The 55,800-nt window shown below is 41.1% G+C and overlaps 22 non-coding genes across 22 annotated transcripts; 12 read left to right on the top strand and 10 right to left on the bottom strand.

The window, feature by feature from the left end:
• Positions 1-936: 936 nt before the first annotated feature.
• trnag-gcc (transfer RNA glycine (anticodon GCC)) lies at positions 937-1,014 on the top strand. The gene has a single exon. It is a non-coding gene; the product is annotated as a tRNA-Gly (tRNA).
• A 5,588-nt stretch (positions 1,015-6,602) lies between these two features.
• trnag-gcc (transfer RNA glycine (anticodon GCC)) lies at positions 6,603-6,673 on the bottom strand. The gene has a single exon. It is a non-coding gene; the product is annotated as a tRNA-Gly (tRNA).
• Positions 6,674-21,196: 14,523 nt separating this feature from the next.
• Positions 21,197-21,268, top strand: trnaa-cgc (transfer RNA alanine (anticodon CGC)). Its single transcript has one exon. It is a non-coding gene; the product is annotated as a tRNA-Ala (tRNA).
• Positions 21,269-22,074: 806 nt separating this feature from the next.
• Positions 22,075-22,147, bottom strand: trnaa-agc (transfer RNA alanine (anticodon AGC)). The gene has a single exon. It is a non-coding gene; the product is annotated as a tRNA-Ala (tRNA).
• Positions 22,148-23,631: 1,484 nt separating this feature from the next.
• Positions 23,632-23,713, bottom strand: trnas-cga (transfer RNA serine (anticodon CGA)). The gene has a single exon. It is a non-coding gene; the product is annotated as a tRNA-Ser (tRNA).
• A 1,013-nt stretch (positions 23,714-24,726) lies between these two features.
• Positions 24,727-24,798, top strand: trnap-agg (transfer RNA proline (anticodon AGG)). The gene has a single exon. It is a non-coding gene; the product is annotated as a tRNA-Pro (tRNA).
• A 393-nt stretch (positions 24,799-25,191) lies between these two features.
• trnal-aag (transfer RNA leucine (anticodon AAG)) lies at positions 25,192-25,273 on the bottom strand. Its single transcript has one exon. It is a non-coding gene; the product is annotated as a tRNA-Leu (tRNA).
• A 267-nt stretch (positions 25,274-25,540) lies between these two features.
• trnat-cgu (transfer RNA threonine (anticodon CGU)) lies at positions 25,541-25,614 on the top strand. The gene has a single exon. It is a non-coding gene; the product is annotated as a tRNA-Thr (tRNA).
• Positions 25,615-29,408: 3,794 nt separating this feature from the next.
• trnat-ugu (transfer RNA threonine (anticodon UGU)) lies at positions 29,409-29,482 on the bottom strand. Its single transcript has one exon. It is a non-coding gene; the product is annotated as a tRNA-Thr (tRNA).
• A 119-nt stretch (positions 29,483-29,601) lies between these two features.
• Positions 29,602-29,673, bottom strand: trnaw-cca (transfer RNA tryptophan (anticodon CCA)). Its single transcript has one exon. It is a non-coding gene; the product is annotated as a tRNA-Trp (tRNA).
• Positions 29,674-34,644: 4,971 nt separating this feature from the next.
• trnag-ucc (transfer RNA glycine (anticodon UCC)) lies at positions 34,645-34,716 on the top strand. Its single transcript has one exon. It is a non-coding gene; the product is annotated as a tRNA-Gly (tRNA).
• Positions 34,717-36,134: 1,418 nt separating this feature from the next.
• On the bottom strand, positions 36,135-36,206 carry trnae-cuc (transfer RNA glutamic acid (anticodon CUC)). The gene has a single exon. It is a non-coding gene; the product is annotated as a tRNA-Glu (tRNA).
• Positions 36,207-36,320: 114 nt separating this feature from the next.
• trnap-ugg (transfer RNA proline (anticodon UGG)) lies at positions 36,321-36,392 on the top strand. Its single transcript has one exon. It is a non-coding gene; the product is annotated as a tRNA-Pro (tRNA).
• Positions 36,393-37,790: 1,398 nt separating this feature from the next.
• trnal-aag (transfer RNA leucine (anticodon AAG)) lies at positions 37,791-37,872 on the top strand. The gene has a single exon. It is a non-coding gene; the product is annotated as a tRNA-Leu (tRNA).
• Positions 37,873-39,043: 1,171 nt separating this feature from the next.
• trnak-uuu (transfer RNA lysine (anticodon UUU)) lies at positions 39,044-39,116 on the top strand. The gene has a single exon. It is a non-coding gene; the product is annotated as a tRNA-Lys (tRNA).
• Positions 39,117-41,631: 2,515 nt separating this feature from the next.
• On the bottom strand, positions 41,632-41,714 carry trnal-cag (transfer RNA leucine (anticodon CAG)). Its single transcript has one exon. It is a non-coding gene; the product is annotated as a tRNA-Leu (tRNA).
• Positions 41,715-42,781: 1,067 nt separating this feature from the next.
• On the top strand, positions 42,782-42,863 carry trnas-aga (transfer RNA serine (anticodon AGA)). The gene has a single exon. It is a non-coding gene; the product is annotated as a tRNA-Ser (tRNA).
• Positions 42,864-43,735: 872 nt separating this feature from the next.
• Positions 43,736-43,807, top strand: trnaq-uug (transfer RNA glutamine (anticodon UUG)). The gene has a single exon. It is a non-coding gene; the product is annotated as a tRNA-Gln (tRNA).
• Positions 43,808-47,114: 3,307 nt separating this feature from the next.
• trnac-gca (transfer RNA cysteine (anticodon GCA)) lies at positions 47,115-47,186 on the bottom strand. The gene has a single exon. It is a non-coding gene; the product is annotated as a tRNA-Cys (tRNA).
• A 116-nt stretch (positions 47,187-47,302) lies between these two features.
• On the bottom strand, positions 47,303-47,385 carry trnal-cag (transfer RNA leucine (anticodon CAG)). The gene has a single exon. It is a non-coding gene; the product is annotated as a tRNA-Leu (tRNA).
• A 141-nt stretch (positions 47,386-47,526) lies between these two features.
• On the top strand, positions 47,527-47,608 carry trnas-gcu (transfer RNA serine (anticodon GCU)). The gene has a single exon. It is a non-coding gene; the product is annotated as a tRNA-Ser (tRNA).
• A 175-nt stretch (positions 47,609-47,783) lies between these two features.
• Positions 47,784-47,871, top strand: trnay-gua (transfer RNA tyrosine (anticodon GUA)). Its single transcript is given in 2 exon segments — positions 47,784-47,820; positions 47,836-47,871. It is a non-coding gene; the product is annotated as a tRNA-Tyr (tRNA).
• Positions 47,872-55,800: the final 7,929 nt, after the last annotated feature.

Raw genomic sequence — 55,800 nt, 5'->3', positions numbered from 1 at the left:
TTGGAAATGAAAATGGAGATCGGTAGAAGCAGATGACTCTGAGGATGAATGAATGTTTCTCTGACAACATCAACAACCGTTTACTCACCTCACAAAGAGACGGTGTGACGTCACTGGAGATCAATGACATTTCCTGTCCTTCATCGCTCTCCCACGCGACACCAGCTCAAACGTCACACTCGCATTAGATTCAGCCGGAACGGCGCATGCGCACGAAGAATCTCAAGCTTGTCTCGCGAACGAATGAAGTGAAACACAAATCAGCTGTTATTCGACAAATAAGTGGCGTTAAATTGAACTAAAACCAAATCTGTTGGTTTGTTCCTCCTTCTACTTATTAAAATGTGTCTTTTCCTGCTTTCACTCATTTTTGGAATCTGTGTTTGAATTTCTGAATTTGAATTTGTGCTCATTCAACAGAATGAGCGAAGCGTCGCACCTCGTCCACTGTGTGTGTGTGTGTGTGTGTGTGTGTGTGTGTGTGTGTGTGTGTGTGTGCTCTCTCTGCTGGTCTGAGCTCTCAGTTCATTTAAATACTTTGTTGGATCTGTCTGTCTGTATCATGTCAGAAACTCTGAAACACTCTGAACTTCTTTAAAACACGGTGGATTTACTGATATGAAAGTGTCCAGCAGTCCATAATGGATTATTATAGAAAGATATCAACTTTAATGTAAATACATTGTTGCATATAAACACAGAAATTACAATAATCATCTGTAAAACTTGTAAAAAATGTTGCCGTCTCACTCAGCGGAGGAACAAAGGAGGAGCTTGTGTTTGAACCTGTGTGAGAAAAACAGAAAAAAGAAGACTCCCTGATCGGGTTAGTTGCCACGTTATAAAATGCAGGAAGTACTTCAGAACATGCCAGCAAGTGTTGAAGGCTGCCGATGACTGGAGAATCGTGACGTCATTGTAAAACTCATTACACAAGCATTGGTGGTTCAGTGGTAGAATTCTCGCCTGCCACGCGGGAGGCCCGGGTTCGATTCCCGGTGGCAGACCAAGGCTTCAGTCTGCGCACATCTTCCACATGTGATGGCACACACACTGTGTATTGTGGCAACATCCGTCCCCTCAGAGAGAATCTGCTCTTTAACCCTCCTGTCGTTTTCACCCCCCGCCCCTTACTTTAGTGTTCCTGCTCTGTTTTATACGGTGGCCGGTAAGTGCAAAACAAAATGACAAAGTGCCACACTTTTAGAAAAAGTGAAACAAATTTACATGTTAAGAAACATTTTTACATTTTATTCAACAAAATTACACAAGAAAAACACTTTTACAACGGACAAAACAAACTTACATTTTATAAAACAAATTTCCAAACGACAGAATCTTCCGGAAGGGGAATGTACCAAATGCCGGAAGTGATCCAGAAGAAGATTGACTGTGAGCTCAAAAAGTTTGTATCAGTTTGTGTGCCGGGAAAACTTAGCAGGCATAGATTAAATGATGTTTTGGCCGTTTTGTGGAAACAACTTGAGCCAATTTATGCGGTTGTGTTTTCCGTGCGGACGATCTGTAGAATGTTTAACGTTGATGAACGGACCAGACGGAAGGAGCACGCGCACAGGAGACATCTAATAAACAGCCGGAAAATGCTAAACAATCTAAGTGTAGCATCGCGCTAACTAGCTGAAGCCGCTGTCAGACATGCAGTGAATTAAAGTGCACCGTTTCATTTAGCAGCCAATCGTTGTCTTCACGGAATAGCAACGCGTTTAGTTAGTATGCGTTGCTAGTTTTTATTTATTTATTTTTGTTTTACGCTTTCAGTTACGCTAAATGCACAATTGTTGTTGATTGTTTTAGCTGCTGCTAACTTTATGTTTTGATACGGAACTCCGTTCATTCCAGCAGAACAACCATGAACATCATATAAACAATTCATGGAGGACAGAAAGTCAAAGTCAAAAGAACTGTGGGCCGAAAGGAAACAGGTCCAGGTACGTGTGTGGATATATCTGTAAAATATGGAAGTAAATATGTGTGTGTGTGAAATGAATGATATCTTTTTGTTATTTTAGCAGATAAACATGGATTTATGGCGCCACATGGAGCTGATTTAAAAGCTCAGAGAGTGAAAACACTCCCATTATATACAGATCCGGAGGTAGCAGCACCTGATCTACTGAAGCATGATGTGAAGTTTACACGGTGCAAACATCAGCCTGCGGACTCTTAAAAGGATGATTCCTCTCCAAACGCCATCAGGTTGGAACTTCGTGGACCTGGACAACTGTTTGGCTATCGGACGATGTGGCAGGTACTCAGACAAAAGTCCAATCTTGGAGTGAAGAGAGATGATGTGATGAATGAGAGAGCACGCAGAAGGTTTCTAAGAAGAAGCTGCTACTCAATGGGAGCGAACTGTATGTGGCATGCAGATGGTTCTGATAAACTGGCTCTCTCAGGACGCATGGATGGATTTTTTCACCTAAAGTGCTGTGGCTCCAATGTGGACCGACAAATAACAAGAAGCCAACAGTGATCGCTGAGAATCTCCTCTCATGAGACTGAGGACTGATTGTGGCACGGAGAATGGCATTATGGCTGCCATTCAGTCTCCCCTACGCCTCCATCATGATGACTGCTGCTCTGGGCCGTCCAGCCACATGTATGGCTCATCCACGAATAAGCAGCGTGTTGAATCCTGGTGGGCCATATTTAGAAGGGGAAGGTAAGTGGCCTTCATGAAGTCATTTTATTATGACTGACCTTTCATTTGATTTTTATCTTTATGTTCTATCGCAGATGAACTCCTCTAAACATATATAATAATTGAGGCTGGGACTTTAACGCGTTCATTTCAATTCACTCATTACAAAGCCTTTAATTAAATATATTTTGGTGGAGTTCCACTTCTAATAATAATCTATATTTACTTCCGATTCTATCCATTTCTACAGGTCTCAGTTCTGGATGGAGTTGTTTGCTGGATACTTCAACGGGAGCCATGAGCATCAGTGCCTTCTGAGATGTTGCTATGGTGATGTTGGATGAGTGTGTGAGACTGTGGAACAGTCACAGGATTCACACTTCCAGAACAGCGTCATGTCCAATGAACTGTACTGCTGACCACACAGGTAATATTGGTGATGGATTGATATTTCCATGTTTGTTTTATTTATTTATTGCTAAAATGTAAATAAATGCTATTTATTGTATCTAACACAGATTTGGCTCCACAGACTGGATTTGAGATTGAACCAGCTGATTTGGATGCTGTTCCAGAGGCGAGCCTGTCAATAGCTCCATGTGGGGACTCAAACATGCAGGAGGACTTTGACTTTGTTATGGAGCACAAACAACTACAGAAGCCAGAGAACTGGGAGTCTGCAACAGAACTGTACATGAAGCTGAAAGAAACTGCTCAGCTGTGAGTCAGTGACAAAGGGAATTTTCCCTTCCTGCATTATCAAGTGCTTACTCATTGGGGTTTCTGTCCTATTTCTATTTTATTTATTTTTTAAATTAATAATTTTTTTTAATATACATGTCAAGAGCCATGAGATGACTGTGCTGTGATTTGGTATTAGACAAGTAACACAGAATTGAATCAAATATTGCCATGACTGAAAAACATGCAATTTTTCTGTTTTAAAATAGTTTGGAAAAAACTCATAACCAATCTATCACAGATGCAATCAGAAGGTAATATTTGCAATTTTTTTATTGTTTGTAAACATAACATTTGCATTCCCATTGTTTCATTTCTTCAGATGAACAGGTACCAGAATCATTTGGAAACATCACAAGGAAAAGTGAATGACAAACTATGAAATCTGATTTGGAGTGGTGGACAAAGACCACTCAAAGACACAGTCGCCCAAAGTTTGACTTTCTTTAAGTCTCCTGTTACTTCCTGATGGACTGAGGTCAGGTTTGAAGAGTCTCAAGTTCCAGACCAGTGAGTGGCTTTTCAGAGTGGCACAGGACAGGGGCCAGCAAAGTAGGCTGTTGCTGCAGTGCAGTCAGAAACTGAAGAGCTGAAAGACCATCTTTGAATCTAAAAAAGTGACCACAAACATTGTTTCACATTTAAATGACCTAAAGAAACTTCAATGTTTTCTAAAATGACTATCCACCCAAACATATAGAAATGAGTAAAAATGGTTGTGTGTTGAACATTACTGATTTAAAGAAGAACTCTGTGTCTTGCTTTGCACTTGGCAGGGTAAATGTTTTTGAAAAATAGTTCAAGTAACAAAGCGTATGTCATGTGATATATAAAGTTAATGATCATTAACCATTAGTATTGTTTACATCTAACCCTGTTCATACCATTTGCATTGTACACCAAGAACTGATGTCCTTCTGGTCCATCAGAAATGGGCCGGTCTTTCAGATGTTTCATCAGTAGAGTTAAAGACTCTCGTCTCGGCCCACCTGTGTCAATTCCTTCTTCCAAAACAGCATCATCGGTGAATTTTACCAGCATGTCACAGGTTTCAGAATATGTTGAACATCTTACAAATGCAAATATCTTTCCCATGTTATCAATAAATTAATATTAAAATTAAGTGAATCACTGTTGTGTTTTTTTACTTACCTGTAGCAAGTACTCCTGACTGGATTTGTTTCAGGTGGATCCAGATCCTCAGTGTCAGATATTACTGTCTGAAAAACAAATGAAAATGTCTGAAACAACACACTGAAAGCAAAGAACATCAGGCTGCCATAATCTGCCTTAATACCTGTCCAGGCTGAGCTGTGGATGAATCTCTGAAACATGATAAAATTGATAAACTGATGAACTTTATGATACAGAGTATAACAGAGCTTTGAGTAATATTTAGAGGTAGAGAGGAACCATAAGATTTATAAATAAGAGATTATTTTGTTATAAATGATATTACATGTATGGTATTTTCTACCACATGTTCATCACAATCACATCAACAACTTAAAGACAAATGACTTCTTTTGTAAAAACTAATACCTACCCTTTATCTTCAGGTTTTCATTTGGGAGAACTGTGTTTTTTTGGTTCAAAAACCTGAGAAGAAAAGCACACAATTGTCAGCAACTTTAAACAGCTTCCATTATTGTTCCCTCACCACATACAGTATATATCAATGGTGAAAGGTTATCAGGGTGTCTGATTGGAATAGTAAATGCCAAATAATCAAGACTTGGTTCTTAGACTTTATGCTTGAAACCAAATGCAAATCTATCAAATAAATAAAAACTGAATGAAAGTACAAAATGTAAAAAAGAACGTACCACAGTGTCAGCTGCATTGAATTCAGCTGTGCTCCTCCATGTGATGACAACTTCAGAATCAGAGTCTGATGTATCAACCTCTGTAGTAAAAACAAACAACACATTATTAATTATGCTACATCAGAGTAAATAAATATGTAAAAATATTGAATGAAGAGATCCACAAACCTCCTCTAAAGTGTGTTTCTAGGCAAATGAAAAAAGTGCCTTTCCTATTTCCTTTTTATATTCTGCCAGTTTGAATGGGCTTTCTGACCCAGGCACATGGAGCACCTCTGAATAGTCTGGATACAAAAGAAGGTCTGCTCCTTCATCCATCTTCTTGTTAATTGTTCTCATTTCTTGGACAGCTTGCTTCAGTAGATCAGGTGCTGCTACCTCCGGAACTGTATATAATGGGAGTGTTTTCCCTCTCTGAGCTTTTAAATCAGCTCCACGTGGCGCCATCAATCCATGTTTATCTGCTAAAATAACAAAAAGATATCATTCATTTCACACACACACACATTTACTTCCATATTTTACAGATATATCCACACACGTACCTGGACCTGTTTCCTTTCGGCTTCAGCTAGTTAGCGCTATGCTACACTTAGTTTGTTTAGCATTTTCCGGCTGTTTATTAGATGTCTCCTGTGCGCGTGCTCCTTCCGTCTGGTCCGTTCATCAACGTTAAACATTCTACAGATCGTCCGCACGGAAAACACAACCGCGTAAATTGGCTCAAGTTGTTTCCACAAAACGGCCAAAACATCTTTTACTCCATGCTGCCATAAACTTTCACTCGGCAAAGTTTTCCCGCCACACAAACTGATACAAACATTTTGAGCTCACAGTCAATCTTCTTCTGGATCACTTCCGGCATTTGGTACATTCCACTTCCGGAAGATTCTGTCGTTTGGAAATTTGGTTTCGGGATTTGTAAAAGTGTTCTGCCACTTGTAAATTTGTTTTGTCCGTGGTAAATTTTTTTTTCTTATGTAATTTTGTTGAATAAAATGTAAAAATGTTTCCCAACACATAAAAGTGTTTGGCACTTTGTAATTTAGCTTTGCACTTACCGGCCACCGTATCAAACAGAGCAGGAACACTAAAGTAAGGGGCGGGGGGTGAAAACGACAGGAGGGTTAAAGAGCAGATTCTCTCTGAGGGGACGGATGTTGCCACAATACACAGTGTGTGTGCCATCACATGTGGAAGATGTGTGCAGACTGAAGCCTTGGTCTGCCACCAGCTCAGAGGGGCTGCACTTCTACTGACCACCAGGGGGCTCCACTGGTTGTTTCACAAAGTCACAGTGTGTTGGAGTCTATCAGGGTATTTTCCAAGCAGCACTGTGTTTCTAACATCTGGATGTTGGTAAAGAGTTACTCTGCATTGGCCGGGAATCGAACCCGGGCCTCCCGCGTGGCAGGCGAGAATTCTACCACTGAACCACCAATGCTGATTTAGTGAGTTTTACCATGGCGTCAGGGAGAGTCTTCTTCTATACCATGACGTTACGAATCTCCAGGCTTCAGCAGGCTTCAATACTTGCTGGCATGTTCAGAAGTACTTCTTGCATTTTATAACACTTTCATATCAGTAAATCCAGCGTGTTTTAATGAAGTTCAGAGTGTTTCAGAGTTTCTGACATGATACAGACAGACAGATCCAACAAAGCATTTAAATGAACATTAAACGAAGTATTTTAATAAGTAGAAGGCAGACCAGACATCTCAGTATGTGGGAGGAACAAACAGTGAAATTGACAGTTTTGATTTTTATTTCAATTTAATGCCACTTATTATTCTAATAACAGTTGATGTTTCATGAATCGTATGCTTCTTTGTACACATGCGCCTTTCCGTATAAATCGAACACGAAAGAATGTTACGTATTCGTTGTTGTTGCGTGGGAGAGCTATGAAGGACAGGAAATGCCTTTGATCTCCAGTGACGTCACACAGCCGCGTTTAGAGGTGAGTAAACAGTTGTTGATGCTGTCAGTGAAACATTCATTCATCCTCAGAGTCATCTGCTTCTACCGATCTCCATTTTCATTTCCAACCACTCAGAGAGACAAGAACACACACAGACACACTCTGACTAACCAAACCATTCCAGGAACAATCAGGATGATTCTGGCTCAGGGTGTGACAGGTCCGGGGTTCAAATCCCAGATGAGCCCTTTGTCAGCTGTTGTAAGAAGTGAAAAAGCCTCCTAAATGTGGAGGGAGGCCGACTCTGTCAGAGAGCAGTGTGCATTCTAGCTTCCTTTAGCTGTCAGCCTCTGATCATCAACTCTTCAGCTTCTATGACTTCAACAATTCCTTCTGAATGCAGTCTGAGGCAGTGATTGTGAAACTTTCATTCAGACAGAGATCCCACATTCAGAAGAAAACAGCCACACACAAACAAAGTCATCATGAACAGCCTACATGGAGCCTAAATGAAAAGAAGCAGGAACTAAAGTGTGAAAATAATGATGAACAAAGTGTCACACAGAGAGGCTGCAGCCTGGTGTGGACTATAACGTCAGAAAATGGATCAGTCTGTGACACGGAGCACTAAAGTTGGAAGGCTGAGTTCAGCTTCAGCTTCTTTCATGTTCTCCCTGTGAAAGAAAGAAGGTGAACATGAGCTTGATATGAGAACACAGCAGTGTGCATCATGGTGCTCATGTTCATATAGAAAGAAGGAGGCAAAGCAGCAGCTCTGGTTTGCTGTTTCACTCCCTTTCCCTCCCCGCTATGAGCTGTCACTCACCCACATTAAATTAGTAAATTATGGGACTGTATCATATCAATCTTTTAAACTTTATTTATAAAGCACTTTTCAAACAATTTACAATGTTGCACGAAGTGCTTCACACCTTAAAATATAAAAATAAAGAAGACAATATCCCCCACCTGGACCAGATCACAATCCAGACAGACAGAGACACTCAGATTAAAGCAGGACTTTGTTTGTCGCACAAAGGTTATTTAGTACATTAAGTAAAAATTGTGCTTTCAAAAGATAAACTGCTGCAGTGTCCTCTGAGTTCAGCCCTTTCAGCATCCTGTTATTTATTTAAATAAGAATTTTTTTGCAACATGTTAAAAATAAGAATTATTTGAGAAAATCAAAAACAAAAAAAAAAAAAACAACAACAACAAAAAAAAAAAGACCATTCACATTTTATGACGGGAAGGGCCAATTTAAAAGCTTAATCCATGCTGACTGACAGTCACATGTTTCACAACAAAGTGACATCTTTTATAGAGTAATGCTTGTCGAAATGTTCCCAAAGCAGCCCAAAGGGTCCAGAAGAAGCTGAACCTAAACCCCAGGTGGAGTTTGGAGGAGCTGGCTGAGAGGAGAGGAGGACTTGAGGAGTCTCTGGGATCATGGTGGACTGGACTCTGTTCTCAGACCAGTTCTGATTCCTCTGTCAGTCTCTGCTGGATGAAGCTCTCCTCTCCACCTCCCAGGAACATGGTCCAGAGTCTGGACAAGCTGCTGCTGCAACATCTGGATCATCAGGAAGCAGCTGATCCTCCATCACACAAACACCTTCCTCTTCACTGCCACCTGTGTAGAGAAGAAGAGAGCAGATCCATCAGTGTTTCCTGACTCTGTCCATCAGCTGTCAGTCAGTGATGCAGATCCAGCATAAAGACCTGCAGGGACTTCAGTCCTGTTCAGTCCAGATGTGCAGCAGCTGCTTCCTCTCAGCTCATGTTAACGTGTTGGAGTGAACACACTGAGCTGGAAACTCACAGACCTCAAGTCTGCTGACTCAGCACATTTCTCTGAGTCCACAGTGGAGATAAAGAGCTGAGTCATGAAGGTTCATCACTTTACTGATGATTTACTGAAGGTCCATTTAAACTGAGGGACTCAGACAGACAGACAGACAGGCAGACAGACAGGATTCTGGTCTGCAGAAAGACCACATGGTGACAGTGTGATGAAAGAAGATCAGTGATGTGCAGCTTTCAGTCAGACTGATCTCAGAGCTGTGACAGATGAACCTGATCAGAGAACAAACAGTCTCAGCTCAGATCTGACAGTTTGATGGACGAGGACCAGAATCTGAACATCTCTGAGTTCTTCAGCTGGAATCTGCTTCATTTGATGGTCACATGATCACAACAGTCCTCTGACTGATCTGATTGGCTGACTGTTTTCTCTCTGTCTTTCTGTCTAATTCTGAAATCTGTTTCTGTTCTCCTCTCACAGCTTCACTGAGGGTTAGAGTGAAACAATATTACTGAAAGGAACATGAACTGAGTCCAACTGTCGTGGAAATAAAACATGAGTCTGACCTCAGAGTCTTCAGTCTGAAGTCTGGACTCTTCACAAAACCACACAGATCCTTCAGTCCTGAATCCTTCAGCTTGTTGTGACTCAGGTCCAGTTCTCTGAGATGGGAGGGGTTGGACTTCAGAGCTGAGCCCAGAGAAGAACAGCTGATCTTTGACAACCTGCAGTTGTCCAACCTGAGTAAAGAATAAAAGATATGACTTTAGGAGGTGAAATTCCTGCTTGAAAGTGTTTTGTCATCTGATATATGAGAGTTTAGGTTGTTACAACAGCCACTGGATGATTAAATACGTCTTATAAACCCATGTGGGTTGCACATTTTTATGAATGACACGCAAATAAATTAATAAATGAAATGAGCCACAGACTCAAATCTGCATACTAACATACAAATATATATGAATATATGATGTCCCCTTTCAAAAATACAAGATTGATTGATAAACTGCAAGCAATTAAAACGTCTGAATAAGGAATGAAGAATCAATTTTGAATCGAATCATAGCCCCAAAAATCCAAATCGAATCGAATTGTTCCAGAGTGAATGATTCCGACCCCACTGAATATATATTTGTCCATGTAAGTGAGGAAAAATATTTCCTGTCATTGAAACACTGAAGGATTATTATTATTTTTTGAAGTTTTAAATCTGTAGTTCAACATTTCTCTGCCACACTGACTGGACTCAACCGGAGAAGAAGAAAACAGAAGTCAGCATGAAGATCCTCAGTGAGGATCAGTATAATATCAGCCTGATGTCTGCAGGTCAGAGTCACCACAACTGTAACATCATATTAATCTGAGAGCAGAAATAAAACATGAGTCTGACCTCAGAGTCTCCAGTCTGCAGTGAGGACTCTTCACAACATCAGACAGATCCTTGACGTCTGAATCCTTCAGGTCGTTCCAATTCAGGTCCAGTTTTCTGAGATGGGAGGGGTTGGACTTCAGAGCTGAGACCAGAGAAGAACAGCTGATCTCTGACAATCTGCAGTTGTCCAACCTGAGTAAAGAATAAAAGATGTGACTTCAGGAGACAAAGTTCCTGGTTCAAAGTGTTTCAGCATCTGTTCAGAGCGAATTATGTTTTAGTGAAGGGACTTGTGGTAGCTGATTTTATTTCTGTGGTTTGGGAAAGAAGGCAAAATATTTTTCTTTGGTTGATTGTTTTGTTTAAAATGGACCATTATGACTTGAGAAAAGGAAAATAAAGCATCTGTGTATGTTTATATGCAGATATATGAGAGTTTAGGTTGTTACAACAGCCACTGGATGATTAAATATGTCTTATAAACCCATGTGGGTTGGACATTTTTATGAAATGACATGCAAATAAATTAATAAATGAAATGAACCACAGACTCAAATCTGCATACTAACATACAAATATATATGAATATATGATGTCCCCTTTCAAAAATACAAGATTGATTGATAAACTTCATGCAATTAAAACATCTTTTCCAATTTAATAAAAATAGAAGAAAAATAGAATAAAAGATGTGACTTCAGGAGACAAAGTTCCTGCTTGAAAGTGTTCAATGTTTCATCAAGTCAACACATGATTCACAACATCTGGAACATTTTCACTTAATTCAGCGGTGACCACGTTTAACATGCTGAGTTTGGTCTGAATCTTTCAGTCTGCTTGAGTCACATGACTTTATAGTCGTGTTGGAACAGGAAAACACTGAATATTAGTGCTGTACCCAACGGAAAAAAAATAAATAAATAAAATTATTGATATAAGATTCAAAATTTTCATTTACTATGATTCAGAATCGATTCAGAATGTCCCAAAAATCGATTTAAAAAATAAAACAATGTTGACAAAGACGCTGTCTGACGTCACCACGGAGCTGGTTCTGGAACATACACATGCACCAAAACAAGGAGGAAACTACAATAATGGAGGAAAGAGAGATTCAACAGGCCCCGTCCCCGTTGCAGGCAAAGATTCTGACTCATTTTGGTTTTTACTGAGCTTGACATGACTTATTTTATAGCTTGCTGCTCAGAGTAGCAGTTGTGGTCCACACACATTTGAAAAGGCACTTTCCTTAAAATTTAAATGGCAGCATGTTTAACTGCTCATTTTTTTTAAAGAGACTTTTGTTTTTGCTATTCAAGTAATATGTGATATTGTATTAAACAACAGTTGCAACAATTCCATCTGAGCATGGATAAATGTTTAAAACTTAATAAATGTGAAAAAGACACTTTAATATCGCCATTCATCATTTTGTCTTGCAAAGCAGACTGGAGTAGATCATGAGGATCCTTTGCACACCTGTAGATTGAAGCAGAAATGACTATGAATCGAATTTTTTTTTAATCGAAAATCATTTTGAATAAAGAATCAATTTTGAATTCAATCATAGCCCCAAATATCCAAATCGAATCGAACTGTTCCAGAGTGAATGATTCCGACCCCACTGAATATACAGTATATGTCCATGTCAGTGAGGAGAAATATTTCCTGTCATTGAAACACTGAAGGATTTTTATGGTTTTATTTAAATCTGTAGTTCAACATTTCTCTGCCACACTGACTGGACTACATCAGAGAAGAAAACAGACGTCAGCATGAAGATCCTCAGTGAGGATCAGTATAATATCAGCCTGATGTCTGCAGGTCAGAGTCACCACAACTGTAACATCATATTAATCTGAGAGCAGAAATAAAACATGAGTCTGACCTCAGAGTCTCCAGTCTGCAGTGAGGACTCTCCAGAAAACCACACAGATCCTTCAGTCCTGAATCCTGCAGGTCGTTCCAACTAAGGTCCAGTTCTCTGAGATGGGAGGGGTTGGACTTCAGAGCTGAGACCAGAGAAGAACAGCTGACCTCTGACAAACTGCAGCTTCTTAACCTGAGTAAAGAAGAAAAGATGTGACTTTAGGAGACAAAGTTCCTGCTTGAAAGTGTTCAATGTTTCATCATCTGTTCAGAGCTGAAGGTTTAGAAAGTAGAAGTTGAGAAAATGAAAGTCAAACAGCTGAACCAACAGGAAGCAGCTTCACAACAGTCAAATACAAACAGAGACAAGATTTAATGAGAAAATGAAACAACACTGTAAAGAACCTGAACTGACTCAAACTGTCAACATTGTGATTTGAACACATCAGAAATAACCAAACAGCAGAGTCAGCCAAACTTTATTTCTATCTCTGATTCTGACACATATGAACTCCTGTATAACAATCTGAGCTCTGGCAGGTAAGTCCACTCTAGAACCAGTGAAACAGTCTACAAACAGCAGAACAGCCCTTTACCTCCTGACAGGAAAGGGAGGGGGAAAGGAGTGTGCGTGGAAAAAAAAATAAATAAATAAATAAATAAATAAACAAACAAATGAGATCCTCAGTGAACATAGAAGACACCACTACGAACCAAAATCTACAAACCTCTTCAGTTTTCAATTTTTACTCATTTAAATAAAAATGTATCATAAAAAACTAAATCCAGTTTTCGTCTTCACATAAACATGAACTCTGACCTGAGTCCTTTGAGTTTACAGTTTGGATTCTCTAGTCGAGCAGACAGCAGCTTCACTCCTGAATCCTGCAGGTTGTTGTTACTCAGGTCCAGATCTCTCAGACTAGAGGACTGGGAGCTGAGGACTGAGGACAGAGCTTCACAGCTTCTGTCTGAGAGGTTACAGCTGCTCAGTCTGAAGAGGAATCAGCAAAATAAGATAAATTATTAAAGAAACATGTTTTTGATTCTCAACTAAAAAAAGATTCAGTTGATCTGGATTTATTTATTTGCACATACAGAACTTTGTTGGAGGCTTTGACCACTGGCAGCAGCCTCAGAAGAGCCTCCTCTGAAGCAGAGTATTTCTTCAGGTCAAACACGTCCAGATCTTTTTCTGATGACAGTAAGATGAAGACCAGAGCTGACCATTGAGCAGGAGACAGTTTATCTGTGGAGAGACGTCCTGATGTCAGGGACTGTTGGATCTCCTCCACCAGAGAACCATCATTCAGTTCATTCAGACAGTGAAACAGGTTGATACTTTTCTCTGGAGACAGATTCTCACTGATCTTTGTCTTGATGTACTGGACTGTTTTCTGATTGGTCTCTGAGCTACTTCCTGTCTGTGTCACCAGGCCTCGTAGGAGAGTTTGGTTGGTCTGCAGTGAAAGACCCAGAAGGAACCGGAGGAACAAGTCCAGGTGTCCATGTGGACTCTGTAAGTCCTCATCCACAGCACTCTGGTAGAGAATCAAAGGTTCAGGTTTGTTCCTGAACAGTTTTGACCACAGGGACGTTGTTTGTTTTTCTGTCATCAGATTGACTTCAGAGCTGATGAAGGTCAGATGGACATGAAGAGCAGCCAGAAACTCCTGAACACTCAGATGGACGAAGCAGAAGACCTTGTCCTGGTACAGCCCTGTCTCCTCTTTGAAGATCTGTGTCAACACTCCTGAGTAAACTGATGCTGCTCTGATATCGATGCCACACTCTGTCAGGTCTGATTCATAGAAGATCAGGTTTCCTTTCTGCAGCTGCTCAAAAGCCACTTTTCCCAGAGACTCAATCATCTTCCTGGTCTCTGGACTCCAGTGTGGATCTGACTCAGCTCCTCCATCGTACTTGACCTTCTTCACTTTGGACTGAACCACCAGGAAGTGGATGTACATCTCAGTCAGGGTCTTGGGCAGCTCTCCTCCCTCTCTGGTCTTCAACACCTCCTCCAGAACTGTAGCAGTGATCCAGCAGAAGACTGGGATGTGGCACATGATGTGGAGGCTTCGTGAGGTCTTGATGTGGGAGATGATCCTGCTGGCCTGCTCCTCATGTCTGAACCTCTTCCTGAAGTACTCCTCCTTCTGGGGGTCATTGAACCCTCTGACCTCTGTCACCATGTCAACACACTGAGGAGGGATCTGATTGGCTGCTGCAGGTCGTGTGGTTATCCAGAGGCGAGCAGAGGGAAGCAGTTTCCCCCTGATGAGGTTTGTCAGCAGCACGTCCACTGAGGTGGACTCTGTAGGATCAGTCAGGACCTCAGTGTTGTGGAAGTCCAGAGGAAGTCGACACTCATCCAGACCGTCAAAGATGAACACAACCTGGAAGTGATCAAAGCTGCACATTCCTGCTTCTTTGGTTTCTGTGAAGAAGAGATGAACAAGTTCCACCAAGCTGAACTTCTTCTCTTTCAGCACATTCAGCTCTCTGAAGGTGAAGGGGAATGTGAACTCTATGTCCTGGTTGGCTTTGTCTTCAGCCCAGTCCAGAGTGAACTTCTGTGTTAAGATGGTTTTCCCAATGCCAGCCACTCCCTTTGTCATCACTGTTCTGATTGGTTGGTCTCTTCCAGGTGGGGGTTTAAAGATGTCTTCTTGTCTGATGCTTGTTTCTGCTCTGTCCTGTTTCCTGGATGCTGTTTCAATCTGTCTGACCTCATGTTCCTCATTGACCTCTCCAGTCCCTCCCTCTGTGATGTAGAGCTCTGTGTAGATCTGATTCAGAAGGGTTGGGTTTCCTGCTTTAGAGATCCCCTCAAACACACACTGGAACTTCTTCTTCAGGGAAGATTTGAGTTTATGCTGACAAACTAGAGCATGACTTTCTGAATAAACAAAGAACAAAAGAGATTAAAAACTTTAACTACAAGGTTAATTTTTGCATCTCCTAAGGAATAAGAATGATCATATTTCTCTCTGTCTCCTCAGACTTTAGTTAATGTCTAATTGATCCATCATGTTAAATCCTCTTACCTCTCTGCAGACAGTCAGCCAGCTCCTCCTGCTTCATCCTCTTCAGGAAGTTCACTGTGATCTTCAGAAATGCCTCTCTGCTCCTCCCCTTTTCCTCCTCTTTTCTTTTCCTCTTTTCCTCCTGCTTTTCATCCACCTCATCATCCTCATTCTTGATGAATTGTGGGTAATCTGGACTCAGACTCCTTTTGATTTTCTTCAGCTCGTTCTTCACAAAACAGAAGATGTTCTCCTCCAGCAGCTGGAACACAATAACATCCTGTGTAAAGTTCACTCTCAGTATAAACTGATGGATCAAAGCATCAGATCATCGGTCAGCAGAGTTCAACTTTAGCTGCTGCTGTATCATCTGCTGCCACGTCTCTTTCCAGAGCTACACAGAAAGATTCAGACCTGCTGACTTCACTAAACTAACTTCACTGGTGTAACTTACTAAGTTTGACTTTAGATTCTGACAACACAGAGATCCCGATCATCACATGAAGACCACACTGATACAGCCCTTCAACACATCAACTTAGGAAGTGAAAATTCAGGGTATTAACTGTGACTGTGGCTGAAGATGGATCAGACCACCTGAACTAGTTCACTGATGAATTATTCCATCTTTAAACCCTGTAGAGACAGAGTCCATGGAGGTCCAGGACTGAATCTGATTAACTTTGGTCTTTGTTATTAAGTCACAGCTGAAATCCTCAGGAAAACAACTAAATAAACCTTTCTTTTGGATTCATTGCAGATGAAGGAGGAGCAGAAATGTTTTGTAAAAGTCTCCAACAGACCATATTCATACAGAACATATCTGTTGAGGCTGATGGATTATTGCTCTGTGGTGAACTACAACTCCCAGTCCTCTCCCACTCTCTCCCACCCCAAACCTGTTCAATCCCAATTCAACTCCTGTCTGTCACAGAGTAAAGCTCTACTGGTCTAAAGAGTGCAGCTTCAAACTCAAGTCTTTGTTGGTGTCTGTTGTAGTCACTGGATGAACATTTACACACCATAAATATGGAGTCCAGGTCTGTGTGATGACATTTGTCAGACTGAACTCTGAGGAGAAAAGACACAAACACACAGTTTGTTCCAGGAGTTTTCTATGAACACCAGAGAAACTGATAGACAAGCTTTGATACCTTTAATGAGTCAGACAACAACAAATGACCAGCTTTTACCTTTTTTCTTTGATAAAGTAATCCATAGACCAATCACTCTTCATGGACACACAACTGGACACAGCAGACTGTTGTCCTCCCTTGAAGTAAATAGGACGATCCATAGACCGATCACTCTTCATGGACACACAACTGGATACAGCAAACTGTTGTCCTCCCTTGAAGTAAATAGGACGATCCATAGACCGATCACTCTTCATGGACACACAGCTCAGTTCAGGAGAATCTGGTCTTGACTTCTGGTTACTAGTGGAAACCAAGTTGACATTAAAATAATCAACAAGCAAGAAACTGAGCAGAAACATAAGTTTTGAAGGAGTTCGATTTTCATTTTTGATCCAGAATATTTTATTGTGGGGTTTAATTTTAATTAAATTTACATATTACATAGACTTTTTGGATATTTTTCATTAACTCATATGAAGTATGATTATCATTATTACTCAATATCTTCAAATGTTGGTTGAGCTCCCTGTAAAAAAAAAAAAAAGGACAAATAAAAAAGCAGCAGAAAAAGTTCAGCAATAAAAAACCTAAGTGACAGAGAGAGTGAATAATGATGGAGCAGTGATCTGAGTGCTGAGCTCTGACAGATGGACAGTTAGAGATCCTCATCTCACCTCTGAGCTTTGGTCTGACTCTCATGTTCCCCACACAGAGTGGTTTTAGAGGGAGGGGCTCCCTCCTCTCTGTCCTCACACTGATTCATAGCTGAGCCTCCACCTTCACACAAACAACGAAAAGCTTCATTGCAACAGAATTTACATCACAGGACACAATCACCATCATCATCTATGTCACTAACTTCAGCCTTTACCTGACTGGAAAAAAAAAAAAAACAGAAAATTGAGAAAGGACATTCAAGGTTTATGCTCATCCCAACATTCGATGTTTTATATTTGCCTTATATTTAAAACTTTAAATTGAATCAGATAAATTTATGTTTTGTAACATTTAAAGGCCAAACATTTTAATGAAATACATTTGAGGACAAAATTATTCCAAGCCATCAGTTCCATCTAAAGCAGTTTGACCTGTACAGAACAGAGGAGGTGGTTCTCTGATCTGATATTTAGGATGCACCTTAAACATGTTTCTTTCACAAATTAAATACTGTGCCTCCACAGCTTCATACACAAATCAGTCTGATCTGTCAGTGATTTGCAAGTTCCAGAGAAATGTATCTCAGATCTGACAGTTCTTCTCTCTGTCCACTAGATGGTGGTATCTAACTGTGGGATGGGTTGATGGATGATGCGATTTAATTCATGTTACTTGATTGATCAAAGAACTTCTGACAATGTAAAGGTTTCTGTTTTGCCTCAAATGATTCCCAACATTAAAAACTAGGAGTGCTGCTTTAAACCTTCACTGGCTTCACTGTATCTGGAAATACTCAGAGTGTACCATTAACAGGAAGAGTTCAATTCACTCAGCTCAGTTCATCCAAGGTTTCAGACCAGTTCTGACATGTTAGTTCTGTCATTGTGCAACAGAAACACCTACGCACCAGTTGGACCACAAGAAAATAAAGTTAACATTCACCATGAAAGTTAAGTTGATAAAAATTCTGTTTCATTTTAGATTAATTTGGAATGACCATTTAAAAATCTTTAAAAAAATATTTAAAAAAAATCTGGTACAAGTCTGGTGCTTTGAATTCTTGACTTTACTCAGTGACTCTTACTTTATAGTAGAATAAGAATAAAAGTGAAGAAACTGTACTCTAAGTGCAGATAAAATACTGACAGATAAGGTTATTAAAAATAATAATCAGGGGTCATCTTCACATTACTTCCTGAAGAGTACAATATTTCCTATGCAAGTACAGTAATTAGACTATTTTATTTATTTAACTCCTGCTCCGGGTCCAAGCAGCGACCTGCAGCAAAAGTCTGCTCACCACCGCATGTTGAGCTTTGACCCAGCTTGGCTATCAGAGGTGAAATATCCCCCCTGCCTGTACCAGACTGATAGTGGACCGATACTCCAAAGTATGACACATTAAAACCGCTCCAACCTGTTTTTGGTTTGTTGTTGTACTGCTGCTGTTTGTCAACGAGGTGTTACGGGTCACTAAAATAGGACCCCGATGGAGAAACAGATCCGGTAAAACCGAGTCCAACAGAAATAGTCCGGTAGGGATACAAAAGTCCAACAAAAAGAGGAAACACAGACTGAGCTGGACTTTCTGAAAAACTAACAAAGTAACAACAGAGAGAGAAAACAAAAGGCGAGACTGAACAAACAGGGAACCAAGAGAGAGGCTGACTGAGAGACACCGGAGAACCTGAACGGAGAGAAAGACACGACGATAACAATATGAAATAAAACACAAATAAAAACAGTGAACGAGAGCAGCGGGAACAACAAGAACAGACAGGATACTCCGGCACTGAAGAGAAGTCCGAGGAGGGAATCTATGTGGGCTGATTGGCGGGAAATGCAGGACAGGTGTGCCTTATTAGGAGAGAGAGGACACGCCCACTGGGACAGAACACAGGGGGGATGGGCCGGGGGACACGTGACTTTAGCAACAAGGAAGCAGCTGACATACACAACCTTTATCATTCAGCCTGTTTCAGTCCACAGCTGTACTCTGCTGTTTTTGTTGCTTTACCTCTTCCACAAAACTTCAGGCTGCTCCAAAGGGAGACATGAAGACTGTGCAGAGAGACTGCTGTGTCCTTTTAATGGGACTTCAGTAGAGGAAGTTAGATGAGGATCCAGTCAGGTGCTGTTATATCAAACATTAATCACCAAAGTACAAGCTCGCTGTTAATTTGTAAAAAAGCTGCATTTTAAACCTTCAGTGCCCCCATTCTAAAGCAATAAACTCAGTCAGATCATTTTTGATAAAGAAATGAAGAAAGGAATACAAATGTTTTGGAGTTTTGTTTTTTTTTTTTGTTTTCACTTTGTAAAAAAATTAATGAAACTATAAAACTGTGAAATGAACATATTGAAGTTAATTGAACTTTATCAGTCAGACTGTATCATAATGATTCTGAACCTTCCACTTGCTTGTCAAGGATAATTATATTGATAATAGTTTTTTATTTTTCCATTATTTGTTACATTTTTGCAGCACACAGTAAAAACGAATGTTAAACATTAATATAGAATATATATATTAATATATAAAATATGGTCTTTCATATTCCAAGGTACTGTGTGAACAGAAGAAAGCAAAGACGCAGATCATAAACAGTGTTCTACATTGCTCTGTGTGAGATTTGCATTTACAGACCTTTTTTAACATTGCTGAAGTTAGATGAGGATCCAGTCAGGTCTAGCAAATACAAATCACCCGAGTACAAGCTCGCTGTTCATTTGTAAAAAAAAGTTTCCTTTTAAACATCCAGTGCCTGCATTTTAAAGCATTAATCTCAAAGTCAGGTCACCCTTCTAGAAAGGAATACTTCAAAATACAAAAGTTTTGGGGGGAGTTATGTTTTCACTTTGTAAAAAAATAGTCAAGCCTCCTTTTTAACATTGCAGCAAACAGCCAGCAAATCAATAAACAGCTAATACAGTCTGATTGAAACAGTAATTGTAGCTGTGCAGAGAGATGTGTCAATGAAGAATGGGGAATCAAAAAGAGAAAAGATTGTCATGTTTAACATGGATGTGTGTTAATCATCATGTGTTGATTCAAACACCCTTACATGCCTCTGAAAAAAGGGAGAGTGGCTAAAATAAGATTTATTCCAGAGCTTTGCACTTCTGTGCTGCTTGTATGTTCTTCCTGTAAAAAAAAAAAAAAAAAAAAAAAAAAAAGGAGGAAATTGAACATTTCCAAAACGCCCGTCCTTGATATGAGAACACAGTGTTCATCATGTACCGGCCTGCCCGGTGTGTGGCTGTTTCAGTCTGGTCTGGTCTGGGCTCGTTTGGTTGTTCAGGCCTCGTTGGTGCAGTAGGCAGCGCGTCAGTCTCATAATCTGAAGGTCGTGATTTCGAGCCTCACACGGGGCACAGCTTTAGTTAATAATGAGGAGTTAGGAGAGCCTCAGTTCCTGGAACACTCTCTGGTTTACATGACTTCTATGACATAGACAAGTATAAAGAATCTCATAACAGGTGTTATCTCACTCTTCCAGTTTAAAGGCACAACAGCTTGTGTTTTGATAAGCTGTTAACTCGCAGACTGCGGCTGCATTACTCTGGGACTTCCAACATTTACAACAGGTTTTTCTCTGAAACCGCAAAACTCCGACCTTTGAAACTTCAGGATGTGTTAGAAAACTAAATCACCTATTATATCATTACAGATGTAACACAGGAAATGATATGAAATGAAATGTTTGAATCGAAAAATTGTCCGAATAAATTATGCCAGTTGCCAGTATGTGTCACTTTCCTTACTGAGGAGTGACGTCAGAGCTCCGTCTCACTCAGCGGAGGAACAAAGGAGGAGCTTGTGTTTGAACCTGTGTGAGAAAAACAGAAAAAAGAAGACTCTTTAGCAATGCTGGGGATTGCACCAAAGGATTCATACATGGAAAGCACACATTCTACCACTGAGCTACATTCCCTGCATGGTGTGGCAGCTTTAGCTAACCAGATAGCTTCTGAGCTCCTGCGACAGCTAAAACAGCGATCTGTCTGATGAAACCTTTTGGATGAGATGAGGCCATTGATAATGCTTACTTAAAAATACTTTAAACATGAGCTCTGTGTCACATTCATGCAGCTTGTGTAGAAACAGTTCATTCTGATGGAATGACCTGTCACCTGTCACAGTATCTTAGAAGCCATCTAGTTAGCCATCCAGGAGATGTAGCTCAGTGGGAGAGCGCATGCTTCGCATGTATGAGGCCCCGGGTTCAATCCCCGGCATCTCCAGCATTTATAATGACGCATAGGAAATGCTTAACTGCTCCATATTGTCCTGCTTACTCACTCAAACAAATTAGTGACAACACACATACGTATGTGTGAAAGAGTGGCTGCTGATTTAAAGCTTATTTTTCACGTCATCCAGAGTTCACCCAGCCCCTCATCCACTCTGAAAGGACGCAAAATGGTACCGTTTGTTTCTGCTGTAATGCTTATTTGTGCTGCTGCAGTTTTATCGATGTTAGACATTTTAATTTCTGGTGATGAAGTCACACAGCCCCCCATGTTCTCCAAATGGACCCAAAGTGCAGTTGTCACCAAATTTATCAAACAGTAATGTCAGATGTCAGATGTTTAAAAGAAATGTTATTCTTAATTGAGCTCTTCATTCTGGATATGATTGATTTCACTTTATCTTTGGGTTACTGTACTGGATATCCTTCTTCCTGGTTAAGCTACCTGTGCTACTTTGTTCTGAAAGTCCAATCTCAGTATCCTGTCTGCAGAAGTCTTATATCATAATAGTGAAAACTTTTTTCTCCCCCAACCTATCAATGATCTGGATAGTCTTCATGTCTCCTTCTGGGACAGCTTCAACTTTGGTTGAGGAGGTGAAACCAAGCAAAGATCCAGATAGCAGATACCAGGTCCATCAACAGCTAATGATCAGCTGAAAGCTAAAGGAAACAGTCAAAGCTCCATACACAATAACAGTCCTGCTTCTGTTTACCAAAAGCCTCCAAAGCCCACCCAGGGACCTGCTGTGTTTAGTTCACTTGTTGCTGTATCTCCAACAAAGAGCTAAAGTCTTGTGGAGAATGTGGGCATTGATCCCACTACCTCTCACATGCTAAGCGAGCGCTCTACCATTTGAGCTAATTCCCCTGTACTGGCATGCTAGCATGCAAGCTAAGCTTTGGGAAAAGGCCCCTTTAACAACCTCTGAGTTCACCATCAACAGGTTTCAAAGATATTTAGAAATCATTCACGATGGCCTTAAAGGCAGATATTTAGGATAATTCTAGCTGGAATAGCAGGCTGCAATCAGAAAAGTTCGTTCAGTTGTGTCATGGTTCATTGGTTACAACTAACATTTTGTAGATCAGTATCATACCATGGTTGGCTGTGCAGTGTTTGGATGCTCCAATCAGTCCGAGAAGAGTTACAGCATGTATGGATTCCCCAAGAACCATGAGGGCTGGAAAAGGTGGATGATAATGTGTGTGTGTGTGTGTGTGTGTGTACAAGTACAAATGCAAATAAAGACAAGTATATGCACCATAAAGGGCCTCTTATATAATATAGAGATTGACAATTAAAAAGACGACGCGATTTAATCATTTTACTCCTGGAGATACTTTCACAGCTGCCAAAGTCGTGCGAACAAACTAGCAGACAATCGGTCACCTGCCAAGATAAAAATATATATAATCACACTGTGCACGTGCAAATAAAGAGCCGTATATGCATCATAATCATAGACCAGTAAAGGCAGGTGGAAGGAATTTCAAAAGCCTCGTCCCAGTTTCCTTCCTTAATTCTTGATGGCCCATATTCAGATACTTGAACAGGGATGCAGTTCTCTGGACACATCACATGCAAGGCTTGTCCGGCTCTCGCACCCAAAGCGAGAATCATACCCCTAGACCAACGAGCCTGTGGTGAGTGGGTCTTTTTTTTTTTTTTTTTTTTTTTTTTTAGAAAAAATGTTTCTTTTCATTCTGATCTTTATTCAAGCCTTCTTTATTGACAAGAAAGACCCAACATTAAGGAGGGGTGCACCGGCCCAGGTCGGACACGGAGCAGGTCAAAGCCCCCGTGCCGCTCAGTAGTGGGATCGCGCCCGTGAATAGACGCTGTAGTTCAGCCTGAGTAAGACAGCGGGACCCAGTCTTTATGCTGCTATATATATATATATATATACGGCCTCGGCACGGCCTCATCCTGTATATATATACTTGGCTCCGGAGCCACAGGTTGCCGACCCCTGCCCTAATCTAAGTGATTTTCATGTATTCTTCATTGTGAGACAATGTCAGGGAGGGAATTCAAGTTATATAATGATACATTATATCGTCTATATCAATTTCCATGATCTGAAATTTTTTGTCAGGCTTCCTCTCTTGCCTTTTTTGCAGAAACACTGTTGCAGTGTTGCAGTTCTTCCCCGAAAGTGGAACTAAAAGTGTGTCGCTATCATCGACCTTGATAATGAAAACTGAGCACCAGTTAGTGCTCTGATCCTCTTAGATGAGTCCGAACAACATCACTCAGCTCTCCCATATTTTAATGCCGTGCCAACTACAGACATTCTCCAACATGGTCTGTAGCTCTCTAAGTGGGAAACTTGGTCCATGAAAACAACTAACCGTTGTTGACAGAATTTGAACCTGCGCGGGGAAACCCCAATGGATTTCGAGTCCATCGCCTTAACCACTCGGCCACAACAACTACATAAGCCGCAAGAAAAGTAGAAATACACAAAATAAAACACAAAAAACTAAAAAAGCTGAGCAGAGTGCTGTGGACATGTCTGGACAGTCCAGAGACTGCAAGGAAAAGCTGTAATACAGGAAGTTATTATTGCCATATCTCCAAAGAACTAAACTCTTGTGTAGAAAAAAACTAAAATCTTTTAATCTGAGGGTCCAGGGTTGAAGTCCCTGTTCAGGCGATGCAGCTTCTTCCCTTTAGTGGTTCACATTATAGACTCCACATCAGTGATAGGTGAAGCTGATCTATGAAATAATGAAACCATGAGTCTTCCACAAGCCAAGTTGGTCAAAGTCCAGATCTGAGGGTCCAGGGTTCAAGGCCCATTTGTGCAGGAAAGGTCTTGAGTCTGGCGCCTAAGACCTTTCGTCCATCCTCAGAATCACAACTGCCTTTAATGTCATTGTAATTTACATTACAAGAATTATATTCATAACAGTGGAATGTGTCATTGGCTGATATTGCATGATGTTGTTGCACGGTCCTGTGTTTAGCAGAAGGAAATTGGTGAGTGAAAGAACAAGAGCAGTCGCACCATACAAGCATTTCAAAATAAAAGCCAATTTAGATTATTTTATTTGTATCTTTAGTTCAGATGTAGCAAAGCGCAACAATGCTGTCAATAAGGATCTTCCCCATTTGGGTTACTTGAAGTGATGGTGGCCACTGATGCAATACTCCGTAGCAGCACCACTTTTTTTTGGATCTGAAAATACCCCCAACGTACGTGGCTGACCATCATGACTCTTACCAAAGTTTCTTTAGCATATAATAAACTGTCACATTAACTGTCACATGAATGTGCTGTGTGTAAATAAAAAAAAAAAAAAAAAAAAAAACGCCACAAATGTTCCATCAGTAACCATCAAAGAAGATGCTGATTCTGTGATTCTGTGTCACAAAGGTTTGAATGAATTCAAATGGATGAAAGACTCCTCCCACTTTTTTGTCATGAACTCTGCAGTCCACATGGCTCGTTGGTCTAGGGGTATGATTCTTGCTTAGGGTGCGAGAGGTCCTGGGTTCAAATCCTGGATGAGCCCATCTGTTGCCTTTCAGTCAATAAGGGTGCTAACTGTTACACTATGGAGCTGTGTGAGGTTTGCTGTCTGGTTGTTAGTTGTGGTATCTTGGCAACTGAAGCAAGAGCAATGGTAGTTTTGTGGCTCATGCTGTGCTGAGGAGAAGGGATATTGGTGATTGACTGCTTTTCACAGGAGACAAACTCCTGACCACTAGACCATATGGGATTCGAAGACACTGGATTTAGGCGCCAGTCTCCTGTATCCAATCACCTGTATTTTTCAGGAAAAACATTTTCCCTTACCGGGAATTGAAAAGCTGGTGTTGGTATCATCTGTCACTGTAACTTTTGTTCACAGGGAGATGAAAAGTGCCTGACTTAGTGGATTGGTTTTCATTGACAAGAAACAAACTGGCAGTGGTGGGATTCGAACCCACGCCTCCGAAGAGACTGGAGCCTTAATCCAGCGCCTTGGACCGCTCGGCCACACTACCACTGTATGACTGTCTAAATTCATGCTGGATGTTCACCACCCACTTCTCCAAAGTCCAACAGTGAAGGTTTCAAATCCAGTTCAGTCCAAATAGTTCCAGTTTTGTTGTTGCCTTGCTCCTAATGTTAGATGTTTCCTAATGTTTGCACATGGAAAATACAAACTACACCTTACAGCAGTAGAGGTGAAAGAAAAGCAGCTTCTGTCAGAAGTGGGATTCAAACCCACGCATCAAGGGGAGAATGCGGAGAATGCACTCCTTCAGAGTGGTGCTGTGGCTTAGCTGGTCAAAGCGCCTGTCTCGTAAACAGGAGATCCTGGGTTCAAATCCCAGCAGTGCCTTGTTCATAATGTAAGATGTTGTAGATAGACACTTATACATGTCACACATATCAACTCCCTCCCTTCTCCTGCACTTTTGTTATGTTCTAATATGTCTCTGACTCCACCTTAAACTTTGCTGTCTTACTGTATGATAAATGTGCTATGCAACATGACAACGGGCTCGTCCGGGACCTCTCGCACCCCAAGCGAGAATCATACTCCTTGACCAACGAGCCTTTTACAGCAGGATATTTATGGCATTTAAAATTTAGTCAAAGGAGAACGAGCAGCTTCTTCCTCAATGACTCACTCAACTTCTCTCTCCTGGGTTTGGATTTGAGCCTCTTTCTCAGGAGCACACACAGAAAAAATAAAATTTTCTATTCCAACAATAGAGTGATGTCCTCGTGTATGAATGAATGTTTCACTGATGCACATTTTTACAGAACAACATCAACAACCAATAACTCCACAACGAGACTGTGTGACGTCACTGGAGATCAAAGGCATTTCCTGTCTTTCATTGATCTCCAACATGACACAGATGCATACACACTATCTCACGTTCGCTTCAAATGGATGAGAACAGACACATAGAAATCACCCTGGACTGATGATGTCACAATACTCACAGGATGAAATTCCTCCTTTGAAGCTGCTTTGAAGAATTTCCAAAATCACATGTGATTCAGATGTAAACACAAAGGCTGCCCCACTGTCACCATTCAGAGCAGCTGAGAAGATGATTGATACAAATACATGCTAAGCCAGCAGCCTACCTCCCTACCAGCCTAACTCCTAGCCAGCATGTGCTAACTAATTCAGATGTTCTTAACCCCCACACCCTAAAAACTGATAAAACTTGTCATTGCCTTCTGAAATCACCAACACTATCCCAACAAATAGCACTTACTGCTCTCAGAACACAAGTCTGTGCTTCAGTTGGGGAAATGTTGACGAAAAATTCACTCACTCAGCTGATCTGAAGAAATCTATCAAAACTGGTTTTAATACCATCCAGGACAACCGCAAAGAGAAGCACTTGTACAAAAGGAAGTCGTCTGTGTTTCATAATTGAAATGATCAGTATTGTATTCTAAGAAGATGTTGTTGTCTTTGTCAGTCAGCACTGCCCCAACAAGTAGCACTTACTGAATTCAACAGTCAAGTTAGTGCTCAAGTTAAGGTAACATTTGTGACTTTCAGACTACTTCCTTATCCCCCACCCCCCATATCACTGATAATACCTGCTGTCCTGGTGATTGAAGAAAGGAAGGAATGGCATTCCTCTGCAGATTCCACAGAGATGGGATTTGAGTTTATATGCTGCAGCTCAGCTAGCTATGAGCAGAGTGGCGCAGCGGAAGCGTGCTGGGCCCATAACCCAGAGGTCGATGGATCAAAACCATCCTCTGCTAATGGTGTTTTAGCAACAGCTAGCTGTTCACTATCCAACGTTTGTTATATGTGAAGATGACATCATTACAGTAGTAATTGAAAGGTATCAAAGGCATTTTCTGTCTTTCATTGATCTCCAACGCTACACAGATGCATACGTCACACTCTCGTTCACGTTTGCTTCAAATGGATGAGCACATGCGCACAAAGACGCACAGAAGTGTCCCTGGACTGATCATTGTAACTTTGTGTTATTGTTGTATCTGATAAGTTAAGTACCAGAAACTTTCTATAAAAGTGTATTAGCAGGTTAAAAAGTACTGAGACTTCCACCTGCAGTCTATCTAATGACCACCAGGGGGCGGCTCCACTCTGTGACACAATTATCAATGTGATCAGCTGTTTGCTGAAAGGCTGTGAAGCCCACCAGAGACCTGCTGTGTTTAGTTCACTTGTTGCTGTGTGTAGTTGGAACAGCAGGCTGCAACATCATGTCTCTGTGGGGCGATTGGTCAGCGTGTTCAGCTGTTCACTGAAAGGATGATGGTTTGAGTCCACCCATGGAAGTGGTTTGTCTTATCCACTGGAATTATAGTGGACATGTGGAACCCCAAGATTTGATCTGGAGAAGGTGTATGACCGGGTTCACAGGGATGTTCTGGAGTATGGAGCCATCCCATCACTATATGACAATAAGCTTCCCTTTCCCTGAGACAACTACAGGGTGTAACAGATGTACAGCTGTGGTGAGGACGGGTTACAGGTCTGTAGCTGGAGGACTTTGGCACCATCGGCCTGAGATCTACAGGATTTCAGGATTTCAGGATTTCTGGAAGGAAAACAAACATGAAAAACACAAAGTTAAATTGTAGACACACAGTTGAACTGCAATGGCCGAGAATCAAACCCAGGTCAACTGCTTGGAAGGCAGCTATGCAAACCAAGCAAAGCTCCATATAGCAGATACCAGGTCCATCCACAGCTACTGATCAGCTGAAAGCTAAAAAACTGAGCAGAGCGCTGTGGACTTGAGTGAAACAGTGAAAGGATTTCCCCAACAAGCCTTTTGATCGTAGCTGTAGAATGTCATAAAGATGTTCTGTGGCTGAGCTGCTCACAGGGCCTGTTTCTGCAAACAGAAAATCACCGCACCTCCACTGATGTGATTCAGTTTTCAATTCCTCTGATTCCTCAATCAACTGTTAGTAGAAACTGTGGCACCTTTGGCATTTCCTACAAGCTTTTTATCTCTCATTTCAGCATGCATGGTATAGAGAGTGGAGTGTGTCTTTGGATGAAAGATACACTGTTTGGTTCTGAGTTGATCATTAGTAATCAATCAATGAATGTCATGCCATGTTGCAATCATAAATGCCTTAATTTTTGTCTCCTGTGAAAAGTGGTCAATCACCAAATTTCCCTCTGCTAAACACAAAATTACTGTTTCTCTTGTTCACAGACTGCAGGTAAAAGCTGTAGTACAGGAAGTGTCCTGGGTTGAAATCCCAGTCGAGCCCATAATGTCTTGTAGCCAAAAGAAGTGCCTCACTCTCATGACTCTTACCAAAGTTTGTCTCCTATGAAAAGGCACTCACCAATTTCCTTCTGCTAAACACAGGACCGTGCAACAACATTAACATTTTCTCTTGTTAACTGCAGCCAGGGCCTCAAAGCCTCAGTCTTCTGATCCAAAGTCAAACACCTTGTCCTTTGGGCCATGTGGGGCCCATTTTAATGCCCTGTTGTCAGTTTATTGTCTGTTCTTGTCATATTTCATTTCTTGAAAACCCAGAGGTGGATGATGGAAACCATCCTTTGCTAAGGCAGTGATGCAAATAACAAACAACGTAGAGGAAAAGGACAGCACAGCACAGCCGTAAACTGAAAATGTCACTTCAACTCACTCAACTCACTTGAGTGTTGAGATTATGTTCAAGTCCCAGCTGAGGATAGACACAACTATCACATCTTCAGGTGACAACAAATATGATGAGGTGGCCAAGTGGTTACACACACACACACACTGAATTCCTTTACATTATGAAACATGACTTTAGCTGGAAAGTGAGTTTTTCAAGCAGCAATGTCGGCCCCATAAGCATTCAACAGCATCACTGAGTCAGGAGCAGCACAGTGACGACTGTACACATTACTGGAGAATGTGATAAATGACATTCTCCATGTTTTCCTGTAAATCAGTGCTGCTGAAAAACTGCTGCTGCCAGCTAAAGCGATGTCTCATAATGTAAAGGAACATTCAGTGTGTGTGTGCTCATCTTTCCGCATTCTCCCTTTGATGCATGGGTTCAAATCCCACTTCTGACAGAAGCTGCTTTACCTCGACTGCTATAGGGTGCATTTTGTATTTTCCATGTGCAAGTCCTTCCTATCAACAACATCTAACATTAGGAGCAAGGCACTGCTGGGATTTGAACCCCGGATCTTCTGTTTACAAGACAGGCGCTTTGGCCAGCTAAGCCACAGCACCAATAGTCCTCCCGGAACTCTAAAATTGTCTGTGATGTGAAGAAATGAAATGGATCATCAGAAAAACACTTCCTGCTGCACCACAGAGGGTTTACCAAAAGTGCAAATGAACAGATGATGTGACCCTGACGTGAGTTGAACACGCAACCTTCTGATCTGGAGTCAGATGCACTACCATTGCGCCACAGAGTTGCAAAGCTGTGTCCAAAGGTTTTGAGGAGAGAATGGAAGAAAGAGCTCTGACACATCACAAAAGCACATCCAGAAGGATACTGAGATAGGACTTTCAGAAAAAAGCAGCATAGTAATTATAGTATGGTATCGTAGTAATTATGGTCCACACGAGGCTGCAGCCTCTCTGTGTGAAACTTTGGTTGTTGTTCAGCTGCAGTTAATCATTATTTTCACACTTTAGCTGTTGGTTTGATTTTTCTCCCCTTCTCCATCTGGTGTCCCTTTTTAGACTCCATGAGTGTGACTGAGTGTTTTTCTCCCATTTGTGTTTCCTTCCTCTATGATACAGACACAGACTTTTTCTACACAAGAGTTTAGTTCTTTGGAGATATGGCAATAATAACTTCGTGTATTACAGCTTTTACTTGCAGTCTCTGGACTAGAGAAACAATAGTTTAGAGTAAGAGTCATGATGGTCAGGCACTGATATTGGCAACATAACACAATGGACTCATCCGGGATTTGAACCCTGAACCTCTCGCACCCTAAGCGAGAATCATACCCCGAGAGACTTTCGCAGCATAACATTTACGGCATTCAAAATGTTTTAAACCGAATTTATCATACAGTCAGACTTTTTCTGAGGCGGAGAACTTCTCAGTCATCAAAGCTCTCACACAGAGCATTGATCATACATTACAACATTTATAGTACAGTCAGAAAACCCAATCTGCAGGACAACCACAAGAAATGACAGAAAAACCACCAATCAGGACTATTCATCAACAACAGGATGATGTTCCCTCTGTTCCTCAAAGGGACTTCACCAAGATTGAAACCTGCCATGACAAGTTGTCTCTGATCACTAACATCACTGGCTGGATCTCAAAACTAAACTAAACTCAAAGAGTTTAACTAAATCTAAATCTGTTATGAATTACAGAATTAAAGTCCAGAGTGCTAACGATGACACCATGGAACCACATGTAGCTGTGTGAAGAGTAGCTGCTGCCTCAGTGACAGCTAACAGGGATCCTAACAAGTGATAAACAATAAACAGACATTTCCAATTGTCATCAAAATGTATTCTTTCATCAAATGCTCCTAAACTTCTATTAAAGGCAGCATTATTGCAGCAGGCAGCACTCTATGGTGGAGGTCATGAGAAAAAAGTGGGAGGAGTCTTTGATCTCTGTGATGTCATTAGAACCTTTGTGACATCACAGAATCAGCATCTCCTTTGATGGTTACTGATGGAACAGGAAAAGGTCAGATCCTGATATAATCTTGTGAATCCACAAGTATGCCTTTCTTTGTTTGTGTACCAACAGTCTGAGCTCTGGTTCTGACTTTGTTTTGATGAACCTCATTATTTACACACAGCACATTCAGGACATTAATGTGACAGTTTGTTATATGCTAAAGAAAATCCTTTGTTAGTTGTCTCAGTGGACTTGGCTCATCATGTTTTGCTGACTAACTGGTGTTGGAGTTGTGTAGAAAAAACAGAAAGATCTGACAACAGCTTTGAAAGCAGATACAGTCCATCCAGATAAACTTTGAATTAACCTTAAACAGGTTCCAAGGATATTTAGAGAATGTTCAAGAAGGACCAACATGGACAGGCAGGATTCGAACCCACTACAAAGATCTGACATTCAAAAACACCCACACATAAAGTAACCATTAAAGCCCTGCATGGAGTCATCATGAGCAAACACCAGCTGCTGTTTTCACCCAGGTGGCTGCTACATGGGTTAACCTTGTGACTGTGTCAGCAAAAACATTTTTCTGTTAGGAACTCCTGAATGACTTCAAGGACTTTGCAGCTGGCCAGTACGGGGATTGAACCCATGACCTTGGTGTTATTAGCATGTATTAGTATCAATAATCTTCTCAGCTGTTCTGAATGGTGACAGTGGGGCAGCCTTTGTGTTTACGTCTGAATCACATGTGATTTTGGAAATTCTTCAAAGCAGCTTCAAAGGAAAAGTTTCATTCTGTGAGTATCATGACATCATCAGGTGATGCATCAAAGGCAGCAGCTCTTCAGACTCACACATCACTTCAAACAGTTGAGGAAGTGACACACAACTGTAGCAACGTGGCTAGTTCAGTCGGTAGAGCATGAGAGTCTAAATCTCAAGGTTGTGGGTTTGAGCCCCATGTTGGGTGATTAAATAGCTTTACAGACCCAAAGTTACCCAGCAGAACTCTGCCTCTGCCAGCTGGCCTTCTTCCACGATGGATCCTGGTGCCATGTGTTCACCAGGCAGGTGATACACACTGAATGGACACACACACACTCATATACAGCTAACTGCAATGGTTAGAGTGTGGTGCTGGTAACGCCAAGGTCATGGGTTCAATCCCCATACTGACCACATGCAGCATCTCAGAACGTGATACCTTTCACTCTGTCTGTATGAAACCCCATAGACTTCAACACACTTTGACTTGACTTTCCAGTAGACTGCAGGTGGAAGTCTCAGTACTTTTTAAAAAATGCACAATAAAAATAAAAAAAAATAATTAAAAGCAATTTAACCTAAGAAAAGTCAGACCGAACCTGAACGCTCCATCTGGACTCAGGTTTTGATTGGACCTCAGCTGATGTTAATCAGTGTAATCAGAGCAGAGAGCAGCTCCGGTATAAAACCAGACCAGCTGCCTGCAGACAACAGACCAGACCTTCAGTCTGCTGAGGATCATCGGAGCTGCTGGACTCCAACATGGTGCTGGGACTGTCTCTGAGGTTGGGACTTGGTTCACCTTTCAGTTCATACTGATGTTCTGAAGCTGAAGTAACTTTGTCTGTTTCAGGTTTTCTTGGATGTGTCTGCTGTTCAGCAGTGCTTCTGCTTTTCCTGCAACGAAAGCAGGTAAAGACTGAGTTTCACTTTATTGGTCCAGGTCTTCAGTTTCAGGATAGCCCAACCGGTCTTGGTGCTCCATGAGTTGATGCTCTTCCTGATCCTGCTCTCCTCTGTCCAGATTACAAGTATCCCTACACTGGTTCCTGGAGTTCCAGCGGTGGTGCTGGATCACCAAACCTTCCTTCTGGAGGTTCACATGCTCCCCTGATGCCGCAGGTTGGAGCACCAGTCCAACAGCCCAGTGCTCCATCCAGACCTCTGATGCCTCAGGGTGGAAGCTACGTCAGCCCGGTCCACCATGGACAGAACACTCCAGGATCTCCTGGGCAGCCTCAGCCTGGTTCTGGACTTGGTGGTGATGTGGGTTCCCTCTCTGGTCCTCTATTCCAACCATCTGGTTTTGTGGTTGGTTCTGGATCACCTTCTTGGGACGTTCAGCCTGCAGGTGAAGCCCGCGTCCAGTTCCCTGACCCCAGCACCTGGCTGCCTTCTCGTTCATTCCTAGACTTTGGCGTCTGGGGCTCCGGCGGTGCAGCAAAGATGGGCTCCAGTGAGACGTCCCCTCTGCTGCCACCAACCTTCATCATCCAGCAGAGGAGCGGCTACCTGCGAGCACGAGAGGGCCAGACCCACATGAACTACTCCCCAGAGTACCCTCTGCCCCTCTCTGAGGAACCAGAAGAGCCAACCCAGCTTCCCCCAAAGACCGGGTCCAAAGGAGGTCTACAGAGCTCCAAGCAAGAATCCAGGACCCCTTAAATAAAGAACCTGATCCAGTCTGTTCAATTAAAAATAACAGAATATTTGCTTGTTGGCTCTTTTGGTTTTGTTTCTCAGCTGGTTCCTCAGACGTTGACTTAAACCTCCATGTGACTCTTCTGTGGTGCACTTCCTGACGGTGATGCTTCAGCTCAAAGGAAAATGAGTTCAAACCTAAAAGGAACTGGAATCACTTTACATGTGAATAATGCTGGTCAGCTAGAACTGACTAGAACTTGAACAGGTTTCTTTAAATGTGCTCCAAGTCATTGTAAATGTCTTACTGAATGACAAATGTGGTTTGCCAGGTCATTAATGCCGCACATCTTTCTCCCCTCATGTATCGTTGGCCCTTCTGCACTTAAGATGTTCTATCTTTGGTCAACTTTCCTGGTCTGTGTCACAGGACATCCTGCATTCAAACCCCACCAGTGCTTCGCTCTCAGTGGAGTTCCTGCTCATCACTTAAACAAACTGAAGAAAATCATCAATTCCTGTATTAAAAACTTTACCTGCAGCATCTGGAGAAGAGAAACTGTGTTTTAGTGGTTGGTGCTGTGTTTAGCAGAAAGACATGTGGTGATTGACCTCTTTTAACAGAAGACAGACCTCAGTAAGATCCATGGCAGTCAGGGACTTGTGATTGTGACCTCTCGCACCCTCAGCAAGAATCATCCTAGACCAACGAGCCATTAGCAGCAAGACTTTAATGGCATTCAAAATGTTACACACCGCATTTATGAGATGCTTTGAGTTCAACATGTTTCCCACCACATTTATCATACACTAAGACAATAACCCTAACCCTAACCATTTGTCTGGATCATTTTGTTTGCTTATTTTTTTTTCTGTATCTGTCTGTGCTGCAATGGACAACAGATACACCCTTGACCCCCAGAATCCTCCCTGCAAAGAGGGGGCGCATGGCTGTTGCAATGAAGTTTGACCACATTCTCACTGAAGCCAGGGTGAGTAATTATATCATACTTTACCTGAGTATACATGTGGGTGACAGGGGAAATGGCTTTGAATACAGGTCATTGATTAAACTTATCATGCACCTTAGGTCTCAGTCGGGACCCTCACAGATGCATCTTCTGGCACCGGATGTGAAAGTCAGAGCTAAACTATTCTTTCCACTGACAGCGTTCTAATTCAGCATGTGAGCCTTTGATGGAAATTCAGTCCATAAAAATGGTTGTGCAGCCTGAGTTCAATTCCCAGTCAGGGAAAATGCCTTTCTTTACTGACCCCATGACATAAATATGTTATCATGCACCTGCAGGGTGTTCCAGGTAGGAGGTTCAATAAACTCTGAGTCATACAAAAGGGCTCTGATTTTGGCCATTTTCATGCAATGGTGGTATAGTGGTGAGCATAGCTGCCTTCCAAGCAGTTGACCCGGGTTCGATTCCTAGCCATTGCACTTTACCTGTGTGTCTACAATTTAACTTTACGTTTGTTTTCCTTCCTGAGATCCCAAAATCAGGCCGATGGTGCCAAAGTCCTCCAGCTACAGACCTGTAACCCGTCCTCACCACAGCTGTACATCTGTTACACCCTGTAGTTGTCTCGGGGGAAGGGAAGCTTATTTTCATATAGTGATGGGATGGCTCCATACTCCAGAACATCCCTGTGAACCCGGTCATACACCTTCTCCAAATCAAATCTTCCATGTGTCGACTAAAGTTCCAGTGGATAAGACAAAGCACGTCCCTGGGTGGGCTCAAACCACCATCCTTTCAGTGAACAGCCGAACACATTGATAATTGTGTCACAGAGACAGGTGAGGGACAAATTATGTGATAATTCTGTTTAAATTGCTCTCCTGTTTACAAGACAGGCGCTTTGACCAGCTAAGCCACAGCACCACTCTGAAGTACATGTATATACAGAGGATCTGGTAATGGAAGTGTAATGTGTATACTGCAGCTGAGGTTGATGGTAAAGTGGTTTGTTTTAATGTAGGAGTGCAGCGTTTGGATGCTCCAATCAGTCCGAGAAGGGTTTCCACATGTATGGATTCCCCAAGAACCATGAGGGCTGGAAAACGTGGTGTGTGTGATTGTGTGCGTGTGTGACAGATACAAATGCTAATAAAGATAAGTATATGTACCGCAAAGGGCCTCTGATATAATACAGAGATTGTCAACTGAGATTGAGGTAGTGATTTAATCATTTTACTCCTGGAGATACTTTCACTATATATAATCACACTGTGCAAATGTTGACCAGTTGACCAGTTCCTGTTACACATTACTGGAGAAAGTGATAAATGACATTCTCCATGTTTTCCTGTTAATCAGTGCTGCTTAAAATCTCCTGACATCTTTCAGCTAGATGCATCCAGTATTTTAGGATAGCAGAGGATGGTTTTGATCCATTGACCTCTGGGTTATGGGCCCAGCACGCTTCAGTGAACTGGATTTATTTCCTTTCCTGGATTTACTTCATCATTTCACTGACTCTGTGGATTCAGCTGACAAATGCAAAATACAACCAACATTTAAACTCCTCCCACTTTTTCTCATGACCTCCACCATAGAGTGCTGCCTGCTGCAGTAATGATGATTGGAAACAGTGATGGGACTCCATTGATGATGGCTTTTATAGAGGTTGTGCATGTGCGCAACTCAAGGTGACCATACTCAGAGTTGATTGAACCAACTAAGATCAGCTGTTCTGGAACCAGATACTTAGAGTTTCTCATCTCAGAGTAAGTCAACTCAGAGTTCAGGGATAGACTCAAAGTTCGTTGAAACTCCTACCTGAAATACCCCCCAGGTGCATGATGACATATTTATGTTCTGGGGTCAATCACCTGTATTTTTCAGTAAAAACATTTTCCCTGACCGGGAATCGAACCCGGGCCGCGGCGGTGAGAGCGCCGAATCCTAGCCACTAGACCACCAGGGAGTGTGTGGGCACCAAATGTTGTAGTGTATGATCAATGCTCTGTGTGCGATTTTTGATGACCGAAAGTTCTCCCCCTCAGAACATTTTAAATTCCATAAATGTCCTGCTGTAAACGGCTCGTTGGTCTAGGGGTATGATTCTCGCTTTGGGTGCGAGAGGTCCCGGGTTCAAATCCCGGACGAGCCCATTGTCATGTTGCATGGCACATTTATCAAACAATAAACTTTAAGGTGGAGTCAGAGCAAAACTTGCTTAAGCTAAACTCTCCTCCATTTAAACTCAAATCTGTGAAAAACTTGTGACATGCCCAAACAAATTCCAAATTGGGAGTGAGAACATGTTGGAAAAACATGTGACATGCTTCTTATGTGAGGTGATCATCAGGGATCGCCTCTCTGTTCAGCTCCATTGGGTCGTACAGTCCAATATGTCCCATGTGGTCTGGCAGTGAGGATTCCTGTTTTTCACCCAGGCGGCTTTCAGAATGAGGGTCAGCAATGTAAGGATCTGGTACAGAAGTCATGTGGTTGTGTGATGTTGTGGTGACCCCCAAACAGGACACAACCTCAGTATCATGACAAGTCATGCTGCTGAACAATTAATGCTACAAGCTCTTTCTGTAGATCAAAGCGTTAAGGAGTTCAAACACAGCAAAACATACTGAATGATAAAAATGAAGATTTGAAGAAGGAATTAAAATAGAAGTGATGAACTGTGGATGGCAGCCTGCTGTTGATGCGACCTGTCAGTGTTTAAAGGTAAACATACATTATGCAGACCTGACCACTGTTGTGTCTGTTAGATCTTCAGTCATTCAGCCATTAATGCTGGATGTTCGGTCCAAAAGTCTCCAAAGTCCCACAGTGAAGGCTTCAAATTCACATCTCTCACAGTGTTATCATGACAAGAGAAAGAATATTTGGACAGACTAAGGTGAGCAGAACACAGATGATGAAGGGATTCCAACCCACGTGTGCAGAGCACAATGGATTAGCAGTCCATCACCTTAACCACTCAGCCACCTCGTCATGTTTGTTGTCAAAAAGATGTGGTCTGAACGTTAGACTGATCAGTGGTTCTGCCTTGAGTGGCCTTTTGCACAGGAAGTGCTTATCTTGTGCAACAATCTGATCTCTCAAATATCCACTCAGCTTGGAGTGATTTATCCTGTGTAGTCATCCTACCAAATTACTGACTGAACACAAATGTACATGTGATGACAAAAAAACAGCCATTGGGAAGAAGTTGCAGCACCTGAACAGGGAATTGAACCCTGGATCCTCAGATTAAAAGTCTGATGCTCTTTAATAAGCTCTGACTTCATTTTCCAAGCTGCCCCCTCGTGGTCATTTGATACACTGCAGGTGGAAATCTCAGTACCTTTTAACTACCACACCCACTTTGACACCACAACCTGAATGCAGCAAGCAGAGTGGTGCAGTGGAAGCGTGCTAGGCCACTAACCCAGAGGTTGAGAGATCAAAACCATCCACTGCTGTTTATACACACTGGATTTGAAACCTTCAATGTTAGAAGAAGAAGTGGGTGGTGAACATCCAGCATGAAGTTAGACATCCAACCAGTGGTAGTGTGGCCGAGCGGTCCAAGGCGCTGGATTAAGGCTCCAGTCTCTTCGGAGGCGTGGGTTCGAATCCCACCACTGCCAGTTTGTTTTTTGTCAATGAAAACTAATCGGCTAATTGTCTCCCCGTGAAAACATGTTCAAACTCGTCGTATGAGTGCATGAAGATGTTTAATTCTATCAGGGTGAAAATCGCGGCTCTCCGCTTCCCCCACATGATTTCAATACACTCTTACACTTATTCAACCTCACAATATTTCATGGTGTGGTTGAAAGAGGATGGAGAATATTGGAAATGTAGGTAAAAAAAAACCTGCGCTTGAACCTCACTCAGATACTACCTCAACTTCCTTCGACATATTAGAACAGGATGACTGAAAACCTACGCAGACGTCTTCCACAACAATTTAGGATGAGCACCCTCAGAATAGTATGGGAGTTTTCTCACCTGAGGTCTCCAGTTTAATGTGGGTCAAAATTGCAGACTACAGAATCCACCTGTTATAATGTGAATAGATGGCAACAATGATTGGTTGTTTTCATTGACCAAGTTTCCCAGTTGTGGAGCTACAGAGCATGTTGGAGAATCTCTGTAATCTGCATGACCTGAAAGTATGCCAGTTAGGACTCATCTAAGAGGATCAGATAACTCACTCAGTACTCAGTTATCATTATCAAGGCCGGTGATGTGGATGTGATGTGTGGATCGGTTCACAGCTGAGTGTGAGCTGAGTGTGAGTTTTCCGGGCACTCTGGCTTCTCCGGTGTGTTGAGGGGCCCTTGCTGGCAGTCTGTTCCCCTGAGGTTAGTCTGTGTTGTGCAGGGTGCGTAATTCAGGCATTTTTATCTCCCTGTGAACAAAAGTTACAGAAGGCAGTGAAAGATGATACCAACACAGTCTACGCAACAACCATTAAATTACTATTTCTCTTCAGTGGAGCAGGAACTCCACTGAAAGTGAACCACTGCTGGGGTTTGAATGCAGGATGTCCTGTTCACAAGGCAGACACTTTAACTGCTACAATCTAAGCAGCTAAGATTCAGGTTCCACCAAGATTTGAACTCGAATTGCTAGATTCAGAGTCCAGAGTGCTAACCATTACACCATGGAACCAGGCAGGCGTGTGTGTTCATGCGGATGTGAAAGGAATTTTAGTCTTTTCCAAGGCAAAAGTTGATCAAAATACCTTTGTCCCCAAACACACCTCACAGCAGGAGAGTTGAAAGAAAAGTGGTTTCTTGCAGAAACTCGGAAGCCTGAGTAGCTCAGTCGGTAGAGTATCAGACTTTTAATCTGAGGGTCCAGGGTTAAAGTCCCTGTTCAGGTGATGCAGCTTCTTCCCTTTAGTGGTTCACATTACAGACTCCACAGCAGTGATAGGTGACGCTGATTTATGAAACCATGAGTCTTTCATGTTCAAAGGCAGTAAACTTTGATCAGTGTATTTTGTTATTTGCATCACTGCCTTAGCAGAGGATGGTTTCCATCATCCACCTCTGGGTTTTGGGCCCAGCACTCTTCCACTGCTCCACTGCTGTTTCACACTCAGCTGTGAACCGAACCAATGAGATCCCCGGCATCTCCAGCGGTGATAATGAAGCACATTGTCAGGAGGGACACGTCACAGGCTCCAGTGGAGCGGTAATTTAGGGATCAGAGTGTTGGAGAGCAGAACTCTTTATTGTGCTTCAGATACTCTGTTTGGTTCTGAGCTAATCATTAATAATCAACAAATGAATGATCAATAAGCTTCACAGCTGTTCTGAAGTGTGGCAGACTTTGTGTTTACATCTGAATCACGTGATTTTGGAAATTCTTTGAAACAGCTTCAAAGGAAAGACTTTCATTCTGTGAGTACTGTGACATCATCAGGTGACATCATCTGGTGATGTATCAAAGGCAGCAGCTCTTCAGACTCACATCACAGTAAGTTTTGTGTCTTATTTGGCTCCATTTGGTGGAAGCTGTGAATCGCAGGATTCAGGGGGAATACATCCATACATACATCTTCACTGAAATAATGACACCTGTGAGAAAGCTCAAAGCTGTGTCCAAAGGTTTGGAGGAGTGAATGGCAGAAAGATGTCTTTGAAGCCATTTGGACACACAACCAGTCAGCGTGCAGCATTCAACCTCACAATATTTCATGTGGACTGGACTCACTTTAATGGGCTATTTTTCAGCTTCTGTCGTCAGAATGGCTGAGCGGTCTAAGGCGCTGCGTTCAGGCCGCAGTCTCCCCTGGAGACTCCAGGACAAGTATCAAATATGACGAGGTGTCTGAGTGGTTAATGTCTCAAAAGTTAGGTTAGCTCAGCTGGTTGGAGCGTGGTGCTAATAACCCCAGTCATGGATTAGATCCCCACTCTGCGATAAATGACATTCTCCATGTTTTCCTGTAAATCAGTGCTTCAAAAATGTTGAAATGAAAACATAAATGTTACTGAGTGTTATTTTCTCGTTTGTTTTTACTTTTTCTATGATACAGATACATACGGTTTCAGAGAACAACTGCAGAGATGACCCTTCTGCTTTGTTGAGGTGATGAGGAGGAACTCCACTGAGAGCGAAGCAGCTGCTCCTTTCTGATGCTCCACTGACTGAGCTACAGATGATTCAGTAACAGCTGAGTTATCTTTAGTCCAACAACTGCTGTCCATTCCTACCACAGGGAGCCACAGGCTTTAGTGTTTTCAGTCCTAACCCCTTTATTGTGAAAAAGTCAAATTCACATTTTATACAGATTTTTCTCCACTTTGGAAGAGTTTGGTTAACAAACTTTACAAAACACTGTCAGGAGTCCAGACCAGAATGCCCTTTAGCACCTTTAAGGCATTGCAGCTAATGGCTCGTTGGTCCTGGGGGTATGATTCTCGCTTCGGGTGTGAGAGGTCCCAGGTTCAAAGACAAGCCCTTAGTGTTATGTCGCCAATATCAGTGCCTGACCATCATGACTCTTCCCAAAGTTTGTCTCCTGTGAAAAGCGGTCAATCACCACATTTCCATCTGCTCAACACAGCAACAACCACTTTGTCTTGTCCAGAAACTGCAAGCAAAAGCTGTAATACAGGAAGTGATGAGCAGGAACTCCACCGAGAGTGAAGCACTGCTGGGGTTTGAATGCAGAATCTTCTGTTTATAAGACAGACACTTTAAGCAGCTCAGCATCATAACCTCTATAAAAAGCCATCATCAATGGAGATCCAGTTATTTCAACCCAGCGGAGTTGGAGGTCTGAAAGCAGGCCCATGGAGAGGATGAGAACATGTTTCCCCGTAAATATAACACCGCTGCAGCAGCAAAGGAGAAACAGCATGAGAAGCATTTACTACTCAAGTCAACGTGTAAGTTTGGATGTACTCTTCAATTGATTTTACATTTACCTTTAAGAGATCGTAGTTTACAGTTACAAATATAAATGGGAATAAAATCAGATTTTCATTTCATCATCAAGAGGATGTCTCCACATGCACACTTGTTCTTGGTGTTTTCACTAATTGTTAAATAAAAAAATACAATTTCATTCATCCAAGCGTAATTAGTTGTTATGTAATATATATTTTCTGTGTGGCTTAGTCTTAAAATTATAATGGTTGTGTGATCAACTCCTGCCTGAAATTTGCTTAAAAATTTGGACGCACAGAGGCTCAAAATTTGCATTTCCTCATACGTGTGGAGTGGACAAAACCAGGTTGTTTCAATTTTCCAAGGACAGAATGGCAATATTTCAACATGTCAAAGGAATTTTGGTCTTTTAAAAGTTTGGGCGGTCAAAAGTAGACCAAAAGAACTTTGTCCCCAAACACACCTTGCTGCAGTTGAGGTGAAAGAAAAGTGGTCTCTGTCAGAAGTGGGATTTGAACCCACGCCTCCAGGCGAGACTGCGACCTGAACGCAGCGCCTTAGACCGCTCGGCCATTCTGACGACAAAAGCTGCAAAAATAGCCGAAAAATTTGCTGAAAAATTAGCCCATCAAGAGACAGAGACATGCAGATCTTTTCCTGTTGCAGCCTGCTATTCCAGCTAGAATTATCCTAAATATCTGCCTTTAAGGCCACGAATGATTTCTAAATATCTTTGAAACCTGTTGATGGTGAACTCAGAGGTTGTTAAAGGGCCTTTTCCCAAAGCTTAGCTTGCATGCTAGCATGCCAGTACAGGGGAATTAGCTCAAATGGTAGAGCGCTCGCTTAGCATGTGAGAGGTGTGATCGAGTGGGATCGATGCCCACATTCTCCACAAGACTTTAAGTTGCACCAATGGCCACCATCACTTTGAGTTACCGATGTGGGATAGATCCTCAGGACAGTTTTGTGCTTTGCTTTACCGTGTTGTTTCTCTGCAAGCCTTTGATGGAAGTTCAGTCCACAAAATGGTTGTATCAAATCTTCATCAAGTTAGAGCGTGGATTTGAACCCAGGACCTCTCGCACCCAAAGCCAGAATCATACCCCTAGACCATTGGATATTCCTCCTATGTCATATTTGGTATCATATTGATTTTAAATGGGTACTTTTTTCACGAGCTTTTTTCACGAGCCCTGAGTATTGCGTTGCCAATGTCACTGCCTGACCATCATGACTCTTCCCAAAGTTTGTCTCCTGTGAAAAGTGGCCAATCACCACATTTCCATCTGCTCAACACAGCAACAACCACTTTGTCTTGTCCAGAAACTGCAAGTAAAAGCTGTAATACAGGAAGTGATGAGCAGGAACTCCACTGAGAGTGAAGCTCTGCTGGGGTTTGAATGCAGGATGTCCTGTTTATAAGACAGACACTTTAAGCAGCTCAGCATCAGTGCTGCCAGTTTCTCTGCAGTTTTTCTCTAAAACCACGTCTGTGTCAGTCAACGCTTGTGCTCCTCACAATTGTGTGTCACTTCCACAAAGGTTGAAAGCTGTGCTTCCACACAACAAGAAGGTGTCCTGTCCTTTGAGTAGAAAACTATCCAGGCTGCAAAATGCTGAGTCACAGGAGCATTGCTGTGCATGGTTGTTGTGGCCGAGTGGTTAAGGCGATGGACTAGAAATCCATTGGGGTTTCCCCGCGCAGGTTTGAATCCTGCCAACAACATTTAGTTCCTTTTATGGACCAAGTTTCCCATTTGGGGAGAGACACAGCTGAGTGCTGTTGTTAGGACTCATCTAAGAGGAGGAGAGCTCTCACTGGTGCTCAGTTATCATTATCAAGGCCGGTGATAGGGACACACCTTTAGTTCCACTTCCAGGTCATGGAAGCAATAATGAGAAGTCATTTCTACTGTGTGCTGTGCTGAAATAGCTCATTTGGGAGAGCGTTAGATTGAAGGTTTAAAGGTCCCTGTTTCAATCCCAGGTTTAAGCAGCTATTGTGGGTCCTTTCAAAGACAATCCCTGAGCTTTGTTTTTTAATTATGGAGTTAAAGTCACTTAGTGTAACACATCACTGATTCTATGTCTCCAACATGAATGCCTTTTATACCAGGCATTGTTTCTTAAAACAATGAGTTAACTTTTTGCTACAGAAAAAACAAGAACAACCATTTCAAAAAGCCAATTTTGATTGTTTTATTTTCAGCTCAGTCCCCAAATTGGAACCTCACAGTGACAGTAGCTGCTGGATATAAGATCATATCACAGGATACACAGCTTGGGCTACTGGCAGTGGTGGGATTCAAACCCACGCCTCCGAAGAGACTGGAGCCTAAATCCAGTGCCTTGGACCGCTCGCCCACACTACCATACACTTGTGTAGAATACTGTCTTAAACAGGTTCATTCCAATGTTGTGTGTTGTGTTCTTGTGTGTCCAAAAGGCGTCTTTGACTTGTCTTTGCAAAAGAAAAAAAAACACAGAAGCACACATTCACCATATAAGAAGTGGAGACGGTTTGGCTCCATCACTGACATCCCTCGACACTGGAACCTCGAGCCAGCACCTTTGATAAAGATCAGCTAACAGTCCTGTGGTTCCATGGTGTAATGGTTAGCACTCTGGACTTTGAATCCAGTGATCCGAGTTCAAATCTCGGTGGAACCTCTGTCTTCTGATTTAATGGGACAGTGACTACATGTAACTCCACTCCACCCAAACAGTGGTCCAACCCTGAGCAGAGAGGAGGCTTCATGAACCAGTTTCTCTTTTCACCTGCTGCAGCAGCTCAGAGCCTCTGTGTTTCAGTAAAGGTCCAAAGAGGATGTAGCTCAGTGGTAGAGGACATGCCATATTGTGAATGAAGCTCACAGGACAGTCATGGTCACATACTCTTCTCTCCTCCAAACCTTTGAGGTTTCTCATCATGTCATTCCTTCTGTGACGGTGGTAGAGTGGCCGAGCAGTCTGACCTGCTGGATTAAGGCTCAAGTCTCTTCAGAGGCAAATAGTTTCAACTGCCAGCTTGTTATATCTGTAGTATCTAACATTGTGAACAAGGCACTGCTGTGATTCAAACCAAGGAGACAGGTACTTTGACCAGCTAAGCCACAGCACCACTCTGAAGTACATGTATATGCAGAGGATCTGGTGATGGAAGTGTAATGTGTATACTGCAGCTGAGGTTGATGGTAAAGTGGTTTGTTTTAATGTAGGACTCTGCATCTACCTGAACCTGTTTGACTGCAGATGTGCATTTTCATTTGGACCCCAGGAAGAGTAGCTGCTGCCTCAGTGACAGCTAACAGGGATCCTGACAAGTGATAAACAATAAACAGACATTTCCAATCATCATCAAAATGTATTCTTTCATCAAATGTTCCTAAACTTCTATTAAAGGCAGCATTATTGCAGCAGTCAGCACCGTCGTACAGTGTTGGGGAAGTTACTTTAAAATGGAATCAGTGACAGATTACTAATCACTGTAAAAGGGATGAAACAGAACTATTTCATTCCTTCAAAAAGCTGTAAGATAAATATATTCAACCACTTTTTGATTCATTTTATTCCATTCAGAAAGTAAAAATAATATATTTTATGACATCGTTACACACAGTGACATATTTCAAGTGTTTATTTCTTTTAATATTGCTCACTGTGACCTCCAGCTGATGAAAAGTAGTTTGTTTCAACGACATTTGACTTTACCCACAGAACTGCTGGGATTTAAACAGAGAGACTGCTGTGTCCTTTTAATTGAACTGAACTTCTGCAGTTACATGAGGACCCAGTCAAGCGCTGGTATGCTGATGAAACTTTGAAGTTAATACGACCAACTAGTTAATAAGACCAACTAAGCCACAGCACCACTCTGAAGTGCAGAGATGTACAGAGGATCTGAAAATATCGCAATATAAGTGGCTGACCATCATGACTGCTACCAAAGTTTGTCTCCTGTGAAAAGCAATCAATCACCAATTTCCCTTCTCCTCAGCACAGCATGAGCCACAAAGTTACTGTTGCTTCACTTTACAAGATACTGCAAATAACACAACCAGCCAACCTCACACAGCTCCATATAATAAGAGTTAGCTCCCCTGACGACTACAAGGCAACAGCTGGGCTCATCCAGGATTTGAACCCAGGATCTCTCACCCCCTAAGCAAGAATTATACCACGAGACCTTCTCTGGTGGTCTCGTGGCTTGGATTCAATACTCTCACCACTGTGGCTGGGGTTTGATTCCCAGTCAGGGAAAGTGCTTTTATTTACGAAAAAATACAGGTTCTGAGGTTATTCTGAGATGGAGAAATACTGAGTATCTGGTTCCAGAACAGCGGACAGGAGTCGGTTCAGTCAACATTTAGAATAATTCTAGCTGGAACTGCAGACTGGAACATCATAAAGTACTTCAGAAAGTACTTTGCATTTTAAACATAACAGCTGAAGAAGGGGACATTTTACTTCTAAATCCCTCCTGATAGCCAGCAGGAGCTTCACTTGGACTTTGCTCACACTTCTGGAATATCCAGGCAGGGAAGGTTTCAGCTGTGGTCTTGTTATTGTTACAATACTTAACTACAATACTTAAGTCAGGAAACTGTGACAAGGCTTTTGAAATTCCTTCCACCTGCCTCCAACAAAATGTTCATGAAATATGCCAAACTTTAAAATTTAAAATGTGATGAAGTAACAGTAATGAAGTAACATAGTTTGTTCGCAGTTGTGAACCATGACGCAACTGAACATCTTCTTTTCTCACCTATTTTGCTTCATCTGCTTTTTAGTGTCCAGGACACAGAGGAAGAGGATGTCTCCACATGCACACTTGTTCTTGATGTTTTCACTTACTGTTAAAGTAAAAAAATAAGATTTTAATTCATCCAAGTGTAATTAGTTGTTATGTGATATATATTATATATATTATATATATATATATATACATAAAATAACTTTGTCCCCAAACACACCTGACAGCAGTAGAGGTGAAAGAAAAGCAGTTTCTGTCAGAAGTGGGATTTGAATTCACACATCAAGGGGAGGTTTTTCACTCAGACAGCTGTTTGCCACTGTTGGTTGAGGGCGTTCCTCCTTCCTGTTTCTCCAGCATTCTGGGGCTGAGGGGCTCACAGTGGGCGGAGGCTGCATCCATCAGAGAATGTCTCTCCTGGCTTGCCAATTCTAATAAGAATACATGTCCCATATGGTCTAGCGGTCAGGATTCCTGGTTTTCACCCAGGTTCAAATCCCGATATGGGAATTCTCTTGGATTACACGACACAAACCTGTGGAGGTGAAAAGGCTCCAGTGATGTAGAGCTCCTGGCACGTCAGTAGACCTCCTTTTTGTGAGCTCCCCTGTCCTGGTGAAGAGGGCAACACCTGGCAGGTCCTGTTGGCACTCTGGACCCTCCAGATGTGCTCCATCCTCCCACTGCCCAGCAGGGTAACTCCAAAGGAGTCATTGCTACTGTTTCATCTGAAAATTCTGTCATTCCGTGAATCAAAATGGCAGCATGGTATTGCATGGTACGTCGCACAATACTGTAATTAATATTTAACCCTGACTAGTCTGCAGCTCAGCTGCCTCATACACAGCTAACTGCAACTGTGTAGCTGACACTGTGCTATCAAAGCTAGCATCAACTCTTCTGTTTCCTCATCAGAGACTGGCAGAATGAATGTGATGCAGATTTTTACAGAACATCCAACCTTCCAACCACCATAATTAATTGAATTTTTGGTAGGATGACTAGGATGACTATGCTGACTGGATAATTGAGATATCAGTGTTAGACAAGATAAGTACTTCCTGTGCTTCATTAGCAGAGAGACAACAGGGTAAAGCAAAGCACAACAGTGTCCTGAGGACCTATCCCACATCGAAGTGATGGTGGCCATTGGTGCAATCCTGAAATGAGAAACATCACAGTGAAAAGGTTTGTGTTTGCATGTGAAAACACATAGCGTTTGGCAGGGGGCACCCAGATTTGAACTGGGGACCGCTTGATCTGCAGTGAAACACTCTACCACTGAGCTACACCCCCCATTAACACACACAGCAATTTTGGTCTTTCAAAAGTTTGGGCGGTCAAAAGTAGGCCAAAACAACTTTGTCCACAAACAAAACTTGCTGCACTAGAGGTGAAAGAAAAGCACTTTCTGTCAGAAGTGGGATTTGAACCCACGCCTCCAGGGGAGACTGCAACCTGAACGCAGCTCCTTAGACCGCTCGGCCATTCTGACAACGAAAGCCAGTAAATGAGCCGAAAAATTTCTTGAAAAATTAGCCCATCAAGCGACAGAGACATGCAGAACTTGTCCTGTTGCAGCCTGCTATTCCAGCTAGAATTATCCTAAATATCTGCCTTTGAGGCCATCAAACATGACGAGGTGGCCGAGTGGTTAAGGCGATGGACTGCTAATCCATTGTGCTCTGCACGCATGGGTTCGAATCCCATCCTTGTCGGTGGTTGCTTTAGTCTGTCTAAGTTGCAGCCTGCTATTCCAGTCAGAATTATCCTCAACGTCAGCTGGTTAGAGCGTGGATCATACTGTGATAAATGACTTTCTCCATGTTTTCCCTAACCCAAATCTGTAAAAATTAGTCAAAGGAGACAAGAAGAGGAGAGGTTGACCGGCTCCCTTCGATAGCTCAGTTGGTAGAGCGGAGGACTGTAGAGGCTTACAGCTGAAATCCTTCGGTCGCTGGTTCAACTCTGGCTCGAAGGAGGTCTTTATTTTCATCAGCCTCATCCAGCATGGTGATGAGTCTTCCTACAGACAGGAGGTGACCACTGTTGTATCACTTTTCATGTAGAGCAGCTGTGTTTTATATTGCAAGCAGCACTGAGTTTCTAATATTCAGGAATTGAAATCCCAGTATTCCACAAGACAGGCAGAGATCTTATCCGCAAAAAGGGGTTTAAACAAAGAACATCCCTGAAAACTAGTAAATTAAGCATTTTCCAGCAGAACATCCACATAAATCATGTTTTTAGTAGTTTGTGAAGAGATTTCAGCAAGAGGATTGTATTTTTCTTGATATGTGACAAACTGACTCTACATGGTGAATTGCTTGTGGACTGCTGTGAAAACTAGTAAATTAAGCATTTTCCAGCAGAACATCCACTGAAAAGCATGTGTTTAGTAGTTTGTGAAGAGATTTCAGCAAGAGGATTGCATTTTTCTTGATATGTGAAAAACTCACTCTACATGGTGAATTGCTTGTGGACTGCTGTGAAAACTAGTAAATTAAGCATTTTCCAGCAGAAATTCCACATAAATCATGTTTTTAGTAGTTTGTGAAGAGATTTCAGCAAGAGGATTGTCATTTTTCTTGATATGTGAAAAACTCACTCTACATGGTGAATTGCTTGTGGACTGCTGTGAAAACTAGTAAATTAAGCATTTTCCAGCAGAAATTCCACATAAATCATGTTTTTAGTACTTTGTGAAGAGATTTCAGCAAATGAGTTCCACTTTTCTTGATTTGTGAAAAACTCACTCTACATGGTGAATTGCTTGTGGACTGCTGTGAAAACTAGTAAATTAAGCATTTTCCAGCAGAAATTCCACATAAATCATGTTTTTAGTACTTTGTGAAGAGATTTCAGCAAATGAGTTCCACTTTTCTTGATTTGTGAAAAACTCACTCTACATGGTGAATTGCTTGTGGACTGCTGTGAAAACTAGTAAATTAAGCATTTTCCAGCAGAAATTCCACATAAATCATGTTTTTAGTAGTTTGTGAAGAGATTTCAGCAAGAGGATTGCATTTTTCTTGATATGTGAAAAACTCACTCTACATGGTGAATTGCTTGTGGACTGCTGTGAAAACTAGTAAATTAAGCATTTTCCAGCAGAACATCCACTGAAAAGCATGTTTTTAGTACTTTGTGAAGAGATTTCAGCAAGAGGATTGCATTTTTCATGATATGTGAAAAACTCACTCTACATGGTGAATTGCTTGTGGACTGCTGTGAAAACTAGTAAATTAAGCATTTTCCAGCAGAAATTCCACATAAATCATGTTTTTAGTACTTTGTGAAGAGATTTCAGCAAATGAGTTCCACTTTTCTTGATATGTGAAAAACTCACTCTACATGGTGAATTGCTTGTGGACTGCTGTGAAAACTAGTAAATTAAGCATTTTCCAGCAGAAATTCCACATAAATCATGTTTTTAGTACTTTGTGAAGAGATTTCAGCAAGAGGATTGCATTTTTCTTGATATGTGAAAAACTCACTCTACATGGTGAATTGCTTGTGGACTGCTGTGAAAACTAGTAAATTAAGCATTTTCCAGCAGAAATCCACTGAAAAGCATGTTTTAGTACTTTGTGAAGAGATTTCAGCAAGAGGATTGCATTTTTCTTGATATGTGAAAAACTCACTCTACATGGTGAATTGCTTGTGGACTGCTGTGAAAACTAGTAAATTAAGCATTTTCCAGCAGAAATTCCACATAAATCATGTTTTTAGTAGTTTGTGAAGAGATTTCAGCAAGAGGATTGCATTTTTCTTGATATGTGAAAAACTCACTCTACATGGTGAATTGCTTGTGGACTGCTGTGAAAACTAGTAAATTAAGCATTTTCCAGCAGAACATTCCACATAAATCATGTTTTTAGTACTTTGTGAAGAGATTTCAGCAAGAGGATTGTATTTTTCTTGATATGTGACAAACTCACTCTACATGGTGAATTGCTTGTGGACTGCTGTGAAAACTAGTAAATTAAGCATTTTCCAGCAGAAATTCCACATAAATCATGTTTTTAGTACTTTGTGAAGAGATTTCAGCAAGAGGATTGCATTTTTCTTGATATGTGAAAAACTCATTCTACATGGTGAATTGCTTGTGGACTGCTGTGAAAACTAGTAAATTAAGCATTTTCCAGCAGAAATTCCACATAAATCATGTTTTTAGTACTTTGTGAAGAGATTTCAGCAAATGAGTTCCACTTTTCTTGATTTGTGAAAAACTCACTCTACATGGTGAATTGCTTGTGGACTGCTGTGAAAACTAGTAAATTAAGCATTTTCCAGCAGAACATCCACTGAAAAGCATGTTTTAGTAGTTTGTGAAGAGATTTCAGCAAGAGGATTGCATTTTTCTTGATATGTGAAAAACTCACTCTACATGGTGAATTGCTTGTGGACTGCTGTGAAAACTAGTAAATTAAGCATTTTCCAGCAGAACATCCACTGAAAAGCATGTTTTTAGTACTTTGTGAAGAGATTTCAGCAAGAGGATTGCATTTTTCATGATATGTGAAAAACTCACTCTACATGGTGAATTGCTTGTGGACTGCTGTGAAAACTAGTAAATTAAGCATTTTCCAGCAGAAATTCCACATAAATCATGTTTTAGTACTTTGTGAAGAGATTTCAGCAAATGAGTTCCACTTTTCTTGATATGTGAAAAACTCACTCTACATGGTGAATTGCTTGTGGACTGCTGTGAAAACTAGTAAATTAAGCATTTTCCAGCAGAAATTCCACATAAATCATGTTTTTAGTACTTTGTGAAGAGATTTCAGCAAATGAGTTCCACTTTTCTTGATATGTGAAAAACTCACTCTACATGGTGAATTGCTTGTGGACTGCTGTGAAAACTAGTAAATTAAGCATTTTCCAGCAGAAATTCCACATAAATCATGTTTTTAGTACTTTGTGAAGAGATTTCAGCAAATGAGTTCCACTTTTCTTGATTTGTGAAAAACTCACTCTACATGGTGAATTGCTTGTGGACTGCTGTGAAAACTAGTAAATTAAGCATTTTCCAGCAGAACATCCACAGAAAAGCATGTTTTTAGTACTTTGTGAAGAGATTTCAGCAAATGAGTTCCACTTTTCTTGATATGTGAAAAACTCACTCTACATGGTGAATTGCTTGTGGACTGCTGTGAAAACTAGTAAATTAAGCATTTTCCAGCAGAAATTCCACATAAATCATGTTTTTAGTACTTTGTGAAGAGATTTCAGCAAGAGGATTGCATTTTTCTTGATATGTGAAAAACTCACTCTACATGGTGAATTGCTTGTGGACTGCTGTGAAAACTAGTAAATTAAGCATTTTCCAGCAGAAATTCCACATAAATCATGTTTTAGTACTTTGTGAAGAGATTTCAGCAAATGAGTTCCACTTTTCTTGATTTGTGAAAAACTCACTCTACATGGTGAATTGCTTGTGGACTGCTGTGAAAACTAGTAAATTAAGCATTTTCCAGCAGAACATCCACATAAATCATGTTTTTAGTACTTTGTGAAGAGATTTCAGCAAATGAGTTGCACTTTTCTTGATATGTGAAAAACTCACTCTACATGGTGAATTGCTTGTGGACTGCTGTGAAAACTAGTAAATTAAGCATTTTCCAGCAGAAATTCCACATAAATCATGTTTTTAGTACTTTGTGAAGAGATTTCAGCAAGAGGATTGCATTTTTCTTGATATGTGAAAAACTCACTCTACATGGTGAATTGCTTGTGGACTGCTGTGAAAACTAGTAAATTAAGCATTTTCCAGCAGAAATTCCACATAAATCATGTTTTTAGTACTTTGTGAAGAGATTTCAGCAAGAGGATTCCACTTTTCTTGATATGTGAAAAACTCACTCTACATGGTGAATTGCTTGTGGACTGCTGTGAAAACTAGTAAATTAAGCATTTTCCAGCAGAAATTCCACATAAATCATGTTTTTAGTACTTTGTGAAGAGATTTCAGCAAATGAGTTCCACTTTTCTTGATATGTGAAAAACTCACTCTACATGGTGAATTGCTTGTGGACTGCTGTGAAAACTAGTAAATTAAGCATTTTCCAGCAGAACATCCACTGAAAAGCATGTTTTTAGTACTTTGTGAAGAGATTTCAGCAAGAGGATTGCATTTTTTCTTGATATGTGAAAAACTCACTCTACATGGTGAATTGCTTGTGGACTGCTGTGAAAACTAGTAAATTAAGCATTTTCCAGCAGAACATCCACTGAAAAGCATGTTTTTAGTACTTTGTGAAGAGATTTCAGCAAGAGGATTGCATTTTTCTTGATATGTGAAAAACTCACTCTACATGGTGAATTGCTTGTGGACTGCTGTGAAAACTAGTAAATTAAGCATTTTCCAGCAGAAATTCCACATAAATCATGTTTTAGTACTTTGTGAAGAGATTTCAGCAAATGAGTTCCACTTTTCTTGATTTGTGAAAAACTCACTCTACATGGTGAATTGCTTGTGGACTGCTGTGAAAACTAGTAAATTAAGCATTTTCCAGCAGAACATTCCACTAAATCATGTTTTTAGTACTTTGTGAAGAGATTTCAGCAAGAGGATTCCACTTTTCTTGATATGTGAAAAACTCACTCTACATGGTGAATTGCTTGTGGACTGCTGTGAAAACTAGTAAATTAAGCATTTTCCAGCAGAAATTCCACATAAATCATGTTTTTAGTACTTTGTGAAGAGATTTCAGCAAATGAGTTCCACTTTTCTTGATTTGTGAAAAACTCACTCTACATGGTGAATTGCTTGTGGACTGCTGTGAAAACTAGTAAATTAAGCATTTTCCAGCAGAAATTCCACATAAATCATGTTTTTAGTACTTTGTGAAGAGATTTCAGCAAATGAGTTCCACTTTTCTTGATATGTGAAAAACTCACTCTACATGGTGAATTGCTTGTGGACTGCTGTGAAAACTAGTAAATTAAGCATTTTCCAGCAGAAATTCCACATAAATCATGTTTTTAGTACTTTGTGAAGAGATTTCAGCAAGAGGATTGCACTTTTCTTGATATGTGAAAAACTCACTCTACATGGTGAATTGCTTGTGGACTGCTGTGAAAACTAGTAAATTAAGCATTTTCCAGCAGAAATTCCACATAAATCATGTTTTTAGTACTTTGTGAAGAGATTTCAGCAAATGAGTTCACTTTTCTTGATATTGTGAAAAACTCACTCTACATGGTGAATTGCTTGTGGACTGCTGTGAAAACTAGTAAATTAAGCATTTTCCAGCAGAAATTCCACATGAAATCATGTTTTTAGTACTTTGTGAAGAGATTTCAGCAAATGAGTTCCACTTTTCTTGATATGTGAAAAACTCACTCTACATGGTGAATTGCTTGTGGACTGCTGTGAAAACTAGTAAATTAAGCATTTTCCAGCAGAAATTCCACATAAAATCATGTTTTTAGTACTTTGTGAAGAGATTTCAGCAAGAGGATTGCATTTTTCTTGATATGTGAAAAACTCACTCTACATGGTGAATTGCTTGTGGACTGCTGTGAAAACTAGTAAATTAAGCATTTTCCAGCAGAAATTCCACATAAATCATGTTTTTAGTACTTTGTGAAGAGATTTCAGCAAATGAGTTCCACTTTTCTTGATATGTGAAAAACTCACTCTACATGGTGAATTGCTTGTGGACTGCTGTGAAAACTAGTAAATTAAGCATTTTCCAGCAGAAATTCCACATAAATCATGTTTTTAGTACTTTGTGAAGAGATTTCAGCAAGAGGATTGCCACTTTTCTTGATATGTGAAAAACTCACTCTACATGGTGAATTGCTTGTGGACTGCTGTGAAAACTAGTAAATTAAGCATTTTCCAGCAGAACATTCACAGAAAAGCACGATTTTAGTACTTTGTGAAGAGATTTCAGCAAATGAGTTCCACTTTTCTTGATATGTGAAAAACTCACTCTACATGGTGAATTGCTTGTGGACTGCTGTGAAAACTAGTAAATTAAGCATTTTCCAGCAGAACATCCACTGAAAAGCATGTTTTTAGTACTTTGTGAAGAGATTTCAGCAAGAGGATTGCACTTTTCTTGATATGTGAAAAACTCACTCTACATGGTGAATTGCTTGTGGACTGCTGTGAAAACTAGTAAATTAAGCATTTTCCAGCAGAACATTCCACATAAATCATGTTTTTAGTACTTTGTGAAGAGATTTCAGCAAGAGGATTGCACTTTTCTTGATATGTGAAAAACTCACTCTACATGGTGAATTGCTTGTGGACTGCTGTGAAAACTAGTAAATTAAGCATTTTCCAGCAGAACATCCACTGAAAAGCATGTTTTTAGTACTTTGTGAAGAGATTTCAGCAAGAGGATTGCATTTTTCTTGATATGTGAAAAACTCACTCTACATGGTGAATTGCTTGTGGACTGCTGTGAAAACTAGTAAATTAAGCATTTTCCAGCAGAACATCCACTGAAAAGCAAGTTTTTAGTACTTTGTGAAGAGATTTCAGCAAGAGGATTGCATTTTTCATGATATGTGAAAAACTCACTCTACATGGTGAATTGCTTGTGGACTGCTGTGAAAACTAGTAAATTAAGCATTTTCCAGCAGAAATTCCACATAAATCATGTTTTTAGTACTTTGTGAAGAGATTTCAGCAAGAGGATTGCATTTTTCTTGATATGTGAAAAACTCACTCTACATGGTGAATTGCTTGTGGACTGCTGTGAAAACTAGTAAATTAAGCATTTTCCAGCAGAACATACACAGAAAAGCACGATTTTAGTAGTTTGTGAAGAGATTTCAACAAGAGGATTGCATTTTTCTTGATATGTGAAAAACTCACTCTACATGGTGAATTGCTTGTGGACTGCTGTGAAAACTAGTAAATTAAGCATTTTCCAGCAGAAATTCCACATAAATCATGTTTTTAGTACTTTGTGAAGAGATTTCAGCAAATGAGTTCCACTTTTCTTGATTTGTGAAAAACTCACTCTACATGGTGAATTGCTTGTGGACTGCTGTGAAAACTAGTAAATTAAGGCATTTTCCAGCAGAACATCCACTGAAAAGCATGTTTTTAGTACTTTGTGAAGAGATTTCAGCAAATGAGTTCCACTTTTCTTGATTTGTGAAAAACTCACTCTACATGGTGAATTGCTTGTGGACTGCTGTGAAAACTAGTAAATTAAGCATTTTCCAGCAGAACATCCACTGAAAAGCATGTTTTTAGTAGTTTGTGAAGAGATTTCAGCAAGAGGATTGCATTTTTCTTGATATGTGACAAACTCACTCTACATGGTGAATTGCTTGTGGACTGCTGTGAAAACTAGTAAATTAAGCATTTTCCAGCAGAAATTCCACATAAATCATGTTTTTAGTAGTTTGTGAAGAGATTTCAGCAAGAGGATTGTATTTTTCTTGATATGTGACAAACTCACTCTACATGGTGAATTGCTTGTGGACTGCTGTGAAAACTAGTAAATTAAGGATTTTCCAGCAGAACATCCACTGAAAAGCATGTTTTTAGTACTTTGTGAAGAGATTTCAGCAAATGAGTTCCACTTTTCTTGATTTGTGAAAAACTCACTCTACATGGTGAATTGCTTGTGGACTGCTGTGAAAACTAGTAAATTAAGCATTTTCCAGCAGAACATCCACTGAAAAGCATGTGTTTAGTAGTTAGTGAAGAGATTTCAGCAAGAGGATTGCATTTTTCTTGATATGTGAAAAACTCACTCTACATGGTGAATTGCTTGTGGGCTGCTGTGAAAACTAGTAAATTAAGCATTTTCCAGCAGAACATCCAATGAAAAGCATGTGTTAGTAGTTAGTGAAGAGATTTCAGCAAGAGGATTGCATCTTTCTTGATATGTGAAAAACTACATGGTGAATTGTGTGGACTGCTGTGAAAACTAGT

The sequence above is a fragment of the Echeneis naucrates genome, chromosome 18, assembly GCF_900963305.1.
Source record: "Echeneis naucrates chromosome 18, fEcheNa1.1, whole genome shotgun sequence".
Classification (NCBI taxonomy): domain Eukaryota; kingdom Metazoa; phylum Chordata; class Actinopteri; order Carangiformes; family Echeneidae; genus Echeneis; species Echeneis naucrates.
Note: the sequence above shows the minus strand (reverse complement) of the source record. Positions and strands in the feature narration are given on the sequence as shown.